Source organism: Muntiacus reevesi, chromosome 10 (assembly GCF_963930625.1).
Source record: "Muntiacus reevesi chromosome 10, mMunRee1.1, whole genome shotgun sequence".
NCBI classification, from domain to species: domain Eukaryota; kingdom Metazoa; phylum Chordata; class Mammalia; order Artiodactyla; family Cervidae; genus Muntiacus; species Muntiacus reevesi.
Genome location: NC_089258.1, coordinates 71,056,896 through 71,128,984, shown reverse-complemented (window position 1 = coordinate 71,128,984; position 72,089 = coordinate 71,056,896). Strand labels below are relative to the sequence as shown.

Sequence of the window (72,089 nt, the reverse complement as noted above, 5' to 3'; positions counted from 1 at the left end):
ACTTAAATCTACTTCTGGTGATGTTAAAAACAAACTTTATAAAATCTTTGGCTCCAAAGATGGACCAGCTGTTCATCAACAAGTATTAGAAGAATTTAAATTTAATATGTGATACTTGAAAAAGGGTCTCCTTAAATTTTGAATTGATTCAGCTCAAAATGAACAAATCGGGATGTGAAACCTCTTTCAGATGAAAGACCTGAACAATTTGAATTAAAAGAGGCTTTCAAGGAATAAGTTTGCTAATAAAAAATAAGGATGGGGAAGGAGATAAGTTATTTGTACCATTCTGCACAAGAAGAGGAATTAACACAGTTAATTTATTAAATGTTAGAACATTAAGTGTAGATAAATACTGTTTGATAGTAGTTATATGAGATATCTATAGTAGTCTAATTCTTAGAGTCAGAAACTATATAGGCAGATGCCAGGGGCTGAAGGGTGAAGAGGGGTCATGCGGACCAAGTTTTAATTTAGGAAGGTGAAAAATTTGGGAGATGGATGATGGTGAGAGTTATACAACGATGTGAATGTACTTAGTGAACTGTATAGTTAACTATGGTTAAAATAGTATGTTCTATGTTGTGTGACTCTTACCATAATTAAAAAAACATTAAGAAGTTACCAGTGTTATAGAAAATCAGTAGAGGTTGGAAAGAAAGCGTTTTGGCAATTGTGACTCAGTATGGTACCAGCTAGGGTCTTTGTTGTAAGTTCCAAAACATACTTTCCATATGTGTACCCATTTTATCTCTCCCTGCCATAAACCAGCTATGAGTTGTTAGTCAGACAACTAAATATTTAAACTTCAGGATCTCTATCTGAAAATTGGGGGAAATAAAGATAGCTCCTAACTAGGGCTAAATGTGATAATCCATGTGAAATTCTTCTATTTTTTTAGAGCTCACTTTATTTTTTTTTAATTTATTTTTTTATTCGTTGGAGGCTAATTACTTCACAACATTTCAGTGGGTTTTGTCATATATTGATATGAGTCAGCCATAGAGTTACATGTATTCCCCATCCCGATCCCCCCTCCCACCTCCCTCTCCCCACGATTCCTCTGGGTCTTCCCAGTGCACCAGGCCCGAGCACTTGTCTCATGCATCCCACCTGGGCTGGTGATCTGTTTCACCATGGATAATTTACATGCTATTCTATCGAAACATCCCACCCTCACCTTCTCCCACAGTTCAAGAGTCTGTTCTGTACTTCTGTGTCTCTTTTTCTGTTTTGCATAGAGGGTTATCATTACCATCATTCTAAATTCCATATATATGTGTTAGTATACTGTAATGTTCTTTATCTTTCTGGCTTACTTCACTCTGTATAATGGGCTCCAGTTTCATCCATCTCATTAGAACTGATTCAAATGAAATCTTTTTAACGGCGGAGTAATATTCCATGGTGTATATGTACCACAGCTTCCTTATCCATTCACCTGCTGATGGGCACCTAGGTTGCTTCCATGTCCTGGCTATTATAAACAGTGCTGCGATGAACATTGGGGTGCACGTGTCTCTTTCAGATCTGGTTTCCTCAGTGTGTATGCCCAGAAGTGGTATTGCTGGGTTATATGGCAGTTCTACTTCCAGTTTTTTAAGAAATCTCCACACTATTTTCCATAGTGGCTGTACTTGCATTCCTATATACTAACAATGAAAAAACAGAAAGAGAAATTAAGGAAACAATACCCTTCACCATTGCAACAAAAAGAATAAAATACTTAGGAGTATATCTACCTAAAGAAACAAAAGACCTATACATAGAAAACTATAAAACACTGATGAAAGAAATCAAAGAAGACACAAACAGATGGAGAAACATACCGTGTTCATGGATTGGAAGAATCAATATTGTCAAAATGGCTATTCTACCCAAAGCAATCTATAGATTCAATGCAATCCCTATCAAGCTACCAACGGTATTTTTCACAGAACTAGAACAAATAATTTCACAATTTGTATGGAAATACAAAAGACCTCCAGTAGCCAAAGTTAAAATCTTGAGAAAGAAGAATGGAACTGGAGGAATCAACCTGCCTGACTTCAGACTCTACTACAAAGCCACAATCATCAAGACAGTATGGTACTGGCACAAAGACAGAAATATAGATCAATGGAACAGAATAGAAAGCCCAGAGATAAATCCATGAACCTATGGACACCTTATCTTTGACAAAGGAGGCAAGGATATACAATGGGAAAAAGACAATCTCTTTAACAAGTGGTGCTGGGAAAACTGGTCAACCACTTGTAAAAGAATGAAACTAGAACACTTTCTAACACCATATACAAAAATAATCTCAAAATGGATTAAAGATCTAAATGTAAGACCAGAAACTATAAAACTCCTAGAGGAGAACATAGGCAAAACACTCTCTGACATAAATCACAGCAAGATCCTCTATGACCCACCTCCCAGAATATTGGAAATAAAAGCAAAACTGAACAAATGGGACCTAATGAAACTTAAAAGCTTCTGCACTACAAAGGAAACTATAAGTAAGGTGAAAAGACAGCCCTCAGATTGGGAGAAAATAATAGCAAATGAAGAAACAGACAAAGGATTAATCTCAAAAATATACAAGCAACTCCTGCAGCTCAATTCCAGAAAAATAAATGACCCAACCAAAAAATGGGCCAAAGAACTAAACAGACATTTCTCTAAAGAAGACATACAGATGGCTAACAAACACATGAAAAGATGCTCAACATCACTCATTATTAGAGAAATGCAAATCAAAACCACAGTGAGGTACCATTACACGCCAGTCAGGATGGCTGTTATCCAAAAGTCTAGAGCTCACTTTAGATAACAATGTGAATAATAAGCAGCAAGGCAAAAGCAACATACTTTTCTGGGAGAAATGTGTGCACAGACTCTGGTGACCTACAGCCTTGGGCCCTTTGCTTTTCTTTTCTACCAGGGACTGTAGATAAATCATTTCATATCTTTGAACTTCAGTTTTGGGTGTTTTTTTTTTTTTTAATAAGATAATTGGGTTTGGTAATGAATACTTCTCAAATTCTCTGTAAGAATTGAGAAATACATAGAAAATAGGATTTGATTATTCTTTGTGTGTGTCACTGGCATTCTGGCACCCTATTTGTGCCTCTGCCTTGATCCTAGCAGCCCCACTTCTTTCTGGTGGATCAATGTGTGACTTATTCCCAAATGACCTTCCTCTTAGGATATCAGTCAAACCACTTCAAGTATATGGACTTGAAACACTCTAACACGTTATTCCTCCCCTAAGATACATGTTTTAATGGCAATCCTTAAAAACCTAAAAGCCTTAAAAACCAAAAGAAATCAATGTTTAATGGTGGAATCTGAAACATTATGACAGGGGAGAAGAGCTAAAAGGAATTTTAGATTTCACAGAGTGCAACCAATTCATCTTATGGATGAGAAAACTTAGGAGAGAGAAATGACAGGTCACACCCAGTAGACCCTGGTTTTCAGACTCATAACAGGCTAGTCTGCTTGAAGTCACAAGTGCCCTGTGGGAAAGCTTAGAAGCTCCCTCACCATCAGCAATAAAGATTTCCTGTCCTTTCTACCCAACACTCACATCCAACAGCAGCTGAATCAGCTTCCTGGCTTCCAGGACCCAGAGCTGGTATTCTCTTCCAGGCATTTCATCCTAAAGTACATTAAAACTTTGCATCTAGAAGTGGTGAGGAAAATGGTGAATCCCTTACTTGGAGGATACAGATGAGTCAAGAACTTTTGAACAATTATGCTGTTATTCACGGAGCATTCTGTTACAAGGGGTCATAAATTGCCTTTATATTTATTTCACATCACGCAGAAGCAGCAGCTAAGCCTTAAAAACATAGATGGGAAAACCAGAATGTAACAACTTGTTTATTCCTGTATCTCCCCCCCCCCCCCCAATCCCAAGTTAGCTCATACAGAGGTGGAAGAAAGGACTATCTTCACTTCAAATACAAGCCTTATGTCTGAGTCAGAAACTTGGATTTTAGTTTCTAATGGAGAGAGAGAAAGCAAAAGACACCAGAATTCCACCAGGCAGCTGTGTTTTCTTGGGCTGATATCGAAAACCCCTGAATGTATATGGAGCAAGAGACCTATAACATTCTACGCCTTGACCTAATTTGAACTTTGAAGTCATAGATGGCCTCTAGCTCTGTCTCTCAAGTTGTCATCTCTCAGGTCTTGCTCGTTGCTTTAGGTGCTGAGGGATATTGCCAGTCAGAAAAAATGCACAATGTCAGAGTTGTGAGTTAAGTGTTACTTGGGGCAAGTGAGAACTATAGCTCAGCATATATCTCAGATAGCTCTGAGAGACTGCTCCAAAGAGGTGGGGGGTGGGCAGGGAAGGTCAGTATGTATGTGATTTTGGTGAAGGGGAAGTGCATGCAATCAAGCACATGTCTTTTTGCAGAAGGTTCTGCTAGTCCCAAGGAGCAGGAGTTACTATGAACGATTTTAGTGCTTTTCTAGATAGGAGGAGATAAAAGAATTGAGCTCAAAAATCAGCTCCTGAAAATTTCTAACTATCTGAAGACCTGTTCTGCTAGTTTTTCCCAGAGCACAGAGTGTCTCATTCCTGATTTCCACCTTGAACTCCTTTCAGAGGATGTTGAAGATCAGCAGCTGTAGCAGTTCCTGATTTGATTTAGTCTTTGAGGAGGTAGATGGCAAGTGCCAATTTGTAGTTGACAATATCTCTTTGATCCTCTTTAAATAACTAAGAAATCCTGGGAACCAGTTGAAGGGATGGATTCTAAGCAAACAGATAAACAGCAATAATGATAATGAAAAACCCAGAAAGGTAGAAGACAGAAATTAACTAAGAGAATAAAGTATTTAAAACTGTAAGGTTGAGTAGGGAATGGGACAGATAGGATAGAACCATAGAAACATTAAAAAGAAAGTGGGGGGATCCTATTTCAGAGACATCAAGAACAAAAAGTAAAACTATCGAGAGGAAACTGTAATAAAATTGTCCAAGGAAGATCAGAGACAGGCAAACAAAGGGCATTAAATAAAAAAGAATTTGCATAAAAAGGGATTAAAAAGAAGTGAAAAAATTACAAAGCAAAAGATCTAATAAAGATTACTGGAAAATGAATGAACACAGCAACAGGAAGCGTTCTGCACGGAACAAGAAATACATTACAGCACTGGGAGAGGAACACATCAGAGAGACACAGAGAGTGAGGAAAATAAAAAGAGGAAAAATAATTTAAAGTTCAGCCCACAGAGGAGCCGAGAAGATGGAGATAAAAAGGATAAAAGATGCGAGTAAGTGACAGATATTATTACAATACACAGAAGGCATAAGAGATCTATTCAAAGCATAAAAGAGGGGAGATAGGTGACAGACACAGGCGTGAAAAGAAATGCATGCAGCACATAGGCAGAGCTTTAAAAAGAAAAAAATCTACTGAGGAAAGCATTCCCGGCTTTACATAACATTGCCATGATGATAAAAGTATTTTCAAAACTGCAATTAAGAGTTTATTCATGCATAAAGGCAGCAACTGCAATATTAGAAAAGTCATGGACCCTAATATCTTCATAAACATCTAGAGAGCCAACTGACTGTCTGCACATGAAATTTAACAGATTTCTATCACCTGAAGCAAGTATCTTGGAAGTTTGCATTTAAGTATCAAAGGAAAATGGTGTTGAACTTTCTCTTCATACACATGACATGAATTTCAGGACATTTGGATAAACAAGACTGAGTTCTTAGTGCAGGGCTCTTAACAATGTGGGGATTTTCTTCCTCTGTACCCTTCCTCCAACTTGAAGACCCAATTGCAAATAAAAGAGAAGAAGAATCGCTTACTTCCTAGCATCTGGGTAACCGTAGGTACCTAGGTGTCAATACCCACGTCCCCGGGGTCTCCCACTGGTGTCCTTTATTTTGTACATACCTGAACAAGTGCAACCTTCATACACATATCACAGCTGGGTCTTTAATAGTGACTGATAGATATCCAGAGGGGGAAAGAGACAACAAACCACAGATTCAACAGATTTGAGGATCCTTACAATCCTTAAACAAAATGGAAACAGGAAATCATACCCATGTGCTCAGAATGAAACTGTTAAAATGCAGTTTTATTTATTTCCAAAGTATCTAGAAACAATTATTACCTTCAAAATAATAAGAATTAAAGTGAAATGTCACTCTTTAGCCAGACTATGAAAGAAATTAATGTTTTTGTCATTAATATGTCACATATATGATAATTTTTAAAATATTTTTTCAAACCATAATTCAAAATGATAGGTGCACCCTAGTGTTCACTGTAGCACTATTTACAGTAGCAGAACATGTAAACAACCTAAATGTCCATGGGTGGATGAAAGGATAAAGGTGTATTGTGTGTGTCCTTGGAAGAAAAACTATGATCAACCTAGAGAACATATTGAAAAGCAGAGACATTACTTTGCTGACAAAGGCCCTTATAGTCAAAGCTATGGTTTTTCCAGTAGTAATATGTGAATGTGAGAGTTGGACCATAAAGAAAGCTGAACCCCAAAGAATTGATGCTTTGGAACTGCGGTGTTGGAGAAGCCTCTTGAGAATCCCCTGGACAACAAGGAGATCCAGTCAGTTCATCCTAAAGGAAGTCAACCCTGAATATTCATTGGAAGGACTGATGCTGAAGCTGAAACTCCAATACTTTGGCCACCTGATGCAAAGAACTGACTCACTGGAATAAACCCTGATGCTGGGAAGGGTTGAAGACAGGAGGAGAAGGGTACGGCAGAGGATGAGATGGTTGGATGGCATCACCAACTCCGTGGATATGAGTTTGAGTAAGCTCCAGGAGTTGGTGAAGGACAGGGAAGCCTGGCATGCAGTAGTCCATGGTGTCACAAAAAGTCGGACACAACTGAGTGACTGAACTGAACTGTGTATATGTGTGTGTGTGTGTGTGTATATACACATATGCATATGGATATGTGTACATACACACCATGGAGTATTACTCAGCCATAAAAAAGAACAACCTAATTCTATTTGAAGGCTTCCCTGGTGGCTCAGATGGTAAAGAATCTGCCTGTAGTGCAGGAGACCCAGGTTTGATCCCTGGGTCAGAAAAAACCCCTGGAGAAGTATTCTTGCCTGGAGAATCCCCATGGGCAAAGGAACATGGTGGGCTGCTGTCCATGGGGTCACAAAGGGTCAGGCACAACTGAGCTGCTAAGTACACGATGCCATTTGCAGCAGCATGGACCACATAGACTATCAACCGAGGAGTCAGAGAAAGATGTACATCATATGACATCACTCATGTGTAGAATCTAAAATGATGGTACAAGTGACTGATTTATAAAACAGAGATAGAGTCACAGATGTGGAAAATGAGTTTGTGGTTGCCAAGCAGGGCTGGGGTGGGGGGCCGGAATGCTCCCTCATTGGGTCATTGCTTTTAGACAGATGGATTCTCTTCCACCTGAACTGTGGTGGGGTTGCAGTGGGGTGGGGTTCTCCTCATCCTACCCCCTGAATGACTCTATCATGAGATTTCAAGAATTTTTCGAGTTTATAGCACCATATAATACTAGTAAGGACCTGAGGATATAGAATACATGCTTATTTCACAGGTGTGGAGGTCAAGATCAACAGTGGTGATGTGACTATCTTAGTTTAACACTAATACATCAGAACACTGACTGGTCTGCAAGTTGTCCAGGAGGAGAACATGTTAAATATTTTATTATGTTTAGATTGGGTAAAAACTAATTTCTTGAAACCCCCATAAAAGAAGAAGGGAATTTTACACAAAAAATGAATCAACTGTGGAGTACTTAGCTACATAGGAAAATCAAACATTTTATTGCATTAGGCAAGAGACGCCCAATTTTTCTTGGTTTTCAGTGTCCTTGATGGCTCAGTAATTTTTCACAGCACTCTTGGATAAAAAGAAGTTTGTTCATTAAGAAGATGGGTCCAAACAACTTAGTAAGTATTTATGTCTTAACAACTTATTAGTTGTCTGAAGAAAACACACACACACACATATAAATGATAAGATATATGCTTATTTAATTCTTAACTCCAATACTGAAGAACAGGATGTATGTACCTCTTGGGCACTACATGACTTCCTAAACCTTGGAATCAGATTGTATATTGCAATTATCATTTCCTGTTCCATGTCAATTTTCACACCATGTTTGCTTTTTTATCACACCACCAAAATAAAAGATATATGATATATGCCATTGAAAGGAGGACAGCATGATTTAGTGTTGAAGCTCTGAACTAGTAGTTAACACAGGATCCAATAAAAGTCAACTATTATCGTGTTTACCTTGAAAAATTTAAATATCCCACTGGAGTGTCTGTGGGGCACCTTGGCACAAAGATTGGGATCCACAGTTCAAAATTTTTGTTTTGACCTTAGAGGACTATCTTTATTCATGGTAATCAAGGGAAAGAGTTTAAACCTTCAAAACAAAATCAGAACTAGTTCCCTGCTACAGTAGAATATTTTATGCAAAAAAGCTCTTTCTTCTTTCTGTCTTTTAAGTTGCATAACAATTTCCTAACGAGCCTGCAGAGTTGTCTTCACACTGCATTTAGCTCAGATCTGGGGGAAAAACCTCCAAAGTCATCCACTTAGATGCAAACCATTCAGTGCATATTTGGAATTTGTTTTCTTTGCTTTGATGATATTTCAAAGAAGGAGGCAAGAAAGTATAGCCTATAAAATAAAGAACAATTTCAACTGAAATTTGCTGTAATAATCTAATGCATGTCCATAGTAGTAGTGTATCATTGGAGTAATTTTCCTTCTAATACCTGATCCTCAGGGTACCATATGAGGCAGGCAAAGGCATCGTCAGTATTTCAGTTTGGCCTCCCATGCTCATTTAATACTGGTAGTAAAGAATCGAAGCATTAACTGATAAATCAAAATGCTTTGCTGAGTACTTTCCTTTATCAGCATTATGCCTCAAACTTTGGAATTCAAGAGAAGTATAAAACATGTTTCCTCCCCTCCAAAGAATTTAAGCTAACTGTTGTGAAAGAAGGTACACACACACATAGAACAATTAATGAGTTCTTACAGAAGACAATGACAATGGGTTTACAGAACAATTAAAGCAGAGAACAACATATAATAACCTAGCAGATGTGCAGTGCTGCCAATAAATACAAAGTGAGTTAAACCACAGAGAGATCAATGTGGCTGCAGTCCTCTGGGGATTTTATCCTCAGCATAAGGTCAGCAGTTGAGAATCTCAAAGACACTCCACCTTCAGTTACCTAATTTATATCTGGAATAATTAGAAGGGCTGAAATGATGATTAAGAGCATCTGTTTTTAGTTTCAGTTTTGATATTGTCATTAACAGGTAACCTGTAGACAAAGTTGACTGTTGTATAATCTTCACGTGGCAATTAAGAGATTCTGACTCTTAGAAAAATAGAATCCGATGGAAGAATTCTCTGTTATCTACTAAATATGTGTCCAGAGTTTAACATAGCTAAACTGGGGGCAGGATTTCTTTTTTCCTAATGGAAGATGAAAAATATGAGTGAAAGGTGGGTGAAAGAGAAATCCTGGAGTCAGAATCTACTCCAGCCACACTTAGGAGAAATATCACCTCTCGAAGACCAGAGACAAATACTGTAGAGCAGACAATGAACTGGATCAGGTTCACTATCGTTGGAAGGCAGAGGCCTCACCACTGGACCGCTTGGGAAGTCTCCAGCTATACTTTCAGACACGACTTGTGCCAGTCCCCAGGTGGGAAAGTAGACAGCATGCAGCTGAAGAGTAAGTGAGAATGCTGTCATTACACACCCCAAACACCTTCCCATCAAATACTCTGAGGTGAGTGGGCATTTTTTTTCACCTCTCAAATGTCATTTTTTCTACAGTTGGGTACACTGTGTCCATTTTTTTTTTTTTTATTCCATATTATCTTCCTTGGCTATATCACCGACTCCTACGTCTTTCTATCTAAAATTTAAATACTAAAAGAGACAAACACCAACTTTTACCTTTAACCTGTCATCCCAGACTCTGGATATTTGACACCTCCATCTGGAAACTCAGGTTCGATAAGACAAATTTGAAATGATTGTTTTCCCTAAGTCTGGCCCCCTCTGTACACCTGTGTATTTCCACTCTTAGGAAATAAGCATTTTCTTCCCAGTCTCCCCATCAGAAACTCTGGAGTCATTTCTGACTCCTCCCTCTTGCTTACGGCCATGTCCAGTCTGTCTTCCCTGATCATTTCTTTTACTTTTTCTCTATTTCTTCTTTCCGTCCTTCCTTCCCCCCTTGAGTGCGCAAGGTAATGCCATCCAATAACCCCCTGATCACAGTTCCAGTGGAAGCTGCTGCTGTGGGGAGGGTGCACCCAGGGTGCTGTGGGGTTCAGCACTCTGGAAGTGGAGAATCCAAGCAGAAGGTGGTGCTAACTGTAAAAGGGGATTGAAGCGCCTCTCATCACTAATGAGAACCAACCGTGCAGCCCGGGGAACTCTCTTCAGTGCTCGGTGGGGACCAGAACAGGAAGGCCAGGGAAGAGGGGATACATGTGCACGTGGGGCTGATTCGCTTTGCTGTGCCACAAAAACTAACACATTGTAAAGCTACTGTCCTCCTGTAAAAGCAAAACGATAAAGTGCCACTCATCATATCAGAAGCACTTAGAGTGCAGACCCCACAAAAAGAACGTGAGGGCCAGAGGGAACGCAGAGAACTGAGCGTTCTGTTTACGGATCAGAGAGTTACAACGACCCATGGTGGCTCCCAGGGCTTTGGTGGTTATGTTAGAAGAAAGTAACACTTTCCATGCAAATCAAGTGAAAAAAGAGTTGCATCTTAAGAAACTCATCTTAACCAAATGCATAAGTCTGGTTGGCAGAGGCCTTGATGTAAGAAATTGACTCCCTGCTGCAAGGCCCTAAGAAGAGAGGCAAAAAGACAACTCCCAGTAGAGAGTCAGACTGTCGGAGCTGTTCCTGTAGGAACCCCGATTGAACAGCTATTAGTTTCCTGGTTTAAAAAAAAGCATCTGGAAATTGATCAGAAATACAGGATTATGCTCACTTTATATGATTCCTTTCTATATCACCATTGCAGAATGTGGGATTATTTGTTTCTTGAAACATTTTCTCAGCTTCATAAAATCATAGAGTGCAGAGCCCCTCCTGGAGGAGGACGTAGAGGAATATTGGGCATGATGAAAATGTATATTTTTATGAGGGTGGTGGTTACATAGGTGTGTACTCATGTGAATTAATTGTTGCACATTTGGGATTTGTATGTTTAATATAATTTGAGAATACACTTTAAACAAGATTACTCACTCTAAATATTGAATGTACAGCTAGTTAGTGTGACTTATTAGAACTTACCTATTAGAGTTAAGATTCTGGGGCTCAAATGAACTAGACGAAGTTCTCCCCTCCAATAATCACTTCAGCATTAGGAGGTTCTTGCTGCAGAAGCCTATTTCTCTGTGTGTGTGCAACAGACTGCTGCATACACATGAGAAAAAGCCACGATACAGCCCCACAAGTCTCTCGTTTACATTTGCCTGTGCCCAAGCTGTCAGCATTTATTGAGGGCTGGAAGTAGTCGTTTTTCAAAAAGCCTTTTATCTGTATTGGGGTATAGCCGATTAACAAAGTTGTGATGGCTTCAGGTGAAAAGCGAAGGGACTCAGCCATACATGCACGTGTATCCATCCTCCCCTACATGCCTCTCCCATCCATGCTGCCGCCTAGCCTTGGGCAGAGTTCCCTGTGCTACACAGTAGGTCCTTGTTGGTTATCCATTTTAAATATAGCCGTGTGTACATGTCCATCCCAAACTTTCAACATCTCTTCAGGCTCCCTCCTTTCACCCTGGCCACCTTTCTCTTTCTCTGTCTCTCTGACCTTGGCCCCCAGGAAAGTCCGCACACTTGTGCTTCCGGTTAAGTTGGTGCTACACACACCTTCAAGTCGCAGCAAGCCCAGGCAGCCTCTAGGGCCCTTGAGTCCTCATGCAAAGCCCTTCACACTTCGTGATGGGGCTTCCTTTTTCCTAGAAATTACTTTTCTTTTTCTATAGCTCTGCTGAGGCCAGCTCAAGGCCAGAGAACACTGAGTGTGCTCATGACAGATTGGATGAGAGGGAAGATTGGAAGGAGGAATGGCGAAGAAGATGAACTAAGTTCCAAAACAGTGACTTTAATTGCTTTTGCCTGTAAAATAGTGTGGGAGGACAGCTAGGGTAAAAATGAACAAAGCGCTATGCATTACTGAAACCAGCCCAGCAGCCTCTAATAATGGGATCTTTCATGATTTGAATTATTCCAGATTCCTCCATTAACTCCCCCAAATTATAATGTTACATTGCATCAATGTTTGTTGCGGTTTTATCATGATAACAACTAACATATTGTACCTACAAGCACCAATGAGTCTCCAGACAGTTCCAGAAAGAAACATAAACTCTAATATATACACTAATTAGAGAAAACCCTTCTGTCTCAACCAGATCTAGAGAAGGAGTAAAAACGTACTATAACTGTGTTAAATTTAATATAGTTGGCAAAAGTGTTAGTTGCTCAGGCTCCACTGTCCATGGAATTCTCCAGGCAAGAATACTGGAGTGTGTTGCCATGCCCTCCTCCAGGAGATCTTCCTGACCCAGGGATCAAACCCACATCTCCCACATTGCAGGCAGATTCTTTACCATCTGAGCCATCAGGGAAGCCCCAATAGTTGGCAAGGAAGGTGTAAATTCGAAATAACACCAATATTCATTAAAAAAAAAAAAAAATATGTAGTGCCCACTTTCCATGGATAGTAATGGGACATTTTAGGATTATCTGGCGGTAGATGTAGAAGTTGCTGCAGAGAGGGAACTCCTGGGATGTCTTGGATTTGGGTAGCAGAGTTGCTTCTGGTTCTCTTTCTGATGAGCTGACACAAAGTGGCCTTGGAGCAGTGAGCAAAGCATGAGCTTAGGATTTAGAGTGACCAGGCTGGCTGTATTTCTCAGCCTCACTCTTCTCTAGACCACTGAATTTAGAAATGTCACTTGGACATTGTGCTAGATGCTAATCGTAGGGTGATGGACATAAAAAAAATGACATTCCTACTCTTGTAAAAGGGTTTTCCAGGTGGCACTAGTGATAAAGAATCCACCTGCCAACGCAGGAGACAAAAGAGATGCAGGTTTGATCCCTGGGTCAGGAAGATCCCCTGGAGGAGGAAATGGCAGTCCACTCCAGTATTCTTGCCTGGAGAATCCCATGGACGGAGAAGCCTGGCAAGTTACAGTTCACGGGGTCGCAAAGAATCAGACATGAATGAGCATCTGAGGAGCTCTTGTGAAACTTACACACTGATAGTTAGGTAATAGACATCAAACAAAGAAATAAAAAGACAAACAAAATGATTTTAAACAATGCTATTTATCAGAAAATAAACCTAAGAATTAGGATAGAAAATGAGGCAGATGTTGCTATTCCTCTGTATCCTAAATATTTGGAAAAGTCTTCTGCAGTCACTGTTTATGCTCATGAATTTTCAGCGAATGATGTAGTTACCTTCCAGAGACCCTATGGAAATTTTATGGGAACATCAATAGTTTCTACCTCTCCCTGGACTCATTTCCCTTATTTGCAAAACACTGTCAAACACTGGTAGCTCATCTATGACTCATTTCCTGACATTTAATTATTGTTTACTAAATCATTCTCCCAAATAAAGAAAAATCGTGTAAAGGGGTTTTAGAAATATTTTCTCATGATTTACTTAGTTTATTGGTAATAACACAGAATCCCTCAGTAAATAAAAGAAACCGGAAAACACACTTGAAAATGAGAATAGGGAAAAGGATAAAAACAAAAATAATTACAGCTACAATTTATTGATCACCTATTAAAGTCAAGGTTTATTTGAGGTTGCTATATATTTGTTCTGAGTTGTACAATAGCCTTCCAAAGGAAGCACTATGCCTCAATGAGGAAACATATTAAGACAATTTTGTGGTTAGCCCAGTTCCACACAGTGGGCAGTTTTGAGGTTTGTACCCTCCTGGATGACAAATACATGCTGGTTTTTTTCCACATCAACAACTGATTCTTCAGTTCTCTGGCATCCTCTGGGTGTCTAGCAGTTCAGTTCAATTCTGATACTTTCAGAGTTAGCTCAGACCCTCCATCACACCAGACAGCCCTGTTTCAGACACACCAGCCACAAATGGGTTGCTCAGGCTACCCCAGGTGGTGCTAGTGGTAAAGAACCCACCTGTCAATGCAGGAGATCTCTGAGATGGGGGTTTGATCCCTGGGTGGGGAAGATCCCCTGGAGAAGGAAGTGGCAACCCACTCCAGTATTCTTACCTGGAGAACCCCATGAACAGAGAATCCTGGTAGGCTATAGTCCATGGGTTTGCAAAGAGTTGGACACAGCTAAAGTGACTTAGCACAGGCTACCGCATATCTCATTTGAGTATTCTTTGGAATTGCCTTTCTTTGGGATTGGAATGAAAACTGACCTTTTCTAGTCCTGTGGCCACTGCTGACTTTTCCAAATTTGCTGATGTATTGAGTGCAGTGCTTTCATAGCATCATCTTTTAGGATTGGAAATAGCTCAACTGGAATTCCATCACCTCTACTAGCTTTGTTTGTAGTGATGCTTCCTAAGGCCCACTTGACTTCACATCTCAGGAGGTCTGGCTCTAGGTGAGTCATCACACCATCATGATTATCTGGGTCATGAAGATCTTTTTTGTACAGTTCTTCTGGGTATTCTTGCCACCTCTTCTTAATATCTTCTGCTTCTGAAAGAAATGGGAATACCAGACCACCTGACCTGCCTCTTGAGAAACCTATATGCAGGTCAGGAAGCGACAGTTAGAACTGGACATGGACCAACAGACTGGTTCCAAATAGGAAAAGGAGTACGTCAAGGTTGTATATTGTCACCCTGCTTATTTAACTTATATGCAGAGTACATCATGAGAAACGCTGAACTGGAGGAAGCCCAAGCTGGAATCAAGATTGCCAGGAGAAAAAACAATAACCTCAGATATGCAGATAACACCACCCTTATGGCAGAAAGTGAAGAAGAACTAAAGAGCCTCTTGATGAAAGTGAAAGACGAGAGTGAAAAAGTTGGCTTAAAGCTCAAAATTCAGAAAACTAATATCATGGCATCTGGTCCTATCACTTCATGGCAAATAGATGGGGAAACAGTGGAAACAGTGGCTGACTTTATTTTGGGGAGCTCCAGAATCACTGCAGATAGTGATTGCAGTCATGAAATTAAAAGACACTTACTCCTTGGAAGGAAAGTTATGACCAACGTAATTAAAAAGCAGAAACATTACTTTGTCAACAAAGTAGTCAAGGTTATGGTTTTTCCAGTGGTCATGTATGGATGTGAGAGTTGGACCATAAAGAAAGCTGAGCACTGAAGAATAGATGCTTTTGAACTGTGGTGTTGGAGAAGACTCTTGAGAGTCCCTTGGACTGCAAGGAGATCAGTCCTGGGTATTCACTGGAAGGACTGGTGTTGAAATGGAAACTCTAATACTTTGGCCACCTGATGCGAAGAGCTGACTCATTTGAAAAGCCCCTGATGCTGGGAAAGATTGAGGGCAAGAGGAGAAGGGGACGACAGAGGGAGAGATGGTTGGATGGCATCACCTACTCAATGAACATGAATTTGGGTAGACTCCGGGAGTTGGTGATGGACAGGGAGACCTGACGTGCTGCAGTTCATGGGGTCGCAGAGAGTCAGACACGACTGAGCAACTGAACTGAGCTGAACCACAAATCTCTGCTCCACTGACTGCAATGTGGAGTTCCCCATGACCACCTCTCAGACTCAAGACTTTGCTAGAAGGAGTCACAGAACTGAGGAAAACACTTTAATTATTATTACATTTTTATTATGAAAGATGTAATACAACTCAAAAGTAGTCACGTGAAAGAAATGCATAGGCCAATATGGGGCGGTGGGGGTTGAGGAGGGCTGCCCTGTCCTTGACAAATGAGCAATCCTCCCAGAACCTTAATGTGCTCACCAGCCTGAAGGCTTCTGAACCTGGTCATTTAAGGGCTTTTTATGAAGGTCTCATCATGCAGAGGAAGAGATGGCTGGTTAGCATCACCAACTCAATGGACACAAATTTGAGCAAATGCCAGAAGATAGTGGAGGACAGAGGAGCCTGGTGTGCTGCAGTTCCATGGGGTCACAGAAAGTTAGACTGACTTAGCAATTGAATAACAGCATTATGTAGGTGTGATTGATTAGATTATTGGCCATTGGTGATTAAACTCAGTCTTCAGCTCCTCTTTCCTTCTCAGAAATTAGGAGGTGGGGCAGAAAGTTTCTCTAAACAAGGTTTGTTTATTCTGGTAACCAGCTCCATCCTGAAACTATCTTGGAGCCCCCTGGGAAGAGTCGGTCTCATTAGCATAAACCCTGGTATCTTTGAAAGGTTCTTCTTATGAATAACAAAAGATGCTTCTATTCCTCTAATGACTCAGGAGGTTCCAGAGGTTTTAGGATTAGGGGATTTTTGCCAGTAACCTGAAATAAAAACCACATCTATATTCCCTATCATGCCCAGTGGTGGAGGTGGAACTAAAGAGGAATGCTTCTTCCACACTCTTTCCTTTGCATTGCAGAAGTCTTCAAAAGGCATCTTTCACACCTAAGTGTGGTGCTGTGCCTACTCCAATTACAAAAAAAGAGATTTACAAACTTGTTGGAAGAAGCTTATTAATCACCTCAGGCAAGGTCCATACAAGTAGCAAAACTCAGTGCTTAAAACAACATTTATTTTCTTATAGTTTCTGTGGGTCAGGACTCCCACACGGCTTAGATGGGTCCTGTGTTCAGGGACTTTTCAGCCTGTGATCAGGATGAAGTCAGATCAAATGAAGTCAGCATTTGTTTTCTTCATCTGTGTCTCCATTTCTGCTTTGCAAATAGGTTCATCTGTGTTGTTTTTGTAGATTCTACATATATGTGTTATTATACAAAGTTTTTTGTTTTTTTTTTCCTAATACTTTACTTTGTATGACAGTCTCCACTTGTATGAGGCACCTAGAATAGTCAAATTCGTAGAGTCAGAAGGTGCATTGGTAAATGCCTGGAGTGGGGGTGGGGAGTGGTGGGGGGCGGAATTAGTGTTTAAAGGGATCAGAGTTTCAGTTCAGGAAAGTGAAAAATGTGGGAGGTGGATAATGGTGAGAGTTACACAACAACGTGAATGTATTTAGTGCCACTGAGCTGTACAGTTAAATATGGTTAAAATAGTATGTTTTATATTGTGTGACTTTTACTACAATAAAAAAATTTTTAAAGAAAAGAAAAAAAAGATGACATCTGGTTCAGCGGTCATTGCAAAGATCCACTGGCGAGGGTCCTCTGATGCTAATTCACCCGGGTGTTGCAGCTAGACGGCAGCCTCTGTTTTCATTGGCTGTTGCCTGGAGACCACTCTGAGGCCCCGCCCACGGGGAACCTCTCCATAGGGACGCTCACAACACCACGGCTTTCTTCATCAGAGAAAGAGAGAAGAGCCAGAGAGTGTAAGCAAATGAAAGTAAGCGTGTTTCATAACCTAATCTCAGAAGTCATTTTGCCACTTTTGTTGTACTGTATTTGTTAGAAGGAAGTAACGTGGTTCCGCCCACACTCAGTACCAGGAAGCCGAGATCATCAGGGGTCACTTTAGACGTCTGCCGACTGCATCATCCAATTTATGGCCAGTAATTCTGTAGAACTTGATGTGCCGTTTTCATTTCCAGACAAAGACAAAGGGGCACGGAGAGAAAGTGTTAGGAAGGTAAAATCAGTAAGACCTCAGGGTGCAAACTGACTTTTCTGCTTCCACACGTCCCGCCTACTCAGAGCCGATAATAAGGCAGAATGTGCCCAGAAATGCCGACCTGACACCATTTGAAAACTTTTCCTTTTCTCCTCAGTTGAGTTCAAATAAGTAAAAACCTCCAACATACTCTCCAAATGCCTCTCAGAGTGGTGGAATTTCACTAATTTCAAAAATCAGTTTGTACCATCATTTTAAGGTTGTATGTTTTTTTTTTTGTATCGTGTGCTCACCCTATAGTGAATTTTGAGATTTTTAATGAGAAATTCATCTCAAATATTCATCCCTTCACTACTCTTTTCAAAAAGTCAACTGAGGGACTTCCCTGGTGATCCATTGCTCCCAATGCGAGGGACCCTGGGTTCCATCCCTGGTCGGGGAACTAGAGCCCACATGTTGCAACTAAGAGTCTGCATACTGCAACTAAAGATGCTGTGTGCCTCAACTAAGACCCAGCACAGCCACATAAATAAAAAATTAAAATAGTGAACTGAATTCTCTCTGCCATTGCCTGAAGAAGAGGGAACATTATTCCAGGACTTCAGTGGATACCCCTATGCCTTCCCAAGGTTAGAAAACAGTGTAGAGCTCCCCATCTCATCCACAGAATCAAACGTCCTGTAGCTGATGTAATTCCACCCTTTTCCACCTGACTTTGATCTTTGCCTCTTTATTTTCCCCATTCTGAGCCCCAAAAGTAAAACGAAACTGACAGAGATATCACTTTAGTATGTTGGGAAGCAATTCAACACAGTTCTAAGCTTGTGTTATTTTCCTTTAGCGATATGCCATTGTAGTTAAATCTGGAAATCAAGTGAAAGATAAAAGTGATGGAAGGACGGGATCTTGGAGGTTATAAATTCATTGTCCAGTGTTTCTCCAAAGTCCCCTTGAAAGTGAAAAGTGAAAGTGAAGTCACTCAGTCGTGTCCGACTCTTTGCGACCCCATGGACTACAGCCTCCCAGGCTCCTCAATCCATGGGATTTTCCAGGCAAGAGTACTGGAGTGGGTTGCCATTTCCTTCTCCAGGAGATCTTCTCGACTCAGGGATTGAACCTGGGTCTCCCACACTGTAGGCAGATGCTTTACCGTCTGAGCCACCAGGGAAAAATCCATAAGAAAGTCTCCTTAAGATTGTTGAAAAATTTCTGTTCCTAACCCCTCCAGGTGAGTGAGATAAGGAAGGTGGAGAGTCTGAATAAAGGAATGGTATAATTCAACTAACATTGTACTTATATTCATCTGGCTGCTGTGGGAAGAATGGACTGTTTGAGCACAAAGGTCAAAGCAGAGAAAGATGCCATTTCTGTGGGTCCAGGTGAGAGACGATGGTGGCAGCCTCCATGGAGATGATGAAAAGTGGTATGATTCTGGATGTGCTTTGAAGACACAGACAAGATACGCAGGAAAACCTGTTGTAGATTGTGAGAAAAAGAGAGGGATCAGGATGATGTCTCAGGTTTTCTGGCTGAGCCTCCAGACTTGTGGAGTACCATCAGCTGGGTGCAGAGGCCATGGATGGAGCAGATAGAGGTGAAGGCTAGAGTTTGAGTTTGGACTTGACTTCTGTTAGACATCTATGTAGAGATGTCAATACACAGGGGTTTGTTTTAAATATGAAGGAGAAACTAGTAGGATTAAAGTGAAAGGATGAGTGGAGGAACAGTGAATAAATACTCTCTTCATGCGTACTCACCTTTCCGGTTCTGCAGCTTTAGATATAACTCTGTACCACCTCAGCAGCCTTGGTAATAAATCTTGAAAAAATTAATCTACTTTGCCATCTCATTTATAAATGTAGAAACATGTCATCGTTCAGTCACTAAGTCATGTCTGACTGTTTATATCCCTGTGGACTGCAGACCGCCAGGCTTCCCTGTCCTTCACTATCTCCCTGAGTGTGCTCAAACTCATGTCCTTTGAATCGGTGAGGCTATCCAACCATCTCATCCTCTGTCATCCTCTTCTCCTCCTACCCTCAGTCTTCCCCAGCATCAGAGTCTTTTCCAGTGAGTTGGCTCTTCGTATCAGGTGGCCAAAGTTTTAGAGCTGCACCTTCAGTCCTTCCAATGAGTATTCAAGGTTGATTTCCTTTAGGATTGACTGGTTTGAGCTCCTCGCTGTCCAAGGAGAAACATGGGTTCCCCATATTTACATAGTGTGAGGCTGTCACGGCTAATGCCATGGCAGGCAGCCTAGATTAGGAGTAGGCCTGGTTTCCCGGGGTAACATAATTATCAGGCTACCTGGAGCCAGCCAATCAACATATGCCTAGCCAGAAAAAAGGGAACCTATCAGGGGAAAGCTGAAAGCCCCACGTTGGGCCAACAAAAATACCTTGCAACTGTGTAACCAATACGATTGCATCAACTACCTGTTGCTTATTTTGACCTAATAAATACCCGAGAGAACTGGGGCTCGGGGCCTTTCCTCCTCACACACCTGGTGAGGGCGGGAGGCCCTGGCTCGAGTCAGTAATAAATTCCCCTATTGTGAGTTACATTGTTTCGAGGAGTCTTCTTTCCCGACCGGGGACTCGGACTATGGGCAGAACACATAGAAGCAACTAGCAGATGATTTCATGTTCAAATGGTAACAGAATCTGTGCTTAAACCTTAACCTCTTGACCCCCAGTTCACTGTTTTTTCCAGGTATCAACAGTGACACTTTGGGTTCTTGAGAACTTTCTTATTCCCAAGACATTGGCTTTTCTGGATCAGTTAGATTTTAAAAATCCTTAAAATTTCCACAAAAGTATTATTATCTTCTTTCCCCCCCCCATATATCTACTCTTTTTTAAAAAGATTCATTTCTCATATTTGCCGTTACAGAGAATCAAGTATAGTTTTCTGGGCTCAACATCAGGTTCTTATAACTTATTTATTTTATATCTAGCAGTGTGTATATTTCAGTCCCAGTATCCCAATTTAATCCCTCCCCCACATTATCCCCTGGTAACCATAATTTTGTTTTCTACATCTATGACTCTACTTCTGTTTTGTAAATAAGTTCGTTTAAAGTTATCACTACATTCTAATTTGTCCCAGTAGCAATCTTTAAAAAATAAAAAAGCTAACAAAAATAAAATAAAAACCAAAGAACAAACACACCGCTGTTGCTGTCACCATCATTTCTCATAAGCCAGCAGACACTGACAGGAAGTAACTGGAAAGGATTTGATCTTGGAATGAAGGATAGTGCTTCTCCAGAAAGGACAGTTGGCAACTTGACACTGGAGCTCCTACATCCACATCTATGCTTGTGTATTTGTATGCCCCTTGTTTTTCTTAATTTCCTGATTTATGCAGTGTCATAAAAATTTCAGCACAAAATAACTTTACCTGCAGGGTTTTCTAAGCCATTGTGTTCTACCAAAGGGCATGTGAAAAAAGTAAGATTGATAGAAAATGTCTTGATATCCTCGTGAATGCTTTCCTATTTATCTTACCCACTCACCTTCTTTTGGTAGATCCAAATCATTTTATCTCTGAAGAGGAAACAGCTGCGCCTCTCTTGACAGCCAAGCTGGCTGCAGAAGACAGAATGTTTGTTTTAAGAAGAGAACAAGTGATGCTCCATTCCTCTGTAAACTCAAAAGGGCACATTACCATCATTCTCCTGACGTTAAAAGGTCTCCCAATCTCTTATACTCAATATCATGCTTATCTGTTATTGTTTAGTTCAATTTAATTTATTTGGGTTCCGAAGAATTCAATCACCGTTTGTTGCATGCCGGTGAGATATCAGACACTATACAAAACATCAGAGGTTCAAACATAGATGCCTTCTAGAAATAGCTTCCATTACAGTAAATCTGGCAAGGTGCTAAAAGAGCTCAGATAAGTATGAATGAAGTGTTTTAGGAGCCTAGACAGAAAACAGCTAATGTTGGTGTGAGGCTATGAGAAGCATAATATCAGAGAAGGTTGCAGAGGGGAAGGTATTGCTGAGTTAGGGTTTGAAAGGTAAGTCAGTGTTTATTACGTAGAAACACCTGTCAGGGCAAAGGAAAAGCATGAGCAAAGGGGGATCAGTGGTAAAGAATCTGCCTACCAACGCAGGAGACACAGGAGATACGGGTTCAATTCCTGGGTTGGGAAGATCCCCTGGAGAAGGAAATGGCAACCCACTCCAGTATTCTTGCCTGGGAAATCCCGTGGACAGAAGAGCCTAGTGGGCTACAGTCCATGAGGTTGGAAAGAGTTGCACATGACTTAGCAACTAAAACAGCAACAGTAAGATAGAGACTTAAAATGACACATGTGGGAGAAAACAATCATCTGGTTTGTCATGAAGTGGCTGGAAAGGAGACTTGGTCTCTGATTGTGAAGGTATGTCCCTGTCATGCAAAGAATTTGAGCCTCATCCTTCAGAATTTTTAATTCAGAAATTTTAACCATACAACCTGATTACTTTAGAAAATTCACTGTAGTGGCCAAGGGTATGCTGGATTTGAGGGGACGCAGAAGACCAGCTGGCACGCCGCTAAAACAATTTGATCAAGAGATGGGAGGGTTCTGGGAAGTTTGAGGGGGAATGACAGTTAGGGAGTTTGGAATCAGCATACACACACTGCTGTATTTAAAATGGATTACCAACAGGGCCCTACTGTATAATTCAGGCAACTCTGCTCAATGTTATGTGGCAGCCTGGAGGGGAGGGGAGTCTGGGGGGAGAATGGATACATGTAGATGTATGGAAGTCACTTTCCTGTCCACCTGAATCTATCACAACGTTGTTAGTCGGCTATACTCCAATACAAAATAAAAAGTTTAAAAAAAGAGAGATGGGAGGCTTCTGAAGTAGGCAGTGTGGATACAAAGGAGGATAAAGATTCAAGATGTGTGGTGGTCTGACCTACAGAGAGTTGCCGTAAGGGTCCCATCATCATGCCCTTTCGACACAACCGCCATTCGTTTGAAAATAGTGGCATTAATTTTGGTAAAGCAAAGCACCCTAGTAAAAAGAAAAATATGGTAACCACCTCAGGCCACATCCTGGAATCACCATGATGGGCAGTAAAAGCCATCCATAGCCAGGTGCTAAGTCGAACTCCATAGAAATTCTTAACAGCAGTAATAAAAATAATGCAGCCCTCTAGAAAGCTAGAAATGTATCTGAACACACAGATTTTTATCAGTCCTACAAACTTTCCAACAGGCTCCCACATCTGAGTGTCTGAGCGGTGATGGGACATGTGAGTAAACATAGTGTCATCAAGGTGAGGAATGGGTCTGGGGTTTTCTGTTTCACCCTGAGGTTTATGGGCTTCCCCGGTGGCTCAGACGGTAAAGAATCCTCCTGCAATGTGGGAGACCTGTGTTTGACCCCTGGGTTGGGAAGATCCCCTGGAGGAGAGCGTGGCAACTCATTCCAGTATTCTTGGCTGAGAATCCACATGGACAGAGGAGCCTGGAGGACTGCAGTCCCTGGCATCACAAAGAGTCAGACACGTCTGAGCGACTAAGCAGTAAGGAATTTGATGTACTTAATTTTCTTTGGCTCTGGAAAGGCCAGAAATTCTGTCTAAATTCTAGCCTTACTTCCAAGCCCTCATTATATCTATAAACATGCGTGCTTGCTCAGTTGCTTCAGTCACGTCCAAATCTTTGCAGCCCCATGGACTGTAGTGCGCCAGGATCCTCCGTCCATGGGATTTTCCTAGCAAGAATACTGGAGTGGGTTGCTAAGCCCTCCTCCAGGGGATCTTCCCAACCCAGGGATTTAACTCGCGTCTCCTGTGTCTCCTGCATTGCAAGTGGATTCTTTACCGCTCAGCCACTGGGGAAGCCCTTATGAGTATGAGTTGCCACCATCTACTCAAGCCACATGCAGAATCTGGAGCTGATCTAGGATCAGTGTCCCGAATTCAGTATTTTTCCACTGAACCCTGCTCTTTTCAAGGAATTCTAGCTCTTATGTCTCTAAGGCTCAATGATTTAGTTCCTATTTTAATGCTAATTCCACTTCCTCTCTCTTCATCCTTCATCTCAGAGTGTGTCCTGCAAATTCTGTCCTTAATTTAGTTATGCTCCCTTAGGGTAGCATTGTTGTTTTTCCTTGGCTTTTTCCTCCCTCATCTTTAGTTTTTCTATTTCGTTTGATATTTTGTGTTCAGGGGACCTGCTTTCTTCTCTAGCCCAGAAGCACTTTTATTATATAGTGTTTATTACTTTACAAACACAGGATCAGAGAAAACCCTTCAATATTCTGCTAAGTTAACAAGTCAGTCCCTTATGGAGCAATCTTTCTCTGGCCCTGTTATTACCCAAAGGTTTTATGTCACACCTGCCATCCCCTGTTCTCTTTTTCTGCAGATTTCTCATAATTGGAGGTTTTGGTCCCAGTGAAAAAACCCAGGCAGTTTGATATTTCACTTTCCCTATAACATGAGACTAGGTTTCATTCATTCATTCAGTCAGTAATTTGAGTGCCAACTATGTGTTGGGCATTGTTCTACATCCATGGGATATACAGCTGAACAAAATAGGTATGATGTTTATTTGCTAGCTGAAGAGATAAAAATCAAACAAATAATGGCACAAATATATAATTCCAGTTTGAGAAAAGTTTTATGGAGTGTAATCAACATGTATAGGAAGATAATTTTTTTCCATGTGGGTTATAAGACAAAGAGGAAAGGTCAAAAGAAAGGTTTGTGAGAAAGCAATATTCAAGCAGAAAGCAAAGGAATGGTCCAGGTGATGGGAAGACAAGCAAGAACATTCCAGGCCAAAGGAATGTTGTGTGTGAAGACTCTGTCCAAGGCATAATCTGGTGGTATTTGAAGACCTTTAAGGCCACTGTGGCTGGAACCAGGCATAAGATGTTAATGAACTTGTCAGGACTTGGATTGTCCAGGACCTTGGTCAACGTAGTGAAGCTTTTGAGATTTTACTCCAAGTTCAACGGAAAGTCTACTGAGGCTTGTAAGCAGGAAAACAACGATATCAGTCTTTCTTTTTAGGAAAATTACTAATTTCTTCATGGAGCATGAATGGGAGAGAAAAAGAGTTATGTAGAATAGTGAGGAGAAAAGTTAGAAAGCTTTTGTCCAAGTTTTGTCAGTGGATAATGGTGGCTCTGGCAAAGAAGAGCCTCTTCATTGCAGGATGAGAGAGACACTCCCCTTGTCTGTAGAAATAGTGCCCACTGGACTTTTGCTGAGAGATGCCACGCTCCTTTTTCCCCTTCTTCCTTTTCTCCTTCTCCTCCTCCTCTTTCTCCCCCTTGTCCTCTCCCCCTTCTCCTCCCGCTTCTTCATCTCATTTTTTGTCTCCTTCTTCTCCCTCTTCTCCTCCTCTCTCATCCTTTCTTCTCTCCCTTTCCTCCCTCCTCCCCTCCTCTTTCTTCTTCTTGTTTCTTCCACCATTGGGAATTACTTCCTTTTAGACTTTGAGCCCATTCTAACTATACAACCTGAGACAGCACACATGACATTTAACTAATGCTCTGAATGCAGTAAGGCCATTAATGATTATGTGATAAAGGTAGTGTCTTGTATTGCTCTGATTCTCCTTATTCCATCTACAATTTGAATTGTGTTTTCAAATTTGCTTTTTGGAATTACCATTAGAAATGCATGCCTTTTCCCCCCTCAAACAATAAAATAAACAACACACATTTAAAATGACAGACAAATGCACCAAATGCAGTGGAGGTTTTCCAAATGGAACTTGAGATGTTGGTGCTAAAGTGAAAGCTGTTTCAGAATAATTTGTAATACAGAAGTATTTTAGAGCTGGGAGACAGTTTAGAGATCATGTATACAATATTCTATTTTTAAATATGAAGAAAGTAAAGTCCGGAGGAAGCGAGAGACCTGGCCCAGTTCACACAGCCAGAAAAAGCACAATCTAGAGTAAATATAGGTGTCTTGACTCCTGGGCTAGTATTTAAGTATTTTATTATTGTTGTTACTCACTCAGTCGTGTCCAACTCCTTGTGACTCCATGGACTGTGGCCCACCAGGCTCCTCTCCAGGCAAGAATACTGGAGTGGGTTGCCATTTCCTTCTCCAATTTAAGTATTTAGGTAACTACAATTCATTGATTTTTTTTTTTTGCATCTTTTTATTTTTCCTTCCAATCTCTAGCTTTTCCACAAACTGTCACTGTCTTTCAACCACTGTGATTTCCACTGCAAAAATCCAATAAGATAAGCAAAGCAATCTTGTTGGATGATATTACAAACTAATAGCTTTTCCCATTTTCAATTGAATTGAAGCAGTTATTTTCCTACTCCAAGTCCAGTATTGTATTTGTACAACCATTTTTGACCATAAAGAAAGTTCACTCAGCTGATTAGGATCAGCTTATAATTTCTCCTGTCATCTATTATTATTTACACCAAAGGAAATCATCCTTAGTTTCCTGTTCACTCCTCTTATTGCACAAGCTGATAGAAATATCATACTTATAAGTCAATGAGAATTCAATTACACCCATTTAAAGACTGGTATTAAAAACTTAATGGACTGTTTTCTTTCTCTTATTCTGGAAATTCAGCTCATTTCCCACAGGATAATTGAATGTGCTTTGTTGATATTTGACAAATGGCCTCTGTTCTAACCTTTGAACTTTACCCTTTCACCATTCATAACCAATCTATACTTTCGTATTTCATCATTGAAATGTTTGAAGGCACATCTTTGTCTTGTTTTTAATCCATAATTGCTAGTTTTCTTTTTTATTGGCAGTGTACCCAAAACTATAAAGACTCATGTATTGTTGGTCTGAGGTCCTTGTTGCTTAGAAACTGAGGCCCTCAATTGCCAGAACTATCAGTTAGGACTGTGTGCATTTTGCTGTGTAGTACAAGCCAATCCACAGCTGCAGGTGGAGGTTATGATCCTCACATGTTGCCTTTACTCATAAGCTGGAAAGAGAAAGCTTATAATCTTGCCCCCTGCTCAGTCTTAGAAGTATTTTGACTGGCTGTGACAGCCACAGAGTGGGAAAGACTAGCACAGGTAATTTTTTGTGTGTGAGAGTCTAGGCAGCCTTTGCTGCACTATTCAATACTAAGCTCTGCATCTCCAGCAAGCCAATCCAAACTATACACTCATCCCACAGTTCACTCAAGTTTGGATTAAAATCACTCATATATTCATCCTAAGGGTTCAGAACTCTTTGTCTTACAAAATACGTACAATGGCTAGTTAAAGCGCCATCACGAATTTGAGAAAGTTTAGTTGGGACTTAGAACTGTAGGTGTTGGTGTGATACATGAAAATAGTGGAAAAGATCCCAAACAGCCCTCACCTCTCAATCCAATCTCTGTTCCCAGTTTCTTTCTGCTGCCTTGCTAGAGAGGGATTCCAACAGCAAGTCCTATTTGATTTATTTATTTGGATGTGCCATTCTTAGTTGTGGCACGTGGCATCTAGTTCCCTGGCCAGGGGTCTAATTCCCTGCTTTGGAAGCCTGAATTCTTAGCCACTAGACCACCAGGGACATCCCTGAAGCAAGTCATGTTGATCAGCAGCGATAGAGCCTCACCGGCTTTCTTTCTCAGTTTACATGACTTGGTCACCAGTGTCGGTTTCCTGCAGATAGCAGTGGAGAAGAGAAGGCAAGCATCTGTGGGGTTAAAAAAAGAGAGAATGAGTGTTGGAGAGTGTTCAGGGAAGAACAGATATATTAAAATGAGGGAGAATAGCTGCTTTCTTATGTCTGTAGACAGATACAGTGACCATGATTATTCTTTTAAAATGTAATGAAGTAAAGTGATTTCCTTATGGTTTTTCTTCCAGCCCTTTTATGCTCACAAAATTTCTACCCTTCTAGAATTATTGTAGCTCTGATATAATTAAATCCTGGAGATACCTGTGCAAGTCTTCTCGTTTTCGTTTTGTTATTTATTTTGTTTTTTTTGGTTTTTACATTTTCTTAGATTCAAGGACTATACATATGATACTCTGATTGCATTTTTTAAAAGAAACAAAATGCCCACTGCTATATAGTGAATATGGTGATGCCTATTCCTCCTCCTTTCTTATAAAATCTGAATTACTTCAATTTAGGAAAAAAGATGCTATGACTTAAAAAAAAAGTAGACTCCAACTAGGAAATCAAATTGCTTTATTCTTTCCATTTTTTGTTTTCCACAGCTAAGTTTTAAGGACACCATAATGGAGACAAATGTAAACTGGGTGTGATTCTTCAGAATCATATACAAAATCAAATATAACCTTTATTCAAATTAATAAAAATTAGTTACAATTTGTCCAAGTCTTGAGAGGTACTTAACCTCTGAAACCAATGGGGTAACTTTCCCTGAGGGACAAATCTTTACTTAATGTGATCTCTGTCTCCATTGCAATTGATTTCTGTGTTTCTGAGATTGGTATCAATGTGAAGCATCTGAAAATAGAAAGGCAGAATATCATTTCCATCCCTGTCTTATCATAAAATCCCACCCACTGAGTGGATAAATAGATGAATCAGATCTAGAAATCACAGGTTGGGCTAGCAGCAGGGTTATTTATAGGAGCTGTTTATCTCTTTTCCTTTTTTCCTTGTGAAAAAATATTCACTATTTGTAATACCTTAAGTACCAAGACTGTATCTGGGACTAAGGGATTGGAAAAAACCTATGTAGCATAACGATACCGTAAGTTTCCCATCAGTAAATGTTGTTGACTTTCCATAAATTATGGCTTCCTAAGGCAACATCTATTCAGCAGCGCAGTGTCACCTTGACGGTTCAAAATATTAAGCAAATGAGAATGGTCACAGAGAAAGCCCATACCTCTCATATTCATCCTTAGTGTCTATTTCACTGAAACCTGGAAGGTTTTCCCCCCAACCTCTTATTTCAACTGTGCTTCACCTCATGTTTTTCCTGAAGCAGTAAAAGCTGTGTAAGAGTGCTTTTGAATCATTTGAGAATATTTCCTAGTGATAATGCAGTTGCCAACTTTGGAACCGTTCAGTGAGGGGCTCCTGCCTTGGTGATCCACTACTTTAAATGTAAACGAACATTTATAGCTCTTACTATGTATTTAGCGCTTTCCTGGTGGCTCAGACAGTAAAGAATACGCCTGCAATGCCGGAGACCTGGTTCAATCCCTGGGTTCGGAAGATTCCACGGGAAAGGGAATGGCTACCCATTCTCGTATTCTTGCCTGGAGAGTTCCATGGACAGAGGAGCCTGGTGGGATATAGTCCACATCACAAAGACTTTTGCGCTAAGTGATAAGATTATTATCTCATTTAACCTGTGTAGGCAATTTTGATACATAAGTATGTTATTTGCATTGTAATGATGAGAAAATGGATGGTGAGAAAATATATGAGCCCCTCCAAATTCACCTAATCATTAAGTGGAGGGTTGTATAACTGTATATGTAAGTGGAGGATTGTATAATCATTAAGTGGAGGATTTGAAGGTAGATAACCTGGACATGAAATTACAGCATGTTTATTATTGTTTCTCATCTTATTTTCTATGATTTAAGGCTCTTTAAAATAGTAAAGAACTAAATTAAAGATAAATCATGGTCTATTTGTTTTGTTTGTTTTATTAATCAATGACTATTTTACTCATTTTTTTTTCAGTGGTGATGATATAAGGAAATAGTGATCCATTATCTTTAAGTGTAGAGTAAGAAGGTAGGAAATTTCCACTCTATATAAATAAGAGCACCTATTATGGTGAGCAAGTCTTTTTCTCCTTTCTTCCCCTCCCTTCCCAGTCCTTCCTTCCTTCTTCCTGTGGCACTAAAAATCTCATCATTGCCAAGATTTAAACTCTCATTCAGATTGGGTGATTCCACTATGAGAATAACAGATGGTAATGTCTGACCTATTTTACTGAGAATTTCCAAGAAGCTCTCAACTCAGAATATTATTACAATAATGTATGTAAATAAGGATACAGATCACATTAATGGGTCTGTGTATGTACACAGTTTACAATGGAAGGGCAGGTGTGCCATGTACCACTTTTGAAATGGAATGTTTAATTACCCATAGGTCAAGATTAGAGAGAATGTTATTGAAATAAACAGCAATTTGATATCATTGTTTAAATATTTTATTAACTATTTAATAGGGTTTGAAGAGTAAGGATAGACAACTTTGCTGTGTAATCACCAAATAACACTGAAGATTAAGTATAAGAAAAAGCTTGCAAAACTCTCAGAGGGGTTCACATTTGCATGGGGGAAATAATTTTATTATTTATGCTATGATTTGCTTTCTTTTACAAAGTGGAGTAATTTTCTTTAATTTTTCTACAGATAATATTGCCTAAAAGAACTTAAGAGAAATAATTTAGAGACATAAACCTTTCAGCTGAGATCATTAATGTAACTTTAACCACAGTTAATGTGACTCCAAATACCTTAACTGTTCTGTATCATTTTCTGTTTTATATTGTGAAAGGCCTTTAAAAGTCTCAATTAAGTATCCAATTATCTTGAATTAATGCAGTAGCAAGAATCACTGCATTTAATTCATTTTATTTTTTAATAAATTGAATCTTTCAATATTGGATGAATTTCCCTAGAGTCACTGGGAAGCCATCATCCAAATTTATGAATCATATTACATGCCCCTTCCCCGTATTTAGGAAAATGAGAGTTTCTGTGGCATCCTGTAAGTTTCTTCCATCCAAGAGAATCCCACTTAACAGATAAAAACATGATTTTATACTAATCTATCATTTCACTTTTTTTTTTTAAATTTCTTGAACCATACAGCAAATTCCCGTTGGCCATCTATTTTACATATGGTAATGTCAGTTTCCATGTTACTCTTTCCATACATCTCACCCTCTCCTCCCCTCTCCCTGTGTCCAGAAGTATATTCTCTATGTCTGTTTCTTCATTATCATTTCACTTTTTATTTTTATCTTATTTTTTTTTAATTTTATTTTATTAGTTGGAGGCCAATTACTTCACAACATTTCAGTGGGTTTTGTCATACATTGACACGGATCAGCCATAGAGTTACACGTATTCCCCATCCCGATCCCCCCTCCCACCTCCCTCTCCACCCGACTCCTCTGGGTCCTCCCAGTGCACCAGGCCTGAGCACTCGTCTCATGCATCTCACCTGGGCTAGTGATCTGTTTCACCAAAGATAATATACATGCTGTTCTTTTGAAACATCCCACCCTCACCTTCTCCCACAGAGTTCAAAAGTCTGTTCTGTACTTCTGTGTCTCTTTTTGTTTTGCATATAGGGTTATCATTACCATCTTTCTAAATTCCATATATATGTGTTAGTATGCTGTAATGTTCTTTATCTTTCCGGCTTACTTCACTCTGTATAATGGGCTCCAGTTTCGTCCATCTCATTAGAACTGATTCAAATGCATTCTTTTTAACGGCCGAGTAATATTCCATGGTGTATATGTACCATAGCTTCCTTATCCATTCATCTGTTGATGGGCATCTAGGCTGCTTCCATGTCCTGGTTATTATAAACAGTGCTGCGATGAACATTGGGGTGCACGTGTCTCTTTCAGATCTGGTTTCCTCAGTGTGTATGCCCAGAAGTGGGATTGTTGGGTCATATGGCATTTCTATTTCCAGTTTTTCCTCTACTCTAGATTTTTAATTTTTGTTCTTCAGTATATGATATAAACTGTAAACATTTAAGAATCCAATATTCAGTTTCCATTTTTATTCAGGAGTGTGTTGATTACTCTCCCCCAATCTTGACTCTCTGTTTTCTACCTCAGAACACCTCTATTTCCTCCTTTCCCCTTCTCTTCCCAATCCAATTCTGTGAATCTTTGTGGGTGGCTGGGCTACGGAGAACACTCTAGGAACAGACGACTGTGTAGATCTGTCTCTGTCCTCTTGAGTCCCCCTTTTTCTCCTCCTGCTTATCTCTATTTCCCTCCTCCCTGTCCTCTTCCTCATGTAACTCTGTGAACATCTCTGGGAGTCCCTAACGGGGGAGAATCTTTTTGCCATTAACCTAGAAGTTTTACTATCAGTGCTGTATAGTTGGAGAAGTCCTGAGACTACAGGAAGAATAAAACTGAAAGCCAGAGGCAGGAGATTTAAGCCCAAAACCTGAGAACACCAGAAAACTCCTGACTACATGGAACTTTAAGTAATAAGAGACCGTCCAAAAGCCTCCATACCTACACTGAAATGAACCACCACCCAAGAGCCAACAAGTTTTAGAGCAAGACATACCACGCAAATTACCCAGCAACGCAGGAACATAGCCCTGCAAGTCAACATACAGACTGCCCAAAGTCACACCTAACACATAGACCCATCTCAAGACTCATTACTGGGCACTCCATTGCTCTTCAAAGAGAAGAAATCAAGTTCCACGCTCCAGAACACTGACACAAGCTTCCCTAACCAGGAAACCTTGACAAGCCAACCGTCCAACCCCACCCACCGGGTAAGAACTCCACAATAAAAAGGAACCACAGACCTCCAGAATACAGAAAGCCCATTCCAGACACAGCAATCTAAACAAGATGAAAAGGCAGAGAAATACCCAACAGGTAAAGGAACATGACAAGTGCCCACCAAGTCAAACAAAAGAGGAGGAGATAGGGAATCTATCTGAAAAAGAATTTAGAATAGTGATAATAAAAATGATCCAAAATCTTGAAAACAAAATGGAGTTACAGATAAATAGCCTGGAGACAAGGATTGAAAAGATGCAAGAAATGTTTAATAAAGACCTAGAAGAAATAAAAGAGAGTCAATTAAAAATGAATAATGCAATGAATGAGATCAAAAACACTTTGGAGGGAACCAAGAGTAGAATAACGGAGACAGAAGATAGGATAAGTGAGGTAGAAGATAGAATGGTGGAAATAAATGAAGCAGAGAGGAAAAAAGAAAAAAGGATCAAAAGAAATGAGGACAACCTCAGGGACCTCTGGGACAATGTGAAACGCCCCAACATTCGAATCATAGGAGTCCCAGAAGAAGAAGACAAAAAGAAAGGCCATGAGAAAATACTCGAGGAGATAATAGCTGAGAACTTCCCTAAAATGGGGAAGGAAATAGCCACCCAAGTCCAAGAAACCCAGAGAGTCCCAAACAGGATAAACCCAAGGCGAAACACTCCGAGACACATATTAATCAAATTAACAAAGATCAAACACAAAGAACAAATACTAAAAGCAGCAAGGGAGAAACAACAAATAACACACAAAGGGATTCCCATAAGGATAACAGCTGATCTATCAATAGAAACCCTCCAGGCCAGAAGGGAATGTCAGGACATAATGAAAGTAATGAAAGAGAATAATCTACATTTCACTTTTTAAAAGAAACTTCTTGCCTTTATTAATGTTGTCTAACACTAATCACAGCTCTGAAAGTTCGAGCACATAGGTTAGGTCTAGAAAAGAACTTCTGTGCAGATGTGAAATGAAACCGAATAGGATGCTACCTTGAAAATAAAATTCAGTCCAATGATATAATTCTGCAATTAGGCAGGCAGAGTCCTGACAGGATTTACCGAATGTCGCCTTCTTAATTAGAGATGAGTTCCAGCCTAGAGCATCCCTCTTAAGCTCTCTGACTTCTTCCTGTCTTTGCCGCCTGTTTCCTGTTCATTGTTCATCAGCAATCACTTCTTTCTTTTGTCCTTTGATAACTCTTGTTTCGTTCTGTCTCTCATCCAGCTTTAAATGATTTAAATATTTAAAGAAGACTCATCCCTCAGACTTGCTTGCCTTTTGTCATAGACACTGATGCCTTTGTTTTCTCTTTGGAGCTGAGGGCAGTCAGACCCTTATTACGGTTCCCAAAGAGTCCCTTGAAGCATATGGCATGGTATAGTAAATTAGCTGGCCTGGTTACTTTTGTGGTCGCCGAGAACGAAGTGTTCATTGAGAGCAAGACTGGTGGCGAAAGCGGAGGCCACACATTCATGTTCTCTTGTCAGTTCGGGCTGAGCTCTTTTTCGGTATGGCTGAGTTCCTGATGTCCCGCCAGCAGTAACCAACCTGGAGGCTTCATGGGGTACCACAACTTCTAGGGAGCAGTCACGCCCCTGACGACAAGGTGCTTCAACTGACCCCTTCCATCACAAAGAGGGCACGATTTGTTCTCACAATCTAGGCAGCTGGCCTCTGGAGAGAGGGAAATTTTTTTCAGGAAAATTCCTGGGCATATATATATATATTGAGCTAGCATTTGTATGGAAGCCCAGGCTAACAATGCCATTTCACATTGTTCCATGTTCACTATGTAAGATTACTGATAAGGATCTTGGGGTCAGAATAAACCTCTCTCCTGAATGAACTTATGGTTGCTGTGCGGAAGATGGAGGGGGTGGGTGGGTGGGATAGTTAGGGAATTTTGGATGGACATTTACACAATGCTATATTTAAAATGGATAACCAACAAGGACCTACTGTAAAGCCAAAGATAAATAAATGAATAAACCATTCTCTTCTCCACTGTATCTGCTATCTTTGCCTTGGGACATGTTCTCTTCTAAGACAAACAATAGTAGAATTTGGTGGACTTTCATGGTGTCATGATGGCAAGCCATTATTAGATTTTCTAGGTCAAGTGACAGCTGCTTTGACTTTAACACAAAAAAGTATATTTCTGTCTTACATGTTTAAATGGGAATTTACCAAAAGTATGTACGTGTTTTGCTTTCTCATTTAGCTAACTCACTGTTAATTGGACATCTAGGATGCAATTCAAATAGCTAATCCTTTCTATACCTCCTCTAAAACAAATTCATCTTGCTATACATACAAATATATTTTCAAAGGTCTGGTCCCCCTTTAATCATCAAAGCTAAAAGATCTTGATCTTTTCTTTTATCTGGCACCAAATTAATTATAAAAGCTGTATGTTAATATTGCTTCACTGTAGATCAATAGTTTTTATTACCTTTGAATCAAACATTTCCATTTTATGACAAAATTTCACAGTACAATTCAGAAAATCCAGGCTGATAAATTTAGGTAAGGATTTAAATGAAAGTGTTTTATCTTTTAATCATTCAACCAAACTCCAGTTCAGGAGCATAATCTGCTTAAACTGCAGGAGTCCTCACATCAACAGGAATCAAATGAAAGGAAGGTTTATGACATTTTTCTGTCATTTTCACCAGTAATGCTCCTTGATGGATTGCTGGGATTCACGGAACTGGGAAGAATTACTGCCTACCAGCCATTCAGTCAAATCCAGTACGCTTTAGTACAATTCCAGTATTACCCTCTTCCTTCATGGTTGCATGACAGCAAGCGTGAGTTATCCATGAATCCATCATATTATTCTCTCTGAAGTAGAAGAAAAAGAAAGGAAATACCCCATTAGTTAAACGCAGTCTGGCATGCAACCTTACCCAGTTTCAAGAAGAGCAATATCTGATTTAACAGTCCAGGCGGTTTTCCTTGGATGGTTCTAGGCTTAAGGGGTAATAGCAAAAGTATCATGTTTGATACTTTTTTTTAAAAGTGATACTTTAAAAAAAAAGTGATAGCAAAAAGATGGCTGTGCTTCCTTTTCTAGCACCATACCTTCAGATCAACAGGGATGGACTCAGATCCTGGATTTCTAGACTTTCTCCTTGATGGATGCTATTTCAGAGGAGGGTAGAGGGAGAAGATGGAGGTTGCCACTTTTGTTGGAAACACTTTCTTGTCTACTTCTTATAGACAGGTCTACATGTAATGGATGAATGATCACACCAGAAAGTCCTCATTATAAACCCCTCATGGGGCTAACAGCCTCAGCAGTAAGTTGCCAAAGAATTGCCTCTTGGGAATCCATCAAGCAAAGTTTGGGGTACGGACATGTCTTGAGGCTTTAGATGGACCAATGTTAAGAATAATTCCAAGTGTGAGTCAATGGCCGGCACATATGTGTCATGAAACCATGAAAAGATTAAGGAGACACGGTCTTCTATCTTACTCTCTTATCCACTTTTTTTGTGGGCTTTTCTCTCCTTGCGTTTATTCCTTTTCTTGTTTGTCTTACACTTGGTTTAGTTCCCCTTTTATTTATCCTTTTTACCCGTCTCATGAAAATCTTACTAAAAATAATTTTCCATGAAAATCTTACTCATATGTTTTTCTTTTGATGGTGACAAAGAATGCAAGTGGTACAAAGAGCTTTTGGCTCACTGAAAATCACACAGCCAGAAATGAAATTTTCAAAAAAAGAAACAAATTTGAGAATTGCTGCGTTTGCCTTAGTATTTGAAAACTCTCTCTTTAGACTTGTTTCTAAAAGCTTATGATTTTGGAAACTGAATGAATTAGTTGCCATGTTAAAGTTGTGAATCTGTCACTTTAAACAGAAAAACTACAACAATGGGTGCATAGATGACAACATGTAAAGATTACAGTGGTTTCCAGTAATTCTTTGATGTTTGATTCAGCCTCTCAGATAAGAGTGAAGGTAGATTTCACATACAAACAATACATCTTGTATGCTTCTATACTGAACAACATATTCCATTCTTAAGTTTCAAATCTTCCTCATGAAACAGATATCTGTGGCCTATTTTGCAAAAAAAAACAAAAGAACATATTCTCTGTATGATTTGGGTCATAGACATCACGCTATTCTGGGAAAAGAATATCAGGCAGGAAATGCATATGTATGTAAATGTGCTCAGTCGTATCCAACTCTTTGCTACCTCAAGGACTGTAGCCCACCAGGCAGGCTCGTTTGTCCATGGAATTTTCCAGGCAAGGATATTGGAGTGGGTAGCCATCTTCTACTCCAGGCAGGAACATTTTTTAAATTTTTATTTGATACTGAATTATAACTGATTAGCGATGTTATGTTAGTTTTAGGTGTACAGCAAGGTGAATCGGTTGTACATATCCAAATTCTTTTCCCATTTAGGTTATCACAGAATATTGAGCAGAATTCTCTGTGCTAAACAGTAGGTTCTTGTTGCTTGTCTATTTTAAATATGAGTGTGTACATGTCCATCCCAATCTGCAAATCTGTCCCCACTGCCTTTACCCCTTGGGAACCATAAGTTTGTTCTCTAAGTCTGTGACTCTGTTTCTGTTTTGTAAATAAGTTCATTTGTATCATTTTTTTTTTTTTTTTAAGATTCTGCATATAAGCAACCTCATTGGTATTTGTTTTTTTCTGACTTCCCTTAGTATGGTAATCTCCAGATCCATCCATATTGCTCCAAGTGGTCTTATTTCATTCTTATTAAAGGTTCTTATATACATTCTTATAATGTATCTATGTACCGCATAGGAAGTGTATTCTTAATGTGCTAGATTGAACATCCAACTGCCACTCATGAAACCATTTCATTGGCTTAAATATCAGATTTTCCATTAACTAATTTGCTGAAAACAATACAGTTCATTTTTTTGGCCTTAATTATCTCATTCATGAAAGGCATTGATCAGACTAAACCATCATTTGAATTCCTTGGGGATCTAACATTCTGACTTTAAGGACAGACTGGTGTGTATTACCAAGACAGTATAATTTCATTATTCTCTTTGCTTGACGTAGACTGACTAATCAAACACTTTTTGCTAACATTTTGACTATCCATCAATACCATAGTTAATGCTAGGTTTTACTCAGTTACATTCCAGTGTTTAGTTGGGCTGTGTTCCTGGCCTGGGATTAGAGTTAAAAGGGAGTGATCACAGAAGAGGAAATATAAGAACTTTTGAGCATTAAACCTGAACTACATTCTGGCTAGACAGAGATGCATAAATCTCAGAATAATTAGAGTAGGACTTCCATAAATTTTATTATTCAAGAAAAACCTGAGAGCCCAAGGTCAGCTATCCCATTTAAGGTCATTATGTAATTGAGTGGTAGAGCCAAGATTTAAGACACAACTGCTTAATTCCAACACCCAGCCTATACCACCCCCAGCTGCTAAGTCATTAGATGGCTCTAGTGCTGCCTATGGGGGTCCTGGCATGCTCAGTTCCAGACTGAAGACTGTTCTACATCTGTTTAAAGATACAGAATGAAGATTAATATTCTCCCTGAGGTATATCTATAACTTCCACTCAATCTATTCATTTTTTAGTAGATTGCCACTGTTTCTGAAATAATCACATTATTTTAATAACCACATCTTAGGTTCTGTATTATGCACAATCTACCCTTATAAAAGGCAACAAACAAGAGACCATGCAAACAAAAATCCACTGCTCACATTAGAGAAAACCAGATTCTAACTGCTCATAGCGCTCACCGTTGGAAAAGTTTGTTTTTAAGACGACAGCTTCTAAACCCAAACAAACCATACCTCGTTTTCTCCTAAACTTTCAAAGAATTATTTTGGTTTTTCTCTCCCTCTCCCTCTACCCCTCTGTGTGTGTGTTTGAAGGAAATCTGGTGGAATCTTGACTGGATTTCTGGCAGGAGCAAACTTCTAATGAGCTAACTTTGCATGATCAGATAACAACAAAGTCAAACTTTAGACTTCCCTACTCTTGTTTCTCTGCAGGTTCCACTCCCTTTCATCTTTCGGCAAAGACACCAAAGACTCACATCCAGGGGGTTAGTTCACATTAAAGGTTTGTAGAGGGAAGCTTGTTTATATGCCACATAAAACTATTTGCCTCTCAGCAACAAAGGAAAGCCACCATATTGAGGTCACTCTAATTACTCATCTGTATGCAAGAAACAGCCTTCTAAAGGAACCCTTTCCACCCCATTTTTAATTATGATTTGTTCTCTAACACTTAAGAGATTAAATTGAAGTTGTTGAATCAAGGTAGAGAAATGACAGCCTTTAAAGTGCATTGGGCCAGTGCTTAAGCAAAATATGATGACTCAAATCATGGTAAACAATTTGAAAAAAAAAAAACACAACTATCATCATATTTTGTTTAAGCGCTGGCTCAGAAATGAGCTAAGAATTTACAGAAATAGTATAACCACTTTTTAAAAGGCTGGTTTAAAACCACACTTTTCTTATACCATCTAGTATAACAAAGAGTGATGAAACAGACTTTTTTCATGAATTATGAAAGGCAACTTGAAGCTACAGAGGAGTTGCAATAAATTTAGAATGGTATATAGCGAATTTCAGGGAGACTGATGTTTAGAAAACAAACCATAATTGTAGAATACTAATAATTATTATTGATAGTAAAAGCTACTATACATGCAAAGTTTTATGGTTATGAAGCTTCTTAAATTGCATTATTTCATATCTTGCTTTTGGCAACTCTGGAAGTCAATTGTAACTGTGATCTTTTTATCTTTTTTTTTCCCCCAATAAAGGCATTAAAAACCTCTCTCACACATGACTTGATATTTAATGTCTAATATCTGTAAGATTCTGTGACAATTCCATATGTGAGTAAGTAAAAGTATATGACAATATAAACTACTTTGTTTAAAATTTCCTTTTTCTTTTTTATGGATAAATATATTTCCCTCCTAAGGAAATGAGTTACATATACAGGACTTCTAATAGAAAGGTTAAATTACTGAATAGAAAGAACATTATTTAATTAGTGTTTTAAAATACTTGAAAACACTCATTGACTATACTGAAATTGGTGAATGAATTTAAAATCGTACTAGTTAAGTGATCAAAGTAGTTGTTTTAGACTTGGACGTTTTAGGAATTCTATTCATATGTAGCATTATTTGCTTAAATATCAGTTAGGGATCGCTTTGCATCCATGATGATGGGCCAAAGAAATATCACTTTGAGTACCAACAATCCTCCAAAAAAAAAAAAAAGAAAATTGAGCAAACTATTCAATTTACTCTAATAACCAGATTGCTCTTTTGTTTCAGTGATATAGTATTTTTAGTGTGCCTTTATAACAAAAAACAAAGCAAATCTCCATTTTATTAAAAATCTTTTTTCCTTTTTATTTTTTTAAATTTATTTATTATTTTTTTTCATTTATTTTTATTAGTTGGAGGCTAATTACTTCACAATATTATAGTGGTTTTTGCCATACATTGACATGAATCAGCCATAGATTTACATTCTTTTTTCCTTTTTAAAAATTGGTACAGAGATTTTCCTTACAGGCCTTACCTCACACATGCCTCAGTTCAGTTCAGTCGGTCAGTCGTGTCTGACTCTTATAACCTCGTGGACTGAAGCACACCAGGCATCCCTGTCCATCACCAACTCCTGGAACCTACTCAAACTCATGTCCATTGCGTCGGTGATTCCATCCAACCATCTCATCCTCTGTCGTCCTCTTCTCCTCCCACCTTCAATCTTTCCCAGCATCAGGGTCTTTTCCACTGAATCAGTTCTTTGTATCAGGTGGCCAAAGTATTGGCGTTTCAGTTTCAGCATCAGTCCGTCCAATGAAAACCCAAGACTGATCTTCTTTAGGATGAATTGGTTGGATCTCCTTGCAGTCCAAGGGACTGTCAAGAGTCTTCTCTAACACCACAGTTCAAAAGCATCAATTCTTTGGCACTCAGCTTTCTTTATGGTCCAACTCTCACATCCATACATGACTACTGGAAAAACCATAGCTTTGACTAGACAGACGTTTGTTGGCAAAGTAATGTCTTTGCTTTTTAATATGCTGTCTAGCCTCTCCCAATATCAAATCCCCCACCAGAGTGGTATACTTGTTATAATTGATAAGCGTACATTTATACATCACCATCACCAAAAATCCATAATTGGCATCAAAGTCTTTGTGCTGTGCATTCTGTGGTTTTGGACAAATGTATAATGACATGAATCCATCATTATAGTATCATAGAGTAGCTTCATTGCCCTAAATTTTCTCTGTTCTTTCCACCATCCTCCCTAACTCTTGGAATCTTCTTTATTTTAATTGAAATTTTTATTTTGAGATCATCTTAAATTCTCATGAATTTGTAAGGAAAAATACAGAGAGATTGCTTGTATCTTTTGCCCTGGTCCTTCCCTGATAACTTGCAAAACTGTAGTACCATATCTTGAGCATAGTATTGACATTGATATAATAAAATCATCTACATGTCAGTCACCATCAAAAGACTATCTTGTGTTATTTTCTATAGGCACACTCACTGTCCTCCCTCCTCCACTCCTTCCTTAGCCCCTAAAACCAGCTCCTCTATTCTTAATTTCTACAGATTTGTCATTTCAAGACCAGTATATACATGGAATCATACACTATGTGAGCATTTGGAGTTGGCTTTCTCTCATTCACCCTAATTCTCTGGAGATTCATACAGCTTTTCATGTGTATCAATAGCTTATTTCTTTTTCTTGTCTTTATTCCATATCATGAATGTGCCACAATTTAACAATCAACCATTACTGAAGGAGATTTGGGTTGTTTTGATTTTTTTGGCTATTATGAATAAAAATGCTATATACATCTTTGGATAGGATTTTTTGTAAACATGTTACTGAGTGCAAACACATTACTGTTTTATTACAACCAGCCAATAAGTTGAGAGATGAGGTCTTGGGGCAGAGAATAGCAACTTTATTAAAAAAGCCAGAAGATGGAGAAGATGGCAGGCTAGTGTCCAAAAGAATCGGGCTTACCAGAGTTAAAATTCAGGCTTCTTTTATACTAAAAGGGGAGGAGATAAAACTGGTTGCTGCAAACTTCGTCATACCTGTCAGACCCCAGAGGGGATGTGATAATCCTTTGATCTTGCCTCTGTCCACATAGGTCTAATCACAACGTTGCCATAAGCCTCCAACAAAACAAACATTATTCTCAGTTCTGCAACTTTTTATATCTGTATGAATGAAAAGTGTTAAACCTTTAAAGGTCAAGCCTGGGAGGCAGAGCCTTAAGAACCATGTTTATTTCAGGCTTTAGGTAACTTTCTTTTACAAAAGGTGTAGAGTCAGCGTGACTCAGCACAGACAACAGCGCAGAGGGTTAGAACTGAAGGAAAAGATCCGATATGGAGTCAGGTCTGTTCTCTATTACACACATGTCTTTGTCTCTCTGATTCAGAGCCCAGGAGTGCAACTGCTGAATCATATAGTAGTTGTATGTCATTTATTTTTTTTTAAAGAAACAGCCAACTGTTTTTCAAAGGGGCTGTGCAATTTTACATCTCCACTAGTGTCATTTTATATCCCTATCAGCAGCATAGGCATGATCTTGTTTCTTCACATTTTACTAGCATTTAGAGTTGTCACTGTTTTTAATTTTAGTCATTCTGATTTGTAAGGATACCTTTTTATACTTTTAACTAGCTTCTGCCTAATAGCTAAGGATGTTGAAAATTGTCCTGTGAGCTTATGTCAGATCTGAATTCTCTTGGGAGATAAATTAATTTTGCTCCTTTCTAGTTAGACATTTTTTTTATTCGTTTTTTTTTTTTTTTTTTTTTTTTTTTTTTTTTTTTGCTATTGAGTTTTGGGAAAATATATAAAATATGTTCTAGCTACTAGTGCTTTGTCAGACAGGTGGTTTGCAAATACCTTCTCCCATTGCTAGCTAGTCTTGTCATACTCTGATGAGAATCTTTCACAGAACAAACAGTTTAAATGATGATCAAATCCAATTTACCTTTTTTTTTTTTTTTTATGAATTTTGGTCTTCTTTATCACCTATGCTACTTTCTGAAAATAAACATGTTGGATAATTAATGATTTTACTAAAAGTAGAAGTCTCTATGGTTTAGTGTATCTTAGAAGAAAGCAGACAAAAATAGCCTAAATTCTGTATGTGTTTCTTTCTTAATCTAAAAACATAAACAAGTTATTGAACTTTAGTAAATGCATCAATTGTCTATTCATATAGATTATAAAACCTTAAATTTTTATTGATAAATTTGCATTATAAAATCAGAGTTACATGAGAGCATCATGAGGATTTCTACTCAGAATTTCTTTTCATTTTGTGTATCTGTCTTTTAGTCAAATTTTGATGCATTGACCTTTTGTACTGTTCACATTTTCTTGATGGGGAGGTCTTTCCATATACCACTTTGCTGCAGTTGAGTCTTGTTGGATAAATGTTTTTAAAATAAACAATTTGACCATGTAAACAATACTAACCATGTGCATTCAAGAATAAATATCAACCAAAGCTGAAGAGCAGAGTGGATATACAATGCATCAACATTCCCTTTTATTTGTGTCATAAAATCTCTGCTAATTGGCAGATTCTGAGACTATTTCTATTGGCATGAAATAGCCATACTATATTTGTTTATTTTTCCTACTTAATCACTATGTATCTTTATAGATGATGCTCAATTGTGTTGACTCCACAGCGATATGGAAAATGAAGTTACATTAAAACTTTAACATTCTAATCCATGTTTAATTGCCTAGTTTATAGAGAAACCAGTTAGACCTAAAGACTAGTTATTAGGCACAGGCCACTAGTTAGTTCAGTTAATAGCAGGATTTGGTAAAATAGGAAGGAAGATAGGAGCTAGTAATGGTGGGAATAGAGTTAATATATTTAAGATTTTCTTGGAAAAGAATTGCCTTGGGGAGAAACTTTTAACAGTTTGCATTGCTCCAATCCTGTACTTGCTAACCTTTCTTTAATTATATTTCTTTCAATGTAGCAATGGCTTAAAAATGGGCAACCAGGTGTGGATACATTTTGATGTGCCAAACAGTAGTAACACGTTATCTTGGTAGGGACTCAAAAGAAAGTACAACAAATGGACAGTAAATGCATGTCACACTACTTGCCATGCTTAATGGAAGATATTTTTTTGTTCATCAAAGTACTCTCCAACATTGAACCTTCAAAAGCCTTCATATTATATTGTTCCCAGAAGACAAATTCAATTAACTGAAGTTACTAGTTGACATAAACATCTTGCTTTTGCTAAAAAAAAAAAAAAAAAAAATGTTAAGGATGAATTGAAAATTATGGTTTTATAGACAAAGATCAACTTTGACCTAGATCTCTAACAAAGTTGAGGCTAAATCATCAGAAATAGAATCAGGAAGGTCACAGTAGAATCACTGTGAAGAATGAACCTCAAAAGTGGTACTGCCTTGGCTCAGGAGCAGCTAGGACTTGGTATGATGTGAGCAAAGACCAAATTAGGAATAATAAAACTGAAATCCTGGAGCCAAGACCTGAGATGATAGGAGCATTGGCTCTGAATCTTTATATTTAGACAGAAGCCATCAGTATAGAAAACTTCAAAGATACCAGAGATTTTTTTTCTTTTAAAAGCAAGTTTTTTTTTCTTTATATTAATTTTTATTGCAGTATAGTTGCTTCACAATGTTATGCTTCTACTGTGCAGCAAGTTGAATCAGCTATACATACACATGTATCCCCTCCCTTCTGGATTTCCTTCCCATTCAGGTCACCACAGTGCACTAAGTAGAGTTCCCTCTGCTATACATTATGTTCTCCCTAGTCGTCTATTCTCTGTTGTTGTTCTTTAGTTGTCAAGTTGCGTCTGACTCTTTCCCACCCCAAGGACTGTAGCCTGCCAGGCTCTTCTGTCCCTGGGATTCTCCAGGCAAGAATACTGGAGTGTGTTGCCATTTTCTTCTCAACCCAGGGATTGAACCCACATCTCCTGCATTGGCAGGCAGATTCACTACCACTGAGCCGCCTGGGAAGCCCTATCTATTTTATACATAGTATAAACAGGGTATGTGTCAATTCCATCTCCCAATACCTTACACCCCCATCTTCCTTGTTTTTTCCCTATATTTCTCTCTTTGGGAAATCAAAAGACCCCAGAGTTTTAGGGACTATTCTGACTTGCCATACCAGTGACATCATTCTCTAATGCCCAGGAGCTCTGGGATATTTGCTGGGACCCACAAAGTTCCAAATAGTCAAGGCCATGGTTTTTCCAGTAGTCATGTAAGGATGTGAGAGTTGGGCTATAAAGAAAGCTGAGTGCCAAAAAATTGATGCTTTTGAACTGTGGTGTTGGAGAAGACTCTTGAGAGTCCCTTGGACTGCAAGAGGATCCAACCAGTTCATCCTAAAGGAGATCAGTCCTGGGTCTGATTGGAAGGACTGATGTTGAATCTGAAACTCCAATACTTTGGCCACCTGATGTGAAGAGCTGACTCATTTGAAAAGACCCCAATGCTGGGAAAGATTGAAGCAGGAGAAGGGGACGACAGAGGATGAGATGGTTGGATGGCATCACTGATGTGATGGACATGAGTTTCAGTAAACTCTGGAAGTTGGTGATGGACAGGGAGGCCTGGCATGCTGCAGTTCATGTGGTTGCAGAGAGTCAGACATGACTGAGCAAATGAACTGAACTGAACAGACTGGTAGCACACCTGGGGCTACAGAACATTCTCTGGAATACGCAGAGGGCAGTCTCCCAGAATCATTGGTTCCATCTGGTAAGGAGCCTTCTTCATGGGACCTCTTCAGTTTCCTCTTATAATCTTCACATGATGAAATACAAACATGGTTTGGAGAGATGAGAGATAGATAACTTTTTTACATACATTTAGTGTTATATGGCTGCTTTGATTAAACTCGAAAGCGTTTTTACAAATCATGGCATAATTCCTACCCTTTGAATGGCTATAGCACCAGAGTCATGTTCAGTTAATAGTTATATACAAATATCTGTAATAGTAGGTAGGTGATTTTTCATTACTGCTTTTTTAAATGAAACTAGTTATTTTCCAGTTGGGTAGTTTCACAAGTGATAGCTCTCTCTAGAGAAATTCTGGCTGTGGTCCTCAGTCAGAAACACAGAAGTACTATAATTTTATATAATCCTTTCTCACCTTCTCCAGCCCCACCCCACATCCCCTTCTCATTTTTTTTTTTTTTTCCTTTTGGGCATAAAGCAATTACTTCAACTCCACCTATCTACCTTGTCTGATCAACACAGGAAAAGGGGGGAAATAAAATTTTAATTTGGCTAGAAAGATTAGTGCCTTTCCTACCTATCAGCAGGGAATAGAAGGGGAATATTGTCATAAAGGTTAAATTTACTGCTGTGTGCTTGTGTGTGTGTATGTATTTGTAAGTGTGTGTGTTGTGTATAATTTTATAAAGTTGAGTTACTTTCAACAGTGTCGGTTTGTTTCAAAGTATTGAGTAACATGTGATTGGTAAGAGGTGAAAATTCTTTTCCATAAGCAACTTTAGTTATTGGAAAAAAACCTATATTTTACTTTGGATCACTCATGAATCAAACATAATTTGAAAAAAAATAAATTAAAACATTTCTGGTGGGAACAGGTGGGTTAACTCTGATCCTTATGCTGGTACATTGCTTGGGTGTCATCAACGTAGTCTTCTCGCTTGACAACAAGTCTACAACACTTGCCATTTTGTGTTTCCCAATTAATTCAAAAGTGCCTTTTCTAAAATAAAAGTGTTTCTTTCCAATCACTGCCTTTCAAATATTTGATAAAATTCCTGTGAATAAGCAGAAGTTAAATAAAGTCAGATAGTGTGAAGACTGCCTAAACAAAACAGTTATTCACAGAGTGCCATGAGTTTAAACTGGGACTCTTACAAATCAAACTTCTTATAGTTGAGGTGGCTAATATTCCACACATTTCTTTCCATGACATGAAATTGTCTTACTGTAGACATATATGTTTACAAAAAGTGGTGGAGGTGGAGGTGTTATAAAATTAGCAAGTTAGAATTAAATTTCTAGACAGTTTTGGGAAATTAGTTTTACTGTTTTTTGCTTCTAATTGCTTAATTTACATATCATCTCAACTCTCATTCCATCCTCATGAGTTGGACTAAGAATGACAATGTGCCCAAAGTGAACCCTCCTTGAGCTAAGCATTGGGGATTGTGAGTTCTCCTGCTTACTGTGGCATCAGCAGCCTTTGGGACAGTCACTTCAAAAACTTGAACCTTAGATTTCTTATCTGGACAACATGAAAATGAAATTTTATATCCTCTGAAGTCATTGAAGATATTGATTCATTGCCTCCAAGAGTGAGATCCAGAGTTTGTTAATTTTTTTAAACCTTCCGAAAAGTTCTTATCCATAGCTGAGTCTGGAACAACTGATGTAGAATTCTTTCTGTTTCTTACATTTGATGATTTATGATTCAAGCTTTTGGAAAGTAAACGCTTAGTGTGGTAGACTAAATTGTGTGCCCCAACATTTGTATGTTGAAAACCTAACTTCCCTTCTGACTGTTTTTGGAAATAGGTTCTGCAAAGGAGGTGATTAACATTGCCGCAATACTCTAAACTAGAGACTTTATTCAGATTTTAGCATTTTCCTGTCCTTAGCCCCATTCCTGTTCCAGGATCCAACGCAGGCACCATGTTGCATTTTAGCTGTGGTGTCTCATGTATCCCTAGTTTCCTCCAATCTGACACTTTTTCTCAGTCTTTTCTGGTTATCTATGATACAATGCCCTCAAGAAGTACTGGTCAATAATTTTGTAGAATTTTTATCAATTTGGATTCGTCTGATGTTCTTTCATGATTAGAGTGGACTTAATGACTTTTAGGAAGAATACCACAGAGATTAAATGCCATTCTCCTTACATCATATCAGGAAGTTCATGACAGCCACATGACTTATCATTGATAATGTTTGTTAAGATAGTGTCTGCCTGGTTTCTGCACTGTAAAGTTACTTTTATCCCCCATTCCATATTCTCTTTGTTAAAAATGCATAATTAAACACAGTATACATTCAAAGGGAGAACAATTAAGCTCCCCTTTCAGGAAGAAAGAGTAGCCATGAATTTGTAGCTGTCTGATTAAATTGCCACAATAATTAATAAGCAATTTGGGGCAGTTACTCTGGGACTGGGCAAATATTGTTGCTTTCTTACTTTTACCCAGTGATTTTAACATTCATTGGTGGGTATTGCCTGAAATACTTTTAACTGGTGTTCTAATTGTGATCTTCTATTTCTCTCATTGTTTTTGCATTTATTATTGGGAAATAATATGAAAAGAAGATTTGTTTCTTCTCCTCTATTTACTTGCATAATTACTTATTTATATCAGTAATACATTTGTTGACACATTTTATCTTTGAACTTCCCCAGTGGCTCAGTTGTAAAGAGTCCACTTGCTATCCAAGAAGCATGGCTTTGATCCCTGGGTTGGGAAGATCCCCTGGAGAAGGAAATGGCAACCCACTCCAGTATTCTTGCCTGGGAAATCACATGGACAAAGGAGCCTGACAAGCTATGGTCCATGGGGTCACAAAAGAATCAGAGACAACTTAGCGACTAAATAACAACAACGTTTTATTCTTTGAGTTTTGTTACAATACTACCTTTAGGCAACAGGACTTAGGATGGATAAACCAAATGGATTCTTCCTCAGAGTTTCCAAAAGGGAGCAGCCTTGCTGACAACTTGATTTAGGATGTCCAGACTCTAGCGGTGTGAGATAATAAATTCCTGTTGCTTTTAGCCACCAAGTGTGTAATTTACTATGGCAGCCCTAGGAAACTAATAGAGTAATTAGAATATACACTGAATTGGGTGAATTAGATAAGATGATATTAAATCTTATGTAAGAATAAATTACCAAGAACAACAAATAGTATTATGAAAAAGTAGTTTATATGCCTTATCAGGTGGTAGAAAGTATTAAAAAGTACTTGCCATTAAATAATTACAAAATAATTATGACTATGACTCAGGTATTTTTCAAAGTATGTGAATGTAAAATAGACCCAGAATATATGAAAAATTAATATATAACTCAGATCCTAATTGGATTCAGAGACAAAAGGCAAATTAATTCACAATTAGTACTGGCACACTCATCTCACACACTAGTAAAGTAATGCTCAAAATTCTCCAAGCCAGGCTTCAGCAGTACGTGAACCATGAACTTCCATATGTTCAAGCTGATTTTAGAAAAGGCAGAGGAACAAGAGATCAAATTGCCAACATCTGCTGGACCATCAAAAAAGCAAAAGAGTTCCAGAAAAACGTCTATTTCTGCTTTATTGACTATGCCAAAGCCTTTGTCTGTGTGGATCACAATAAACTGTGGAAAATTCTGAAAGAGATGGGAATACCAGACGACCTGACCTGCCTCTTGAGAAACCTATATGCAGGTCAGGAAGCAACAGTTAGAACTGGACACGAACAACAGACTGGTTCCAAATAGGAAAAGGAGTACGTCAAGGCTGTATGTTGTCACCCTGCTTATTTAATTTATATGCAGAGTACATCATGAGAAGCGCTGGGCTGGATGAAGCACAAGCTGGAATCAAGATTGCTGAGAGAAATATCAATAACCTCAGATATGCAGATGACACCACCCTAATGGCAGAAAGTGAAGAAGAACTAAAGAACCTCTTGATGAAAGTGAAAGAGGAGAGTGAAAAAGTTGGTTTAAAGCTCAACATTCAGAAAACTAAGATCATGGTATCTGGCCCCATCACTTCATGGGAAATAGATGGGGAGACAGTGGAAGCAGTGTCAGACTTTATTTTTTTGGGCTCCAAAATCGCTGCAGGTGGTCATTGCAGCCATGAAATTAAAAGACACTTACTCCTTGGAAGAAAAGTGATGACCAACCTAAACAGCATATTAAAAAGCAGAGACATTACTTTGTCAACAAAGGTCCATCTAGTCAAGGTTATGGTTTTTCCAGTAGTCATGTATGGATGTGAGAGTTGGACTGTGAAGAAAGCTGAGCGCTGAAGAATTGATGCTTTTGAACTGTGGTGCTGGAGAAGACTCTTGAGAGTTCGTTGGACTGCAAGGAGATCCAACCAGTCCACCCTAAAGGAGATCCATCCTGGGTGTTCATTGATAGGACTGATGTTGAAGCTGAAGCTCTAATACTTTGACCACCTGATGTGAAGAGCTGACTCATCTGAAAAGACCCTGACGCTGGGAATGATTGAGGGCAGGAGGAGAAGGGGACGACAGAGGGTGAGACAGTTGGATGGCATCACCGACTCAATGGGCATGAGTTTGGGTAAACTCCAGGAGTTGGTGACGGACAGGGAGGCCTGGTGTGCAGCGGTTCATGGGGTCGCAAAGAGTCAGACACGACTGAGCGACTGAAGTGAACTGAACTGAACTGAATACCTGCGCAGCAGATTTTCATCAAGAGAAAATGATAGCTGGATTGTTATCAAACCTACTCCAGAAATTAAATCCAGACATAGTAAAGATTGAAATGTTTTAAAAATTCTTGAAATAAAGATCTCTGACACTGCATTTAATATCTGTGACCTTGGGAGAAACAAGACAAAAATTCCAGCAGCTATTAAAAAATATTGACACACTTGATCATATAAAAATTAAAAACAAACACAAGTTTTTATACAGAAGTAGATACTTTGAAACAAAGTCAACAAATAAATATTTAGGGAAATGATATTTGTAAAGCTCATTGTTTGTAAAATGTTAATATATGTAATCTAATACAATATAATATATATAATTAATGGTTTTCATTTTAATAGGGGACAAAATGCTCTAATAGAAAAATGGGTAATTCAAGGAAAAGGATATTTTAAAATCTGACAGATTTATTAAAGTTGTTCATATTCTCAGATAGAAAAATGCAAGAACAAGTCATAAGTATATGCTAGTGTGTAACCATTAAACTGGTTAAGAAAGGGGGAGAAATATTGCTGACATCAATAAAGGGAAATTTTAAAGGCTAACTGGAAACTTACCAAGAGATATCTGTTTATGAACAAAATTAGGGCCTTCTCTGGTTGTTCATGGAGTTCAGACTGCACTTTGAGTGCAGGGGGCCCAGATTCCATCCCTGGTCAGGGAACTAGATCCCACATATCGCAGCTAAAATTTCCACATGCTACAAGTAAGACCTGGCACAACCGAAGAAGTTAAAAAATAAAAACAAAAGTAAATTATCATTTCACTCAGACATATCACCTTTAAAATATCTCACATATACGTAAAACCTCCTGTTTATGAAGGAAGTCTTTGTTTCAACATGTTGAGAGTGATCACACACTGGGGAAAAGTGAATATATATTTTCATTGTGAGTGAAGTAGCTTATTATTTAATAGTATGCCATAATTTTTAAAGAATATAGTAGAAATATGACTGTGGACTTGAGTGACTTGCCATTATATATGATCAGCATGCTTTTTAAAACCACAGTGACACATGTTTATGAGTGAGAAGAAAAATATGGAAGATGTGTTTTTTTAGAAGTCATTTGAGATAGGGTTTTAGGTGATGCTGGAAAAGAAGAGAAGGAGACCAGAAGGAAGGCAAGCAAACATGAAAATGGAGAAATAAGAACTACATTAAGAAGAAACATGGATTTCTCTTATTCAGTAATTATGTGAAGTGAAAGTGTTAGTCACTCAGTCATGTCCTGACTCTTTGTGACCCCGTGGACTTAACTTGCCAGGCTCCTCTGTCCTTGGAATTCTCCAGGTAAGAAGACTGGAGTGGGTAGCCCTTCCCTTCTCCAAGGGATCTTCCTGACCCAGAGATCAAACCAGGTCTTCTGCTTTGCAGGCAGATTCTTTACTATATGAGCCACCAGGGAACAATGTGGTTATGTGTATAGTATATTCAATTTGTTTAAATTCCACAAGTAAACCCTAATGCTCTCAGATGTGTGTATAAGTGTGTATGTATTTGTATCAGTAAAAAGAAATTCATGGAAAGAAAAAGGTTGTTAAGGGGAGTGGGTAAATAGTAGTAAATAATTTGTTTTGTCTTCATACATTTTGCATTGTTTGTTATATGATGGGGTTCAGAACATACTACTGCAAAATGTTTTTCCTTGGCAAATTGAATATCTTAAGCTGAAGGAATCTGAGAAACAGCAGAAGCAGAAAGGTCATGCTGACCTCCCCACCTTTCTCACCCTTCTTCCCTGAAATGGTCATCTATCTTTCATGCGCAATTTACCTGTCCAGTACTAGAAGGAAAAAAGTCATTCTTATTACCAGAAACTGGAAATTTAGGGCTGAGAAAGCTTTACAAATAAACCTTGTTAAACTAATCCGTATCTTCCTAATTTATTCCTTCACCATTTACTACCCTCTCCCAAACTCTTTTGTCTTGTTAATTCTTCACAAATGTATTGCTTCTTCATCTAAATGCTATAAAAGATTCCCATTCTGGTGACCTTTTCATTCTCTTGAGAAGGCCCCCATGTGCATGTAAAAAGTTAACAAAATTTGTACGCTTTTCCCTTAGTCTGTCTTTGTCACTTTACTTTCAGATGCAGCCAAAGACCCTAAGGGGTTGAGAAAAGCTTTTTCTCATTCCTACATTATGCACATATTACAATGAAAATGAGGGGAAAAATAATCTCAAAAAAAAATTATTTTGATTACATAAAAATGTTTAAATTGCTGGCACAAAATGCTAAAAAGCCACCAAGAAAATATAAAGAAATATTTACTTCAGATAAGAAAATTTTTAATTCTTAATATTTAAGGAGTCAAACTGAACATGAAAAACAAGGAGAAAGAGATAAGCCAAGAAATAGATTAACCATTATGAAATTTCTGAATTTTCAGAGAAGAAGAAATATCTAGACAAATATTCAGATTTACTATAAATCAGAATAATAAATATTATAACTGCAAAGTTATTGCTTGTCACCTTTCTAATTAGCAAAGTTTAAAAACTATATTGGTGAAAGCACAGCATGAAAAACACTACATTATTCTGCTGATGAAAGTGTAAATTAGTAGATATTTTTGGAAAAACATTTGACAATCCATTTTAAGTATATAAAATATTAATGTTCAGTGATCAAAAGATTTTAAGTTTAGAAATACATCTTAAGAAAAAACAATTTAAAGAAGAGTATGAATAAAGAAATTGAGGAATTATATAACATTTTGAATAATTATAAACAAAAATGTCAATATTAACTTAGTGGTAAGAAAATAATTTGTGTCCAACAGTAGAATTGGATGTGGTATGATCCATAGTAATAGGTTAGTGTTTTTAATGACATTAAAAGATGCTTATAATAAAATTATAAGCATGTAAATAAGGTAAAGTTTCATATATTATTTTGATTTCATTTACAGATTATTTAAGATTACTGAAAATAAAGATGTTACTGTATCATTAGAGCTAGAAATGGAATGTTCTGTTGTATAAACTTGTAAATATTCTGTTTTTTCATACTGAACATTTATTGATTTTATGAAAGTGAAAGTTGAAAGTTAGTCACACAGTTGTGTTTGACTGTTTGGGATCCCATGGATTGTAGCCTGCCTGACTCCTCTGTTCATAAAATTCTCCAGGCAAGGGGGTACTGGAGTGGGTTTTAATTTCCAAAAGTAAAGAACACCTGCTTGGATATGTGTTTGCTTTCTGATGATATTTACTTGTCTTAATGTCATTTTGAAATAACCAGAGTAGATTGATGCAACTATTGTTAGTTTCTGAGTTTAGTAATTCAGTATATATTGGATATAACTGCACTAGAATTCCCAGGTCAAATTTCATGTTCTTTTCCTTCTCCTACACTCAACACTGTGTTGGTTGAATAAGAAATTGATCTTTTGTATGTCTTATATGGTAATTGACATCTTTATTCTGATATGTTTGTCTGTTTTTGGCTATAGGTTAAATCACTGCTCCTAAGAGGGGGAGAATTCCTTCTGAAAAATGGAGTCTTTCTAAATATCAGTCATTCAAGCAGGAGGTAAGTTTTGTTTTGTTTTGTTTTAAATAAGTTCTTGACTTATTAGTGAAGAAACTGATCAGTTCTTTTACACTAGGTAAACACAGATATTGGATGCTATTTATAAATAAGAATTCAGAACTGTTCAAACTCAAAGGAAATTTACATAACTTTAAAAATTAGTTACTTAGTTCATGGGCCCTTGGTCAAGGGCCATCATGCTATAGATAAAGAGAGAATGTCTTTAAATGGGTGAATTATATGGTGTGTGAATTACATCTCAATAAAGCTTTTCAAAACAAAATGTGTAACTTTTTAACCAGGACAAGGAAACTTAATTTGACAATGGAGATAAAGAAAAAATTATACAAAAAACATGAAAAAATAATGGCAGAAATAAATTTTAATATTGCATAAGTGGAATCACTTAAAAGAACTACTTCTCAGGTTAAACTTGAAAATGTGGTAGTATGTTCTCTATAAAATTATATTTAAAAATACACAAATAAAGGTTGAAGACTAACTCAAAAGAATGTATGAAGTCCAAATGGTGGAGGAGAATATGCTATAAATGTTACATCTCTCAAAATTAAGAACCAAAAATATCATAATAGGCAATGAATGAATAAATGAATAAAGTGCAAAACTAAAACATTTCTAGAAAAAACAGGAGAAAATGTAGGTGATCTTAGGTGGTCTGGTTATACATTTTTAGATACAACATCAGAAGTATGAGTGATGAAAACAAAAGTTGATAAGGTGGACTTATTAAAAGTAAACAAAAAAGTTGTTTTGTAAAAGACAAGGTTAAATGAATGAAAAGGAAAGGAAAAGGTGAAAATAATTTCAGAGTCCTCATATCTTATAGAGGACTTGTAGCCAAAATATGTGAAGGACTTTTAGAGTTCAGCAATAAGAAAATAAACAATCCAGATTAAAAATAGGCATAAGAGATTGCTCACGCAAGAAGATAAACAAATTATAAACAAGCACATGAAGAGATGTTCAGCATCTTGTATCACTGTTGTTGTTTAGCCGGTGAGTCGTGTCTCACTCTTTTGTGACCCCATGGATTGTAGCCTGCCAGGTTCCTCTTCCTTGGGATTTCCTAGGTAAGAATACTGGAGTGGGTTGCCATTTCCTTCTCCAGGGAATCTTCCTGACCTAGGGATTCAACCTGTGTCTTGTGCATTGGTAGGTGGATTCTTTACCACTGAGCCACCAGAAAAACAGCCCTGAGTCCTTAGGGTTTTACAAATTAAAGCAACAATGAAATATAATGAAAAACTATTACCTTGGTACTAAAAAAACCCCTGCCATTATAAATTGCTGGCATGCATGTAGATTAGTAGGAACTCTCTTCATTGCTGATGAGAATAAAAAATGGTACAGCTACTTTGAAAGACAGTTTGACTCTTTCTATCTGTCTGCTTTCTTTTTTAAATGTTGATGTATTTACCTTTGGCTGTGCTGGGTCTTCATTGCTGCGCGGGCTTTTATCTAGTTGCGGTGAGCTGGGGTTGCTCCATAGTGCCCTGTACGAGCTTCTTATTGCAGGGGCTTCTCTTGTTGCGGAGCTCAGGCTGTGGGGTGCGCAGGCTTCAGTACTTGAGGGATGTGGGCTCCATAGTTGCAGTTCCTGGGCTCTGGAGCACAGACGCAGTAGTTGTGGGAGACAGGCTTAGTTGCTCAGCGGCATGTGGGATCTTCCCATATCAGAGATCCTGTATCCCTAGGTGGCTTCTTTACCACTGAGCCGCCAGGGAAGCCCATTTGACCATTTCTTACAGAGATAAACATAGCTTTTCCTTATGAATCAGTAACCACTCATCTGGATCTTTACATAATTGACTTGAAAATGTATGCTCACACAAAACTCTGTACAATTGTAGCAACTGTATTTTGTAATTTTTTGTCTGCACTGTGTGGCATGTAGGATCTTAGTTCCCCAGTCTGGGACTGAACCCAAGCCCCCTGCAGTGGAAGCACAGATTCTTAACCTCTGGACCACCAGGGAAGTCCATGGCAACTTTATGCATAATTGAAAAAAATCTCTAAGCAACCAGGATGTGCTTCAATAGATTGAATTAATAAATAAGCATTGGGTCATCCATACCACAGTATTCAGGAATGAAAAGAAATTAGGCATTCCACCATCAATAGCCATTAAATAATATTAAATATATATTGTATCTGTTTAAAAAATGAAGCCTTGAATAAAATTAATGGACAGATAACAGTATATGTTGTATATAATATAATGTTCTATAAATCAACATGAAGAAAGGCACCTCAGTAGAATAAGTGGTCAAAATATAAAAATACATGATGAGGCAATTCACATAAGAGTAAATCCAAATGGCTACCATATTTACAAATATCCAATTTCATTCACAATAAAAAAAAAGATGTAAGTGAAACCAACAAGAAAAATTACTTTATGCTGAAAAGTTTGATGCTCTCTGGAGCAGGCAGTGATGAATGGCTGCTGGAACTCTTCTACACTGCCAGTGAGAATGTAGGCTGTTACCTCCATCAAACAATGTGGGAGAGCATGCTAGTAGTTTTTACTGAAGTAAACATACACAGTACTGGCCATCCAGTACTGTGCACTACCCCTGTCTGAACCTTATGGAGATTTTTCATAGATATATGAAGAGACACATATGAGGATATTCCTCACAGTGTTATTCAGAGTGCCGAGCATTTGGAAAAGGGAACTTGGCCATCCAGCACAGGAAAAGTATACGTATAAAGGGCAGTGGATGCAAACAAGGGTGCTAAGAACCTATTAGAAGAAACAGAGTATATTTAGCAGCATGACAGATCTTAAAACTCAAGTGTTGGGTAAGAAAAAAGAAGAAACAGAATGCCATTAGGTAAATAAAGATTTCATGTGCACGAAATAGCAATTCTTAGGTTGCAAGAATACGTAATTCATACTATCTTGGTTTGAGAACCTAGCAAAACAGAGCCAGAAGTGAGTTGTCAGTCCTAATTATTCACTGGAAGATACAAGTCCAGGGAAAACAGAAGGGAGGTGGAGAAGAAGATGCTAAAGCAGAGTGATGCGTTACTGCTGTGGCCACTGCTGTATGCTGAGCTACGAAAATATACAGCTTGTCTCTCCCATGCCTTGTGCACGCGCTTGGCCATGTGAGATATTTCTGGACAGATTCTGTGGAAGAATAATGCTTCAGAAAAGTCAACAGAAGGTTGGAGTAAAGAGGGAATTTGTTGATCTCGTCTCCTGTCTCCATTGGTCAAAATCCTTGCCACAGGGAAATAATTCCACTTCAATTTAAGGTTGAGAAAGGTAGTTGGCTCTTTGGGAAGTCAGACCCCATGCCTCCTGGCGCACGTTGTGGAGTGGTGGCAGAATTTAAAAATCCCAAGCTTCAGATGAAGGATGCATATTGACACCCATGGGTTCCTGGTTCTAGCCATGGCCGAGGTAGTTGCCCTACCTCGGCAAAATCCAAGAAAACTGATTGTGAAAACTGTCATATATGACATGCATATAGTAGAAAAAGGTACACATGAAACATATTAAAATGTTTGTCTCTGCTGGGAGAACAGAAAAGAGAAATGTGGATAAAAGGGAATAAATAAAACAAGAGAGAACTTGCTGGGTGTAAGGATGACAATGAGTCATGAATCAGAGTTTAATTAACTTCACTTCTTTACCTAAATTCAAAAAGAAAAGGTGACAGAGAAAGTTAAGTAGACTGTATCATAATATCAGCAAATAAGTGGGGCATGCATGCATGTTCAGTCATGTCCGACTCTGCCACGGACTACCCCATGGACTGTAGTCTGCCAGGCTCCTCTGTCCATGGGATTCTCCAGGCAAGAATACTGGAGTGGGTAGGTATTTCCTCCTCCAGGGGATCTTCTTGACCCATAGATGGAACCTGCATTTTCTGCATTGGCAGGTGGATTTTTTTTTTTTTTTTTAACCATTGAGCCACCTGGGAAGCCCAAATAAGTGGGGCATGAGATCCTAAATCTCTTTACCTGTTCAATTATTGGACAAGCACAAGATTGGGTATTGTGGTTGAAGATAAACCATTCCCCCCCACCTTTTAATGGAGAAAACCAAATCAATATTGGTTTTGTTTAATTAAAACTGTGAATAGAAATGGGATAAAAGTAACATTTCCTATGTTACAAATATTATCAAGAGTACTGAGAAGGGCCAAGCAGGATTTGTGTGTATCCATAAATCCAAATGGAGAGGAATTATTTGCTAACGCCTTGCCAAAGGTGGAGCTTCCCAGGTGGCTCAGTGGCAAAGAATCCACCTGCCAATGCAAGAGACGCAAAAGACATGGGTTTAATCCCTGGGTCGGAATCCCCTGTGTTTAATTTAGAAAAATGTTAATTTATTAAGTACAGATCCTGGAGGTCTTGAGTCAGCAAAATGCTATCTCTGTGAAAGAGAAATGCTGAATATTTGAGGAAACAGTGCTTGTGTCCCTTTCAAATTCCCATGTTGAAGCCCTAACTCCCAGTGTGATGGTATTAGGAGGTGGGGCCCTTGGGAGGTGATTAGATTTAGGTGAGATCACGAGGGTGGGGCTTCCCAGGATGGTATTAGCGCCTTTCTAAGAAGAGGAAGAGACATTAGTGATTTTTCTCTCTCTGCCAAGTGAGGATACTGTGAGACGTTTGTCTGCCAACCAGGAAGAAAGCCTTGTCAAGAACTGAACCTTCCAGTACCTTGATTTGGACTTCTCAGAACTGTGAAACATCAGTTCCTGGTGTCTAAGCTTCCCAGTCTATGATGCTTTGTTACGGCAGCCCGAGGAGCAGACTAAGACAATGTGTTAGGTCCCTTTTGCCTGGGAATTACAGAAACGACTCCAACAAGCTTTAATTCTTTGAGAAGAGAATAGACATTTCCTTCATACCTTACAAGTTGAGAGGTGCAGTTAGTCTTCGTTGCTGAACATAATCTCAAGCACTGTCAGGAGTTTAGTGTCTGGCTTCATGCTCTCTCTGTTTTCACTTTCTTGTCATAGCTTCTGTCATCGTGCTGACTCTCTCTCCAGTTTTTCTTTGCCAGCACTCTGAACTTTTAACTGTACAATAGCACAGCGTAAAAGTTGAAAGAGAAAGCTGCAGCTCTGTCTCAAGCTGAGGAAATTCCAGAGAAGAGCTCTGAGTGATCAGAATCTCAGCTTTGTAGCCACAGAGTGGGGCTTGAGGCATGTGAGAATGAAATGGAATGAGTGAGGAGTGAAAACAAGTCTTCAAATGAAGATTAGGGCAATATAACCAGGAGGCAGAAATAAAAGCTGGTCAGAGGTTTAAAAAAAAGAAATTAAGATTCCCTAGTGTTTGCAAATACTTAACAAATATTAATTTGGGAGATTTTAGAATAAGAAATTAAAGTTCCAGGGATTTCTTGAGAAGTCTCCAAAGGAAATTATAATTAAAGATATATGTTATAATTCCCATAATGTATATCTTTCATAATAATAAATGATTATAATAATAAAAAATTAATCACTTTTCTGTGATAGAAATCTATGATAGAAAGTTTTGGAGTTTTTCTATTAAAATATACAGTATTACAGATGCATGACTTGTTATCAACATTTTGTTGAGATTATAAGTTTCAATACCATGTACACATGATCAGTATCTGATTAGTATATTTTGTGATAGATGGGGAGATAATTATAAAATGCCTACTAGAAGTAATTTTACAAATTGAAAACTAACATCACAAAAATTTATCACGCTCAAAATGAAGTTTTAAAACGTCTGAAACATTGATTGTCATATCCTTTAGTTTTGATCTTGACAAAAATTCTAGATGTAGAAAAATGCCTTCCAGTTTGCAGTAAAATTGGTTGAAATACCAAGTATCTAAAACACATTTATTTTGGGCATTTGAATACAAATTGTTTTATATAAACAAAAAAGTTTGTTTTTGTTTAATGATTAAGGTAAGTATTTTGTGTGCTTGCCGATTTTGATACTGATATTGTTTTTTGCTGATTCATATTTTAGATCAAATTTCCATTTTATGTGCACATCTTTTCTTTTCATTTCTTCTGCTAATGGGTTATAAAGAAGAATCAAATATAGCCAACTTGCAAAACAAGAATGCCAAATGGCCATTTTTACATGGTATGCAAACACAGCAGCATTAATATATTTCAGCAAAGATAACATCTCTACACGTGATCGTGTGTCAAGGTAGTTAATTTAAGGTTTCTTTTGCATCCAAACTCATTATTTCTTGGAATCCTATTTCTTGGATTACCATGAAGTATCCTTTGAGTATGAGCTTGCTAATATGTATTTTATTTGCGAGAAATAATGCATTGCTGTTAGCAGCAGACAGGATCTCAGTACACACGAGTAACATACCAGTGGCTACAAGTGAGAGGGACTGAGAGGGACCGATTACATCATGAACACATTCCTTTCCTAAGCAGTTCTTATCCTGGTTTCAAGAAATGTTGGTCATAAACTTCTACTTCTCCTGCAGCCTGCTTTTTTTGTTGTTGTTTTGTATTTTTTACTGTGCTTCAACTTGACCTCTGTGGATTCTTTCAAAGCATGAGCATTTCTGTGTTGATAGTTAAGCTTTAATTCTCTCAGGAGAGTTATAATTTCCTATTTCCTTATTTCTCAATTCACTTTTTCTCAGAACTCAGGATTAGGAAGAACATAAATTTTCTAAGAGGTATCACTAAGGGATCCCCAGGTGAATACACTAAATTTTTCTGAATCCCTTAAATACCTCATCTCAGAAAACAAAAAAAAATTGTTTGATTTTGAAAGATGCGATGACTTTTGACATTACCAAGGGAGACTGTGTTCACAAAACAACCTCATAGCTGGTTGTTCATCCTTTCTCTTCCACTAATAACCTGTCCCTTCAATCCCAATTGCTATCAGTGAGGGGAAGAGCTGCTCTTTAGGGCAACTTAAGCTCAAAAGGAAATTTTATTCAATGCATGGATCACTTCATCCTAGAGATAAAATAATGTCTATTTTATATTGTATATTAAAACTGAGTTTGATAAAACAGCACACATTTCATCATTGACTTCCGTAAGATATGAAAATACAAGAAAAATAGATCTAAGAGCAAGTATAAAATTTTAAAAGTAATAAAATATCTACTGTTGTTTTGTTGTTTTTATTTAGTTGCTAAGTCATGTCCGACTCTTTGTGACCCCATGCACAGTAGCTTCCCTGGCTCCTCTGTCTGTGGATTTCCCAGGCAGATACTAAAGGGTATTGCCATTTCCTTCTCCAGGGGGTCTTCCTGGCCCGGGGGTCAAACCCATGTTTCCTGCCTGGCAGGCTGGTTCTTTACCACTGAACCACCTAGGAAGCTCAAAATATCTATTAGTGTCTCCTTATCTTTTATTTTGTTTCTTCTTTTATATTAGAGGATGCCGCAATCTAAATGCTTGACTGAAACAATTCTTCTAACTTGTTATTTAACATTTTTATTATTTAACATTTATTTATATATTTTTTAGCATTTTTTTCAGTTATTTCAATCAGTCCTTTCTTCAAGCAATAATTAAATTGTGAATACAATGTTTGTTCTGCTGTTCAGCTAATCTGCATTTTGTGCTTGATTTGTGTCTGGACTTCCAAATTGTACATGCTCTGTGATCATTTTCTTTTCGGTTCAAAACAAATAGATGTTTTCAAAAGATCTTTCTCCTTTCCACATTCAGATCTGGAGCTCTACAAACCAAAATCAGGATATGGTTACCTGGGTAACTGGGATTCCATGCAGGATTCTCTTGCATCTATATTCTTGATTTTTTTTTTTCTTAATCAATAGTTAATTCCTTTAAAAAAATCATTTTTTGGAGCATGGGCATTCCCAGCCCAAATGCTTTACAATTCTCATTCCATAGTTCAACCTCTGAGTTTTCCTCCCATGGAGTTAAATTGGTGTCCAGAACACAAACCAAAGACACACAGTGCTACAGCAGAGTGAAACGTTATAAAATCAATCAGCAAGCTGTGGGGAAAGGTCAGTAATATTACAATTATTAAAAAGTACATTTTCTTTGGGGATCAGAAATAAAGATCCTCAATGAAGAACTAATGAAGCTGAAGTTTGCTCTTCTCTGTTTACACGTTCCAGGGACTCTCTGACCTTCAGAAATTGTACATTGTCTCAGATCCTGCACGGCAATTTTCATTTTCTTGAATTGCAGCAGAGCTATACCTCTGTTCTGTTTGTCCGTATACTTAGATTTATTAAGGTTGCGTGTTTCAAATATGTCTTTCCCTTCTCTTGGTTCTGCAATTTTCAGGTGGTTGTAAACACTTTTTAAAAATAAATGAAAACAAGTAAAATGCAGAGCTTGGCTCTTAATCTCCTTTTTTTCTAGAGTTGTTATCTGAGATCACTTACTAGCAACTGGAAAGGTGCATAGAAATATGGGTCCAAAATGACCAATGATTATGTCTATCTGCCTGAGAGAGGTTTCAGAGATTGAATTGAAGGATCTGGAGGAGTACTTGGCATATTTCAGCATTATTTTCCTTTGGTGTTTTTTGGACCATATATTTTAAGATTTCTATATCAAGCTTTAGAGAGTATAATATATTTTTCCAACTGTTACAGCAAACATAATTTAAAATAAATAAAAACACTATGAAGTACAAGTTTGAAAATCCTGCATGTAAGTGTTCAATATCATCATACTGATTAGCATTGCATACACAAAACCAGAAGAAATCTTCCTAGCTTACCAACTGAAAGACAAAATTTTCCAGTAGATAGTTCATGAAGGTAGGACAGAATAGAAACAATTCTAGTATGTATGTTCTATAAAAGACAAGGTAGCATAGTGAAACACACTTTTTAAAAACATTGGTAAGTAATAGAGAAATCAAGTATTTTCAGCCCAGTTCTTCCCTACATAACAACAGCAGAATATACCAATATGTTTTTTTTTCTAAATTATCAGATTTTTATGAGAACCACTGAAAGACCCTGATCCTAGAGAAGCAAGAAAAGAAAAATGGGGATAGATATGTACGCACTGCTGTATGTGAAATGCACAACCAACAAGGACCTGCTGTGGAGCACAGGGGACTTTTCTCAATGTTATGGGGCTGTCTGGGTGGGAGGGGAATCTGGGGGAGAATGGATAAATGCACTTGTTATGGTTGAATCCCTTTGCTGTCTACCTGAAACTATCACAACACTGTCAATCTGCTATACTCTGAAACAAAATTGAAAAGTTAAAAAAAATTTAAAAAAAATTGAGGTGAACCCTGTTATTGTTCCAGCTTGCTGACTTACAGCACAAGGAGGAGGAATCATAGACTCTGGTGGATTCCTGAGATTGAAAAGGCAGAGTTGAAAATCCAGTGAGACAAAAAGACAGATAACAGGACAACGTACCAGAGGAGAGAGGGCTACACAGACAAAAAGCGAACAGGGTCCCTCTCCCGTATGCAGCCAAGCACTAGGCAGCCCCCTCAGGTACCTATGCCACACATGTGAGGAAGACACTCAAAGTCAGGCAAAGAGCCAGAAGTGCTTTAGAGGAGAGCAGGCTTGGTGCCAACACTGCTCCACAACCAGACTGAAAAGCATCATAGTTCATGGGGCATTGGCTAATACACTCAGAAGCCTTTTGCTTTAGTAATGAAATAGAAAGATGCTTGCTCCTTGGAAGAAAAGTTATGACCAACCAAGACAGCATATTAAAAAGCAGAGATGTTACTTTGCCAAGAAATATAATCAGTGCTACGTTTTTTTCAGTAGTCATGTATGGATGTGAGAGTTGGACTATAAAGAAAGCTGAGCGATGAAGAATTAATGCTTTTGAACTATGGTGTTGGAGAAGACTCTTGAGAGTCCCTTGGACTGCAAGGAGATCCAACCAGTCCATCCTAAAGGAAATCAGTCCTGACTGTTCATTGGAAGGACTGATGTTGAAACTGAAACTCCAATAATTTGGTCACCTGATGCGAAGAGCTGACTCACTTGAAAAGACCCTGATGCTGGGAAAGATTGAAGGCAGGGGGAGAAGGGGACGACAGAGGATGACATGGCTGGATGGCATCACCGGCTCAATGGACATGGGTTTGGGTGGACTCTGGCAGTTGGTGATGGACAGGGAGGCCTGGCGTGCCACAGTCCATGGGGTCACAATGAATTGGACAGGAATGAATGACTGAACTGAACTGACTGACTGAACTGAATGGAATAAAATTTGAACATGGAAATGCCTAGTAAGGGCTTCCCTGGTACCTCAGTTGTAAAGAATCTGCCAGTGGAGTTGGGTTCGATCTCTGAGTTGGGAAGATCCCCTGGAGTAGGAAGTGGTAACCTACTCCAGTGTTCTTGCCTGGAAAATCCCATGGTCAGAGGAGCCTGGTGGGCTACAGCCCATGGGGTCACAGGACTTTGCAACTAAGCAACAATAATGCCTAGTAAGATAGATGGGAAAGGAAAAATTATTTTTTTCCCAGTAGTTTAAGAATAAAGCTCAACAATCCTTTAAGGAATATAAACAGATCCAGCTCTCAACAAGAGGAAATTCATAAAATATGGCATCAATTAAAAGCTGATACATGTATAGAAACAGGAATATCCACATTATTAAAAAGGAAAATCAATCATCAGAACTCACCCAGAAATCTTGCATAGGCTAGAAATAGCAGAAAGACATATTCAGACAATTATTATAACTGTACCCTGTATGCTCAAAAAATTAAGTAGAAGCATGACAATATTGATACTTTTAGAAAGACTAAAATTGAACTTGAGAGGTGAAAACTAAAATATGTGAGGTGAAAAATATACTGAACAGAATTAATGGTGTGGTCAGTACAAGATTACAACTTGGTAATTTTATCCCCATCTATTTAACTTTTCTAGTTATGGGTTTCTTTAAGTTCATGTCAAAGTCTAAGATGACTGCTTTGAATTTGGGGCCAAAAGAAGAATAAAAGGTAAAATGGCAAAACAACACTTGCAGACAAGTCAGCTTCCTTTAAGATTACCCACAAGTGTCACAAAACTTTTCTCCTTATATCTCATTGTCCAGAACTTAAAAAAAAAAAAAAAAAGGTTACCCATGTTTGCACAGCAGGCAAGAAAACGTAACATTTTATTCCAAGTGAACGGCAAAATGTGTAGCTGACAATTAGAGAAATAGAAGTGAGCTTTACAGATTTAAGAAAAAATAGAATTAGTGCTTCAATAGAACTAATATTTTAGTTGAAATTCCTAGTGTTTTGGGGAGATATCTATTTGTAGTATAGATTAAAGTTGAAAGGTCAAATGTAATGAGAAATAAATAGATTGTTGTCTTTTTAGATTAGAGAGAAAAGGCTTAAATTACTTGATTCAGTGATTCATGAATAGTAGGCATTCATTTAATATTTGATGAATGAGTGAATAATTTCCTATAAAACATATTCTTACTAAGCATTAAGAATTTCATTAGTGTCAGTCATGATAGGCTCATATTTTTGTGCAAAACCTTTCACTTGGGATCCTCTACCGTGGTTGCAAAAGATCTGGAGACTACAAAGCACATTTCTGTTAATAAAGTTTTTCTACTTGAAATAATTCAAAGGAAACTCATATATTTGGTTTAATGAAAAATATCATATTTATGTTTGTCATCCTCTGCTTTTCATCTCCTCTTGAAAGCAAAATTCAGTTTGAACAGGATTAATTCAGCCACAACATGGCATTTCCCTGATAAACTTGAACTGAGGCAGAGAACATAAAAGCCTCAAGGTACATTTTTATATAATAGGACACTCTGTTCCTTGGTTTGCAAATCTTCCTGACTTAGTGATGGTACCTCTCACAATTCCCCAGACCTTACAGACTAGTCTTAGGAATTCAGTTCTGAGAAGCAACAGTCTAGTGCATATATTTGTCTTTTGACAAATCCTTGCTCAAAGGATTTCTGAGCAAGTCTCAAAGGGATTTGTCGTAATACACTTGTTCCTCTTGGGTAGGTCAGTTGTGTAAGAAACTATTCCAAAGGATAACTGCGGGACATAGTTGAGAATACTCTAGCAGCAAAGACTTCAGTTTGATAAAATGCTATCAAATAAATGAGACTCACTTAAATGTAAAAATTAACAGAAATGTATTACAAAATCCACTTCATTGACCCATTGGCAATCCAAAGATCACTCAATAAGCATCTAAAATTATTACTTTTCATTAAGCTGGTTTTTCCTTTCAAAGAGCTTTCTAAGAAAATCAGTAACTTTTCTTATCTGTCCTTTCTACATGCATCTTGGTATTTCAAAACAACAGGGATGTTTTGGAACATCACTAAATGTTTCAAGACATCCACCTATTTTAAGTGATATTCTTTTGCTCATTTTACATTCCCCACTTAGTGTAGCTTGTAAGACAGAAGTCAGCATTTGGACCCAGAGAGTTGTGAGACTGTGCCAGTAGCTAAGCTATTAGTTGTCAGCTTCAAACTCACTCTTTGTAATGCTGGGGCTAGGACTCCGCCATCTGCATTCAGTTTCTCCAGCTTCTTTCTTTTAGCCCCTGATCATCTGGGGCCCTGGAAAGAGACTCAGAAGCAGAAAGAGGGAGGACATACTTCTCAATCACAACTTTCTTCTGGTTTTTTTTTTTTTTTGCTCCCAGTCTTAACACTGTCATTCCAGCAATGCTTCACTATAACAGGGGCAATTTGTTTATAGCTGCAATTAACTACAGTTTGAAGGGTTTTCTGCTTTTAACTATACTTCTCTTAATAGAACCAGCCTCATGACCCTTCAAGTAATTTAGCACCTGCCAGCTGATGTCCTTCACAGAGGTCTGTCCCCTAGCCCCTAAGGTCTCTCTGTGAACTAATAGACAACAATCCCACTGATAAGACCTACTACTTAACGTAAGTTCAGCTCTCAGGAGTTCTCCACCAAGTGTCTTAATTTTGATAATTCCAGCCTTTTCCATTTTCCTCCAGGGACTAAGGCTTGTGGCTGTGTCCTGTAGCTGTTCATTATATAAAACCTTAGTGTTGCCTTTCAAATTTTCAGGTTTTCAATACTTGGTCAATAATTGCTTATCTTAAATTCTCTGTTAAAATAACCGATATGATTTCTTTCTTATGACTGCACTCTAGTTAACATGCTTTGTGATCACCAAACTTAGAATAATTGCCATATTTATGATTAAAGTGTTATCGAAGGCTAATTTTTTCAAAACATTGATTTGGCACCTAGTAGAGGTACACGTGTTGTGCTGGGTGCTGCAAAGAATTCAGAGAATCATTAGCTATAACTTCAGCTGCAAGTGTATAGGCAATTTTAAATTATAGAACCTGGCTATGTATGTAATAATTATAATACATTAAGTACTTTGTGAGTATTATGAAGAATGAGCTTTAGAAAAGCTCAGAGAAGGAAATTAATGTCTTTGGAAATCAGAATATATCTGAAGAATTTTAATAAGGCTAAATGATAGTAGCTGAAACTCAAAAGATGTTTATAAGGGAAACTAAAAATATGGTTGATAGGCATGGGGAAAAATAACAGGAACTGGGGAGAATATCAGAAGAGTTCGCATAAATGCATCAATATTTGGTAGGAACAGAGACTTTATAAAACATCGTAGTGGGAAATAAAATTCACAGGGAAGTTTAGTGTGAGATAGTAGATCTTCACTGACTGTTTTAGGATTTGAGGGTTTCTCCTACAAGTAACACAGAACAATGACTGGAAGGGAGAAACAAAAATAGAATATTTTAAATTCATCATACCATGGATGTAATAGCATAAAACTATTTGAAGGTAGATTGCAATAAGTTAAAGCTATACACTGTAACTGTTCAAGAAATCACTGAAAAAAGAAAAAAATAATAGAGCTAATAAACCTATGGCAGAGGTAAAAAATGGAAAAATCAAATTTGGGTCTAAAACAGATATAAAATTAAAAATGAAATAGCATATGAGATTAATAGAAAGCAATAATATGAAAAGTTTAAATCCAACTGTGCCAATAAACACATTTTAAAATAAATTAAATATGTCTACCAATTAAAAGACACAAATAATCTATTGGAAATAAAAGCTCCAGTTATATGCTGTCAACCAAAACAAATTAATTACAAATTGCCAATAGAGTTAAAGGAAAAGTATAGATAAAAAGGAATGCTACACCATGCTTTTATTTATCAAAGAAAATTGGAGTGGCTATATATTTGAAAAGTAGATTCAGAACAAAGAATTTTATAAGGAATAAAAAGAATCATTTCACAGTAATAAGGAATTGATTCATAAAAAGAGAGTATAATGATCTCAAATGTTTATGCAGTTAATAATATCATTTCAGTATATACAATGTAGAATCTGATAGAATATCAAGGAGAAATATATGAAAATGCTGCACTTTTGTCAATAATAAATAGAACACTATTGACCACTTTGACTTAATCAACATTTATAGGACTCTTCACCCCAAGACAGCAGCATATATATTTTCTTCAAGAATATATGAAACGTTTTTCGGAGTTATAGCGGCGGTGGATATCCGAGTCAGATGGTTGGAGTGGAATACATCCTTTTACACGCTCAAGAGCCCATTCTTTTTATCATTCGGAAGCAGCAGCGGCAGTCCCCTACTCAAGCTATCCCACTGGCTGATTACTGTGTTATTGTTGGGGTGATCTATCAGGGCCAGACTTGGGGGCAGTTATAAACTCTAGAGTGCTTACCGCAGTGCGTGGCATTCAGTCAGCTTTTGATGAAGCTATGTCATGCTGTCGATATCACCCTCCCAAAGGGTGTTGGTGGCACTTCAGAGACCACGAAGATAAAGTCGAACCTAAAGTCAAAAGGAAAGAAGAACCAAGCCCTATTTTCCAGAGACAGCATGTGGACGCTTTACTCCTAGATCTTAGACAGAAATTTCCACCCAAATTTGTGCAGCAAAAGTCTGGAGAAAAGCCTGTCCCAGTGGATCAGACAAAGAAAGAGGCAGAACCTCTACCAGAGACTGTAAAATCTGAGAAGGAGACCGCAAAGAATGTGCAACAGACAGTGGGCACTAAAGGCCCACCTGAAAAACGAACGAGACTTCAGTGAGTGTTGGGGAAGAGAGAAGCTGGCAAGGCTCCTCTTGTCCACGTTTTACCTCATTACTGTGACAGGCTCTTGAGCTTTAAAATTCTTTGTCACAATCATTTGTATAGAATGTGCTTATTCTTTAAGAAAGGATGTAAGGATGCTCATGCTTTCAACCTAAATATTTTTAATGTATCTTTTGTAACCTTTTCCCTTCTGGACTTAAGCAGCTTCCTGTCTCACATGTTTACTGCTATATATGTTTAAAAACAAAATAAAGGTATTTGTATATTAAAATAAAGAATACATGGAACATTTACCAAGATATATCATAAATTTGAAGATATAAAACATGTCCCTATTTATTTAAAAGAGTCAAACTCATATAAAATAGACTTTCTGAGTACAAAAAAATAAGCTAAAAATGAAGAACACAAAATATTTGAAAAACCTTTAGATTTTTGGAAATTATAAACATATCTTGAAATAATTTATGCATCAAAGATAAATCATAAAACTGGAAACTTTTTTGAATGGATGGGAAATTAAAACATGATAATAAAAGTGAAGTTGCTCAGTGTTGTCCGACTCTTTGCAACCCCATGGACTGTAGCCTACCAGGCTCCTTGGTCCACGGAATTTTCCAGGCAAGAATACTGGAGTGGGTTGCCATTTCCTTCTCTAGCGGATCTTCCCAACCCAGGGATTGAACCTGGGTCTCCCGCATTGTAGGCAGATGCTTTACTATAGATTACAAAATGTCAAGATAATTCAATGGAAGAATGGTAATCTTTTAAATAAGAATAGGATTATTTTGATACCCATTTTAAAAAATGACTTTAATTCTTACCTCATACTACATATAAAAAGTAATTTAAAAATGGATCATAGATGCAGTGCATGAGTTACAAAAGAACTTCAAGAAGTTAAAAAAAAGAGGAGAAAATATCAATCATAATGATCTTGAATTAGGCAAAGAATTCTTAAATAGGAAATAAGAACCAGGAGACAGAGAAAGAAAATTTATAAACTGAACTTCAGTAAAATTTAAAACTCACTGTTCCAAAGACTATGTGAAGAAATTGAAAAGGCATACCAAAGAAGACATTATTTCACCAATGAGAAAATATTTGTAAGAATGCTGACGTTGGACTTGTGTCTTGAGTGTAAACTCTATCAATTCAGTTTTAAAACTTAACACTAGATTTTAAATGACACAACCAAGTAAATGGAAGGGTCACAAATAGCATGAAAAATTGTTCAAAATCATTAGCAGTGGGGGGAAATGCAAATCAAAACCACAGTGATACTACAATACATTCTTTTGATTGGCTGAAAATGTTGATAGTAGCTTAATTTCTAAAAGTCACAAACTGGAAATAGTACAAATATAATGCACTGGTAAATGGATAAATTGTGTTACTTTCTTACAGTAGAATTCAGTCAATCAGTCGTGTCCAACTCTTTGCGACCCCATGGACTATAGCACACCATGCTTCCCTGTCCATCACTGACTCCCAAAGCTTGCTCAAACTCATGTCCATCAAGTCTGTGATGCCATCCAACTCTGTCTTCATCATCCCCTTCTCCTCCTGCCTTCAATCTTTTCCAGCATCAGGGTCTTTTCCAATAGTCAGTTCTTCACATCAGGTAGCCAAAGTATTGGAGTTTCATCTTCAGCATCAGTCCTTCCAATGAATATTCAGTACTGATTTCCACCACCATTGACTGGTTGGATCTTCTTGCAGTCCAAGGGACTCTCAAGAGTCTTCTCCAACACCAGAGTTCAAAAGCATCAATTCTTCAGTGCTCAGCTTTCTTTATAGTCCAACTCTCACATCCATACATGACTACTGGAAAAATCATAGCTTTGACTGGAAGGACTTTGTTGACAAAGTAATATCTCTGCTTTGTAATACACTCTCTAGGTTGGTCATAGCTTTTCTCCCTAGGAGCAAGCCTCTTTTAATTTCATGGCTGCAGTCACCATCTGCAGTGATTTTGGAGCCCAAGAAAAGAAAGTCTGTCACTGTTTCTACTTTTTCCCCATCTATTTGCCATGAAGTGATGGGACAGATACCATGATCTTAGTTTTCTGAATGTTGAGTTTTAAGCCTTTTTAACTCTTCTCTTTCACTTTCATCAAGAGGCTCTTTAGTTCTTCTTCGCTTTCTGCCATAGGAATGGTATCATCTGCACATCTGACATTGTTAATATTTCTCCCAGCAATCTTGATTCCAGCTTGTGCTTAATCCAGCCTGGCATTTCATATGATGTACTCTGCATATAAGTTAAATCAACAGGGTGATAATATGCAACCTTGATGTACTCATTTCCCAATTTGGAACCAGTCCCTTGTCCCATGTCCAGTTCTAACTGTAGCTTCTTGACCTGCATACAGATTTCTCAGGAAGCAGGTAAGATGGTCTGGTATTCCCATCTCTTTAAGAATTTTGCCCAATTTGTTGTGATCCACACAGTCAAAGGCTTTGGCATAGTCAATAAAGCAAAAGTAGATGTTTTTCTGGGACTCTCTTGCTTTTTCGATGATCCAACAGATGTTGGCAATCTTATCTCTGGCTCCACTGCCTTTTCTAAATCCAGCTTGAACTTCTGGAAGTTCACGGTTCATGTATTGTTGAAGCCTGGCTTGGAGAATTTTGAGCATTACTTTGCTAGTGTGTGAGATGAGTGCAATTGTGCGGTAGTTTGAGCATTCTTTGGCATTGCCTTTCTTTGGGATTGGAATGAAAACGGACCTTTTCCAGTCCTGTGGCCACTGCTGAGTTTTCCAAATTTGCTGGCATATTGAGTGAAGCACTTTCACAGCACCACCTTTTAGGATTTGAAATAGCTCACCTGGAATTCCATCACCTCCACTAGCCTTGTTTTTAATGATACTTCCTAAGGCCCACTTGACTTCACATTCCAGGATGTCTGGCTCTAGGTGAATCACCATCGTGATTATCTGGGTCATGAAGATCTTTTTTGTATAGTCTTCTGTGTATTCTTGTCATCTCTTCTTAATATCTTCTGCTTCTGTCAGGTCCATAGCATTTCTGTCCTATATTGTGCCCATCTTTGCATGAAATGTTTCCTTGGTATCTCTAATTTTCTTGAAGAGATATCTAGTCTTTCCCATTCAATTTTTTTCCTCTATTTCTTTGCATTGATCACTGAGGAATGTTTTCTTATCTCTCCTTGCTATTCTTTAAAACTCTGCATTCAAATGGGTATATCTTTCCTTTTCTCCTTTGACTTTAGCGTCTCTTCTTTTTTCAGCAATTTATAAGGCCTTCTCAGACAACAATTTTGCATTTTTGCATTTCTTTTTCTTGGGGATGGTCTTGATCCCTGCCTCCTGTATAATGTCATGAACCTCCATCCATAGTTCTTCAGACACTCTATCAGATCTATTCCCTTGAATCTGTTTGTCACTTGCACTGTATAATCATAAGGGATTTGGCTTAGGTCATACCTGAATGATCTAGTGGTTTTCCCTACTTTCTTCAATTTAAGTCTGAATTTGGCAATAAGGAGTTCATGATCTGAGCCACAGTCAATTCCTGGTCTTGTTGTTTCTGACTGTACAGAGCTTCTGCATCTCTGGCTGCAAATAATATAATCAATCTGATTTCAGTAGTGACCATCTGGTGATATCCATGTGTAGAGTCTTCTCTTGTGTTGTTGGAAGAGAATGTTTGCCATGACTTGTGCCTTCTCTTGCCAAAAC

The 72,089-nt window shown here is 38.2% G+C and overlaps 1 pseudogene; it reads left to right on the top strand.

Annotated features, from left to right (window-relative positions):
* The first annotated feature begins 33,623 nt into the window (after positions 1-33,623).
* LOC136176384 (mediator of RNA polymerase II transcription subunit 6 pseudogene) lies at positions 33,624-68,629 on the top strand (annotated as a pseudogene).
* The last annotated feature ends 3,460 nt before the right edge of the window (positions 68,630-72,089 follow it).